Source organism: Antechinus flavipes, chromosome 4 (assembly GCF_016432865.1).
Source record: "Antechinus flavipes isolate AdamAnt ecotype Samford, QLD, Australia chromosome 4, AdamAnt_v2, whole genome shotgun sequence".
NCBI lineage: Eukaryota > Metazoa > Chordata > Mammalia > Dasyuromorphia > Dasyuridae > Antechinus > Antechinus flavipes.
In genome coordinates, this window is record NC_067401.1 from 307,298,544 (window position 1) to 307,370,632 (window position 72,089).

The following is a 72,089-nucleotide window of genomic DNA, read 5'->3' on the forward strand; positions in this document are numbered from 1 at the left end:
TTTTAGCTGTGTGACTTCAGATAAGTCAAGTTCCCCCCAAGTTGGGTGACTTCAGAATTGTCTATTCACTTCTTTGGGCCTTATTTTGTTCATCACTTGGCGATCTTTTCTACTTCTATGGTTTCAATTATGACCTCTTTGCTATTAACTCCTAAAATTCTAGCCCTGACCTCTCTCCCAATTCCATTTTCACATTTCCAGTGGACTATTATACAGAATGTCCAAAAGTTTTAGTGTATAAAACTTCATTACGACTTTTGGGATATCCTAAACTTGATTATATATTTATGTCATGTTATTTATATAATTATATTTAATAAAATATACATATCATTATGACAAACTTTTTCACAATGATTTTTTCAATTAGGTAGTACAAATATTATTATAATTTGAAACCTGAGACTCAAGTAGGGTTATTTGCTAAACATTTCCTAATTCTATTTAATCCCATCCAGCAGCATTGGAAGTTTAGCTCCTCAAATTTGACACCTTTGTCAGGGGTCCTCAAACTATGGCCCATGGGCCAGATGCAGCAGCTGAGGATGTTTATCCCCTCCACCCAGGGTTATGAAGTTTCTTTATTTAAAGGCCCACAAAACAAAGTTTTTGTTTTTACTATAGTCCGGCCCTCCAACAGTCTGAGGGACAGTGAACTGGCCCCCTGTTTAAAAAGTTTGAGGACCCCTGCATAAACTCTACAGGTCCTTTTTGATCTGGCTATTTATGGTTCTGTGGCTTTGGATACATTATTCAACAATCCAAATAGATAACAAATCTTAATTACAACCGAAGTTTATATAATACTGATAGAGACAGGTGCTCTAATTTCACTGATATAGGGCACTCCCAGATGACATAAATCCCTCTACCAATACAGTTCAGCAATTTCTTTGAAAATTATAGTCTCATACTAATGCATTTTTGATGGAATTATAAACTGATTCAACCATGATATATAGAACAATTTCAAACCATGCCTAAACAATACTATGTCTGTATCCCAAAAGCAATTTTTAAAAAGGAAGAAAATGACTTAAATGTATAAAAAATAATTATAGCATTCCTTTCTGGTGGCAAAAATTTGGGAATGCCTGAACAAGTTATGATATATGATTGTGTTGGAATACTATTATGTTATAAGAAATTATGACTTAGATGCTCTCACAAAAACCTAGAAAGACTTAGATGAACTGATGCAAAGTGAAAAGAACAGAATCAGGAGAATATCATGCACAGTAACAGCAATATTGTAAGATGATTAAATGTGAATGACTCAGCTATTTTCAGCAATTCAATGATCAAGACAACTCTGAAAAACTTATGATGGAAAAGCTATCTGTTCCCAGAGAAAGAAGTGATGAAGTCTGAATACAAATCAAAGCATACTGTTTTATCTTTCTTAGGTTTTAATTTTTTACAACAATATTTGCAATATTTTATTTTTTTTTTACAACATAACTAACATGGAAATATGTTTGATATTACTACAATGTATGTTTGCCCTGTCAATGAAGGGGGAGGGGGCGGAATTTAGGATTCAATTTTAAAAACAAATATTGAAAATAGTTTTCACATGTAATTGGAAAAAATAAAATACTAAATAAAAATTTAAATTAAAGTTTAAAAGGAAAAAGAAAATTACGTTCTTGGAGATTTGCTGTAGAACTGAGAATTGAACTGCTTTGGCCAGTCACAGAGGTGTATCAGAGGTGAGATTTAAAGACCATTCTTTCTTCTTCCAAGATCAGGTCTTTAATCACCTTACCATATTGTCCATCTCTTAATAATACAATTAGTTACTACATGGATTCAACTATGTTACAGATCAAATGATGTTCCTGAAATTAAAATATATAAAAAGATAAGTCCACTGTTACATAGTTAATATAAGTGAATATTTATCTTTTTTTTTTTTCTCCAACCCTCTACTTGAAAGGGAATTCTAAATTATACATAGCCAACAATCCTAATTTAGAAATGCTTGAATCCTTCCTTAGATTTTGAATAATCTTTCCAATTAACTGATTAGTTCAAATTAGTTTATTGGCCAGCCACTTTATACAGAAAGCATCATCCTCACCATCACCACTATCAGACCCATTCCTATCATCCTCAACATTATTAACATTTTCTGAATTGCCTGTTATGCATGAGGTACTTTGTTAAGCACTGAATTTCAAAGGAATACTATACATTTAATTAATGAAGAAAGACCTGTAAATTTTCAAAATATGCCCTGCTTCCTCCAAGTTCAAATCTCAATAATCCACTAGAGTTGTGAATATTGGGCAGGGAATATATATTTCTTGAGTAAAATACCTGCAAATATTTTGTTAACTCTCCTTAATAGGCAAAAGCAAATGTGTATTTTTTAAAAATCCCACCATTTTTCCAATAGCCCAAATCTATGTATCCTTCAGGATTCTGTCTTCTCTGTGAAATTATTCCTGATTTCTTTGCTTACTCTGATTTCTTCCTATACGATCCCCTATCTCACTTATTTTTTCGACTTTTTATCTTCATACAATTCAAGCTGTTTGTTCTTCAAATGTATGAGATTTTAAATGAGACTTTAAAACTCTAGAGGGAATTTTTGTTTCTATTATCCTGTCACCATTACCACTATTATCGGGGCTAGGCCATAGCCATAGTTCTTTATAAATATTCCTTAAGTCTAATTAAATTAAGCATTTTTGATTAAAGTCAGGGTTATATATTTGAATTCTCTTTATGTTATGGATTATATAATCATAATTTTTTTTAACCCTAGTAGGAGTTAAAGGTTAAAAGTTAAAGCTCTAGTAGGGACCTTAAAGATACTATATTACAATCCCTTTATTTTATAGATAAGGAAAATGAAAATTCATGCATTTGAAAGGTTTTGGTTAACAACCTTAGGTCTCCATACAGACACTGGCAAGGAATTTTCTTTCTAGGCACAATTTTCAGAAATATTCTTGTTATTTCCCTGAAGAAATTCCACTTTTGTGAACCCCTAAAAATGGTAGGAAGTGCTTAAAGGTAGTTAAACATTGTGAAGATATGAAGTAGTGAATCCCATGTCCATATGAAGAATTTAATAATCATGTCCTAATAGCTTTTTAAAAACTTCCCAGAATCTTTGCTTTCTTTATAGGAGCATAAATAGAGAACAAAATTCACTCTAAAGGCTATGGGAGTTTTTCTCAGATTGTGATCTATAATACATATTTATGATATGTACATACATATTTATTTAATACATATTTAAATACATATTTAAAAGTGGTCACCTTCATGTTTATTTTAAATAACAAGTGGAATCATGCCAAGTATCATGAACTATAAATTCTACATTAAAAAAAAAAAAACACCAAGAGAGAGAATAAAATTTTATCTAGACCCAGGAAGATACCAGTAGAAGAGCATTCTTTCTTTTTTTTTCTATTAACATTGGGATGTATTAATTTTTTAATATTTAATAGTATTTTTTCCCAAATACATGCAAAGATAGTTTTTAACATTCCCCTTTGCAAAACCTTGTATTCCAAATACTATTTTCTCCTGCCCCCCCCTCCCAAAAAAAGCAAGCAATCCCATATAAGGTTAAACATGTACAATTCTTCCAAACATATTTCCATATTTGTCATGCTACACACAAACACACACACATACACACACACACACACACACACACACACACACAAAATCTGATCAAAAAGGGGGAAAAAAGGAAGAAAAAAAGGCAAACAGGCAAACAAACAACAAAAAAGGTAAATATATTATGCCTTGATCCACATTCAGTCTCCATAGTTCTCTGTTTAGATGGCACTTTCCATTACAAGTCTATTGGAATTGGCTTTAATCACATTGTTGAAAAGAATCAAATCCATAACAGTTGATTATCATATAATCTTCTTGTTAGTGTTGACAATGTTTTCTTGGTTCTCCTCGCTTCACTGAACATCAGTTCATCTAAGTCTTTCCAGTTCTTTCTAAAATCAGCCTGCTTCTTATTTCTTATAAAACAATAATATTTCATTACATTTATATACCATATCTTATCTAGTCATTCCTTACCTGAGGGCATCCACCCAATTTCCAGTTCCTTGCCACTATAAAAAAAGGGCTGCTACAAACATATTTGCACATGTGGGTCCTTTTCTCTTTTTTATGATCTCTTTGGGATACAGAACTAGTAGTGGTGTTGTTAAATCAAAGAATATGAGCAATTTGATAATCCTTTGGGCATAGTTCCAAATTGCTCTTCAAAATCATGGATCAGTTCATAACTCCACTAACAATGCATTAGTATCCCAGTTTTCCAACATTTCCTCCAACTTTCTTTCTTTTTTATTTCTGAAACAATTGGGGTTAAGTGACTTGCCCAGGGTCACACAGCTAAGAAGTGTTAAGTGTCCGAGACCAGATTTTGAACTCTGGTCTTCCTGACTTCAGGACTGGTGCTCTAGATACCTAGCTGACCTTCCAACTTTCAACATTATCTTTTCTTGTCATCTTAGTCAATCTGAGAGGTATGGTGGTACTTCAGACTTATCTTAATTTGCAATTCTCTAATCAATAGTGAGTTAGAACATTTTTTCATATGACTAGAAATGGCTTTATTTTCTTCATCTGAAAATTAACCTTTCATATCATTTGACCATTTGTCAATTGGGGAATGTCTTCTTATAAATCTGAATCAATTCTTTACATATTTTAGAATTGAGGCCTGTATCAGAAACCCTGAATATAAAAATTTACCCCCAATTTTCTGGTTCCCTTCTAATCTTAGCTACATTGGTTTTGTATGTGTAAAACCTTTTTAATTTAATGTAATCAAAACTATCCACTTTGCATTTCACAATGTTCTCTAGTTCTTCTTTGGCTATAAATTCCTCTCTTCTCCACAGATCTGAGAGACAGATAATCTCTTATTCTCTTAAACTGCTAATAGTATCACTCTTTATGTCTAAATCATCAATCCATTTTGACCTTATCTTGTTAGAAGGTGTTAGATGTTGGTCAATGCCTGTTTTCTGCCATACTGGTTTCCAGTTTTCCCAGCAATTTTCATCAAATAGTGATTTCCTATTTCAGTAGATGGAGGCTTTGGATTTATCAAACACTAGGTTATTATATTCATTAACTATTATATCTTGTGAACCTAACCTATTTCACTGACTACTACTCTGTTTCTTGGCCACTATCAAATATTTTTGATACTCACTGTGTTATAATATGGTTTTATGTCTGATACAGCTAGACCACTTTCATTTGCATTTTTTCATTAATTTTCTTGAAATTCTTGACCTTTTGTTCTTCCAGATGAATTCTATAATATTTATATTACATATAATCTGTATTATGTAATAATAAATACATAATAATAACAATCTATAATTTCTTGGCAGATTGATTGGTATAGCACAGAATAAGTAGATTAATTTAGGTAGAATTTTCATTTTTATTATATTAGCTTGGGCTATCCATGAGCACTCGATATTCTTCCAATTGTTTATATTTAACTTTATTTGTGTGAAAAGTGTTTTGTAATTATATTTATGTAATTCCTGGTTTTGTCTTTTCAGATAGACTTCAAAATATCTGCAGTTTTTAAAAATGGAATTTCTCTTTGTATCTCTTGCTGTTGGACTTTGTTGGTAACATATAGAAATACCGATGTAGGTTTATTTTATATGCTGCAACTTTATTAAAGTTGTTCATTGTTTTTTAGTAGTTTTTATTTGATTCTCTAGGATTCTCTAAATATACCATCATATCATCTGCAATGAACAATAGTTTTGCTTCCTCTTTGCCTACTTTAAATCCTTCAATTTCTTTTTCTTCTCTTATTGCTAAAGCTAATATTTCTAGTACAAAATTAGATAACAGTGCTGATAAGACAACCCTGTATCACCCCAATCTTATTGGGAATGCTTTTAGCCTATCCTCATTATATATAATACTTGCTGATGGTTTTTAGAGAGATTCTGCTTATCATTTTAAGGAAAACTCCATTAATTTCTATGTTCTTTAGTGTTTCAATAAGAATGGCTGTTGTGTTTTGTCAAATACTTCTGTGTCTATTGAGATAATGATTTAAGTTCCTTTTAATTAAGTTCACCCTCTTCATTTTTGATATTGGTAACTTGGTCTTCTCCTTTCTTTTTTTAAATCAAATTAACCAAAGGTTTATCTATTTTGTTGTTGCTTTTTCATAAAACCATTTATTTATTAGTTCAATTTTTAAACTTTCACTTTTATTAACCTCTCCTTTGATTTTAAAAATTCCTAATTTGCTATTTAATTGGGGATTTTTAATTTTTTTAATAGCTTATGAAAATTGCATGCCCAATTCATTGATCTTCTATTTCTCTATATTCATGTAAGCATGTAGAGAAATAAAATTTCTCCTAAGAAATGTTTGGCTGCATCTCATAAGTTTTGGTATGTTGTCTCATTGGATTTTTTTGGATGAAATTATCAATTATTTCTATGATTTTTTTGTTTCATCCATTCATTCTTTAGGATTAGATTATTTAGTTTCCAATTAATTTTCGATCAATTTTTCCATGGTACTTTATTGTATGTAATTTTATTGTATTATGATCTAAAAAGAATGTATTTATTATTTATACCTTTCTACATTTGATTATAAAGTTTTAATGCCCTAAATACATGGTCAATTTTTGTGTAGGTACCATGTGCCTTTTCACAAGGTCTGTTCCTAGCAGACAGAGGAAATTGTCCCAAGCTTCTTCTGTAGGGCAATGGGACTTCTCACTGACTGCATTGGGGACAGTGATGCTGTAGGTTTTCCCACTGTACTAGGTGAGCCTGGCCAAGTCTCACCTGTTATGCTGGGACTCCAGGGCTCTGTAGTTATTTTGTTAGTATTACAGGTGGTTTGCTGATCCACTGGCCTTCTGAACTAGGACAGAGTAGCCAATGCTGCTGTATATTGACTAAGAGCCTCCTGGTAGATTTCCCATTCTGGGTCTCCCCATGAAGGATGCCTGTACTAGGCTGTCCTTGTCCCTGTCCAATTGAGTCAGACCTTTCCTGAAGTCCTTCCAAGATATCTTAGGCTGATATATTATTATACCCCAAATATTTGTATGTTCTGTCACTCCAAAATCTGTTTAGAGGCTTTATGTAGTATTGATTCTGAGGGAAGCTGGGGAGACCTCAGGAAATGTCCTGTTACTCTCCTTGGCTCCATCTTGAAAGCATTTCTTCATAGGATTAGAGAAGTGGTGAATGAATAAGATATTGAACTTAGAGTTAGGAAGATGAGTTCAAATATGACTTGAGGTACTTGTATTTATGTGATACTGGACAAGTTACTTAAAATTCATCTCAGTTTCCTCATCTGCAAAATGGGGATAACAATAATACCTACATCTCACAATTGTTATTAAAATAAAATAATATTTGCACAATGCTATGAAAAACTACTACAAGTAATAGTAGTAGCAGTAGTAGCAGTAGCAGCAGCAACAGTAGACAGAGGAGAAGGAGTAGTTATCCAATAGTAGGAGGAAGAAGAACAAGAGGAATAGGAGGAAGAGAAGAAGGAGAAGGAAAAGGAGAAGGAAAAGGAAAAGGAAAAGAAGAAGGAGGAGGAGCAGTAGAGCTATTCCTAGCCTAGGGAAAATTTGAATAATTACTTCTGCCTAAGTTCTAGATGATGACTATAGAGATAGGTGATTCTGTCAATTATTGCTAAAAGAAATGAGGTTTTTAAAAGTAAAAAACAACTGGAAACAAAGCATATGTTCATTAGGTATGTAAAATCAAAATGAATTGTAGAAACTGAATATAACAATATATCACTTTGCTATTATAAATTAAGAGTATGTTAAATACAAAGGAAAGTGTGTGTGTGTGTGTGTGTCTGTGTCTGTGTCTGTGTACAATATATGAAGTGATCTAAATGAAGGAAGCAGAACCAGGAAAACAATATGCACAAGGACTCCAACAATTTAAATCAGAAGAATAAGAACAAAACAATAGAAACTGAATGCTATGAAATTACAATGACCAAGCTTGGCCCCAATGAAGAACTATGAAAATACCCATTATCCACATATCTGCAGAGGGAGGAGACCATTTGCATAAAATACTGCATGAAATAATAGACTTCTTAGATATATTGTATAGTTTTATAGAATAGCTTTATTATTTTTATTATTTGTCATAAGAGATGATTTAGGGTTGGAGGAATAATGTGGAATACATCGGAAAATATAGGACATATAACAACAAGGAAATTAATAAAATTTGTTTAAAAAATAAATTAACTAAAGCTCTTATCTGCAACAATGCTACAATCTTCCTCCTTTTACTCCCCATCTTCTACCACAATTACTAAAGCCAATATGCTATGACTTCCTTTTCTGATGGTTGGTTGTTATCCTTTGTTCTCAAAGAGCACCAAAATGACATCACTATGTTTTAGTCGAGCTACAGTGTGACCATTGGCTGATCAGATCAATATGAGCTTGGAATGCCCTGCCACAGGTCAGACAACAAACAGTTCCTACAAACATTTGGGGAGGCTTCTCTAACTTTGCAATCTTGAGTTTCTTCTGAGCTTATTCAACTCTGCTTTGTTCATAGAGTCCAGTACCTTCTATGATGAAGGAATGTTATGCTGGATAGTCCTGTGTTCAGTGTCTCCCATGACATACAATGAATTTTAAAATTCTTGAGACTTGAGAGTATCCTTGTATCACCTTTTCTGACCACCTTGTGAACAGTTGCCTTGTGTAAGTTCTCCATAAAATAATCTTTTTGGCAAACATACATTTGGTATCTGAACAATGTGGCCAACCCCACAGAATTGTACTCTCTGCAGTAAATTTGGAATACTTTGCAATTTAGTTCGAGAAAAGAGCTCAGTGTCTAGTATCTTTTCTTGCCAGGTGATCTTTAGAATCTTCCCAACATTCAAATAGAAGTGATTCAGTTTCCTGGCATGGTACTGTTATAGTGTTCAGATTTCATAGTTATACAACAATGAAGTCAGCATAATAGCTCTGTAGATCTTTAATTTTGTAGTCAGCTTAATACCTCTCCTTTTCCACACTTCCTTCACACTGAGCTAGCTCTGGCAATGTGTGGTCAATCTCATTATCAATTATATTATCAATATCATTATCACATTCCTGGAAAGTAAACCACCAAGGCAAATGAACTCATCCATAGCATTCAAAATTTCACCATTTGCTGTAACTGACGATTCCACATATGAATGATGTGGTACTGATTGAGGGAATACTTGTATTTTCTTGGTATTAGGCCAAAATTAGGACAAGCATCAGAGAATTGATCCATAGTTTATTACATCTCAGCTTCAGAGGCTAAGTGCACAATCATCTGCAATCAAAGATTCTTGCGCCAATACTTCCTTCACTTTAGTTTTGGCTTGTAGCCTTTTCAAGTTGAAGAATTTACCATCAGTATGGTAGCTGACTTTGATTCCATGTTTGTTCCCATTGAAAATATTTGACAATATGGCTGCAAACATCATGCTAAAAAGAGCATGGGAACAAGCACATAGCTTTGTTTTACCCTATTGGTGACTGAGAAAGCTTGAGAGCATTGCCCATTCTCCAGAACCTGGACAATGCCATCATGAAATTGATGTACCATACTGATAAACTTCCCTGGGCAACCAAATTTTGACATAATTTTCCATAAGTCTTCATGATTGACAGTATTAAAGGCCTTGGTCAGCTCTACAAATGTATACAGACTTCTATTTTGCTCTTGACATTTTTCCTACAGTTGGGTAGTAAACACCATATCTATTTAGTGCTGGCAAGATTCTTGCCAGAGTTCTCCTAAATAGAATTTCCCTACACTGGGAAAAAGGTCTTGTACCCGAGAGTCAGTGTAGCTTCAGAAGGGGCTGAAGAACAGTTGATATGGTGTTTACTGTCTCTCATACTTCCATGTGTATCCTCAAATGATGCCTTTTTGAGACTTTTTTTCCCATTCCAAGATACTATCTAATGTTCACTTGAAGCTATTTTCATTTTTGTAAATATTGTATGTAAGGAAAGGATGGAGAGGAAAGCACAGTATAATTTTCCCTGGTCCCTTACCAGGCTCAGCCATTACCTCCCACTCCAAGTAGGAATATCCTGCTTACTTTAAACATAACACAGGCTCCTGGAACACCATCCAAGTATCATTTGTTTTTATAACTTTTAACTCAACAATTTCTCAAAATGGGAGCTCAGATAAATTTGTTTTATTTAACACCACCACCTCCCTTTTTAATTTCCTTATTATTTGGAGGAATTTTATTTTTGACTGAGATGCCATCATCATCTTTCTTTTCTTTTTTATATTTCTCTTTCTTTTCTTCCCCTTGTCCATATTTTTTTTTAGCATATCCTCATTGTGGGCAGTGTATAAAATTGAGAGTTACTACTTAGTTTACATTTTATAATACATGAATCCTGTCATGTAGTTCAACAGATGTCACTCACTCTGGACACAAATTAGCTGTCCCAGGTACTATATAATTTATAGGTCAGAATACTGTCCAAATTAAAGCTTACAACCCCCCACTTACATGTTTACTTTTACTAGTCAGCTAGAAAATAAATTTATTTCACAATAAAAACAGCTGAATATTAAGCTCATTTTTACAAAAATACACACACTGAGTCAAATGTTCATAGGAATTATGCCTGAGGAATACACTTGTAAATAAACATGTACTCAGAGCATCTTCATGGAGGCTGCTTCTCCCAATAAGGGACCACTAAATTCCTTTCACCAGATATTTTAGCTACAACTATCACTGTAAATTATTGCTATGATTCATGTCTCTTCCTTGTAGAAAGGAGGTTTTCAGATTAACATTGTACTTCAGCTATAGTTTCCATTCAGTTGATACTTTAGAGGCGTTTACTATTCTGCTGGAGGTGTGATTTGGAGTTCCCAGTCTTCTTATCCAATAGATATAGAGCCTTTCCTCTCACATGATAATTCATTGGAAGTTAACATAGCTCAACTAAGCTCAGATCTACCCCCATTTGAATTCTTAGGGCTCCAGGATCATTCTAATTCTAATTCTAAAATCTATAATTTTATGAAAAAGTCTCATTTAAGAAAGTAATAATATCTATTCAATATAGGAAGATCTTAGGTAACCCTGTTTTAACCCAAATAAATCTGAAATTTGGGGATTTATGGGGATTACCTGGTCTAGAGGGGCCAGACTTTCCTTGTCATTTGTCTTTCTTAGATCAACTGTTCAAAAGAAGGACAGAAAACTTTCCCCATAATGGTCCATCTTTATATGAAACAGTATTTTCAGCTTCAAATGGGAAGTGAACACACCCTAATGGGTCATATTGCTTGGATATGCTAGGTTCTGGCAAGCTTTTCTTAATGAGGCTGGTGGCCAGACTTTCCATTTGCTTTCTGTCTTCCCTTTTAGAGGAACGTGACTATTTTTTTAGATGTTCTCTCATTCTGTCAACTTCAGAGACATAGCAGGCTAATATACAGCCATCTTCTATTTTCTCCCTGATATTAACATTATTCTTTTGTTATTAGGCTATCATTATTATTATTGCTGTTTCTTTTTTTAGGATGAGATCTTCTTGGTGCTTTTTGAGATACTTGCCCTTTTGACCTGCATATGTTTTTCACATTCGCCACATGTGTAAAAACCCAATGTTCAGAAAGCAGGCACTTTTTGACTATGCTGACTTAAACAGATTCAATAAATCTGAAGAGTCTGATGAAGTTCATGTTTTTTCTAAGGATGCACCCATCGATCACACTAATATTCTTTTGTATCTGTGACCACATCAATGTGGGCATTCCTTGCAGTGATGCAAATTGCAATCCATCCTATATAACTATTATAATTTTCCATCAGTTCATCAGAGGGGGCCCACATAAAGTGCTTGGGGAAGTATTCTTGAATTGCTTTGGCAATGAGTGGATACTAATAGAGCAAGTGGGTTTTCTACCATTTTTTGTTAGGTGATGAGCCCATTCTTTTTTGTTTTCTCATACATTTCCCTGAAGACATCTTTTATACTACTTTTTCTGAGTAATTTCTCATGTGTTTTAGCCTATTCATGTCCACTTATTCTTCTACATTGTCCTCTTGAATGATCCTTAAATACTTTGGAAATTTGAGGATTCTATGACTTATAGTCCCACAGCATCAATAGAAGAATATAATATTGGAATGAAATTTAGAATTCATCTCATTCAGTAAAACCTAATGACTCAGTATCACTGAATAATATACCTTGGGTTGCCTCATATTCTTGATCCTGAAGACTGAACATTGGGAAGATACCTTTATCTATTTTTGCTATGATGAAGAGATACTTTTATTACTTGATGGTAATAAAAGTTACAATGCAGTCCAAAAACCCTCAGATATTTTCAATATAACAGAACATGTTCTTATCTATGTGTTTCTAGAAGAATATATTAAGGGTGGCAGTGTGTTATAGGACCCCTCAGAGTACTGGACCTGGAGTCAAGAGCTGTATTCTTATCTTAGTTCTGTCATTCATTGACTCTGTGACCTAAGAAAGGTCACAGTTTTGGGAAGCATTGGTTATCTCACCTATAAAAGAAGGGGATTGTAATACATCAATCAGTAAGTATTTATTAAGTATATTCTATGTTCCAGTTAATATACTAAGCCCCAGTAATACAAAAACAAAAATGGAAAAGTTCTTGACCTCAAGGATATCATATTCAATGTGTACTTATATAAACACAGAGAGACACAAAAAATTCGAGTAGGGGCAATAGTATCTGCAGAAATAGTTTTGAAGGAAGCAAGGGACTGATTCTAAGGCACAAAAGAGAGGAAGGAATGTTAATAAAAAAAGAAATAGATGAAATTTATGTAACTCTTTATTAGCCCCAGGAGAATAGTAGTATAGGGAGAACAATTGGCAGAGTGAGAGGGCTTAAAATTGTGTCATATGAGGAATAGATGAAGAAGAGTTTCAAATACAATCTTATTTTTTGTTTTCTTTTTTTGTTTCATATTGTATCTTCAAGGTTGTTTTCAACTCTGTTATCTTTTTAAAGAACCTTAGAAGATGGAAGAGATCTTAGATGCCATATTTTTTTTCACCATCCTATCTACTACAGTGGATTTTTCTACAACAAACTTGACAATGATTATCTAGCTTTCAATAGAACTTAAATAATTATGGAAAATTCAGTACCTCACAGCTCAGTCATTTTCAGAAAGCTCTATACTTGCTAATTTTGAATTGAAATCTATCTACCCATATTTCTCACTATTTGTCTTTTTTTTTTTTTTTTTTTTTTTTTTTTTTTTTAGTTAAATTTTTTTTTTTTTTTATTTAATAATTACATTATATTTACACTCATTTCTGTTCCGATTTTTTTTCCCCTCCCTCCCTCCACCCCCTCCCCTAGATGGCAAGCAGTCCTTTATATGTTGGATATGTTGCAGTATATCCTAGATACAATATATGTTTGCAGAACCGAACAGTTCTCTTGTTGCATAGGGAGAATTGGATTCAGAAGGTATAAATAATCCGGGAAGAGAAACAAAAATGCAGATAGTTCACATTCGTTTCCCAGTGTTCTTTCTTTGGGTGTAGCTGCTTTTGTCCGTCATTTATCAATTGAAACTCAGGTCTCTTTGTCAAAGAAATCCACTTCCATCAAAATATGTCCTCATACAATATCGTTGTCGAAGTGTATAATGATCTCCTGGTTCTGCTCATTTCACTTAGCATCAGTTCATGTAGGTCTCTCCAAGCCTCTCTGTATTCATCCTGCTGGTCATTTCTTACAGAACAATAATATTCCATAACATTCATATACCACAATTTACCCAGCCATTCTCCAATTGATGGGCATCCATTCATTTTCCAGTTTCTAGCCACTACAAACAGGGCTGCTACAAACATTTTGGCACATACAGGTCCCTTTCCCTTCTTTAGTATTTCTTTGGGATATAAGCCCAATAGAAACACTGCTGGATCAAAGGATATGCACATTTTGATAATTTTTTGGGCATAATTCCAGATTGCTCTCCAGAATGGTTGGATTCGTTCACAACTCCACCAACAATGCATTAGTGTCCCAGTTTTCCCGCATCCCCTCCAACATTCATCATTATTTTTTCCTGTCATCTTAGCCAATCTGACAGGTGTGTAGTGGTATCTCAGAGTTGTCTTAATTTGCATTTCTCTGATCAATAATGATTTGGAACACTCTTTCATATGAGTGGTAATAGTTTCAATCTCATCCTCTGAAAATTGTCTGTTCATATCCTTTGACCATTTATCAATTGGAGAATGGCTTGATTTCTTATAAATTTGAGTCAGTTCTCTATATATTTTGGAAATGAGGCCTTTATCAGAACCTTTAACTGTGAAAATGTTTTCCCAGTTTGTCGCTTCCCTTCTAATCTTGTTTGCATTAGTTTTATTTGTACAAAGGCTTTTTAATTTGATGTAATCGAAATTTTCTATTCTGTGATCAGTAATGGTCTCTAGTTCATCTTTGGTCACAAATTTCTTTCTCCTCCACAAGTCTGAGAGATAAACTATTCTATGTTCCTCTAATTTATTTATAGTCTCGTTCTTTATGCCTAGGTCATAGACCCATTTTGATCTTATCTTGGTATATGGTGTTAAGTGTGGGTCCATGCCTAATTTCTGCCATACTAATTTCCAATTATCCCAGCAGTTTTTATCAAATAATGAATTCTTTTCCCAGAAGTTAGGGGCTTTGGGTTTGTCAAACACTAGATTGCTATAGTTGACTATTCTGTCTTGTGAGCCTAGCCTTTTCCACTGATCCACTAATCTATTTCTTAGCCAATACCAAATGGTTTTGGTGACTGCTGCTTTATAATATAATTTTAGATCAGGTACAGCTAGGCCACCTTCATTTGATTTTTTTTTCATTAATTCCCTTGAGATTCTCGACTTTTTATTGTTCCATATGAATTTTGTTGTTATTTTTTCTAGATCAATAAAATATTTTCTTGGAAGTCTGATTGGTATAGCACTAAATAAATAGATTAGTTTAGGGAGTATTGTCATCTTTATTATGTTCGCTCGGCCGATCCAAGAGCACTTAATATTTTTCCAATTATTTAAGTCTGACTTTATTTGTGTGGAGACTTTTTTATAATTTTGCTCATATAATTCCTGACTTTCCTTTGGTAGATAGATTCCCAAATATTTTATGGTATCAACAGTTATTCTGAATGGAATTTCTCTTTGTATCTCTTGCTGTTGGGTTTTGTTGGTGATGTATAAAAATGCTGAGGATTTATGGGGATTTATTTTGTAGCCAGCTACTTTGCTAAAATTATGAATTATTTCCAATAGCTTTTTGGTAGAATCTCTGGGGTTCTCTAGGTATACCATCATATCATCTGCAAAGAGTGATAGTTTGGTTTCCTCATTGCCTACTCTAATTCCTTTTATATCTTTCTCGACTCTTATTGCCGAGGCTAGTGTTTCTAATACGATATTAAATAATAATGGTGATAGTGGGCAACCTTGCTTCACTCCAGATCTTACTGGGAAAGGTTCCAGTTTTTCCCCATTGCATATGATGCTTACTGATGGTTTTAAATATATGCTCCTGACTATTTTAAGGAAAAGTCCATTTATTCCTATGCTCTCAAGTGTTTTTATTAGGAATGGATGTTGGATTTTATCAAATGCTTTTTCTGCATCTATTGAGATGATCATGTGGTTTTTGTTTGTTTGGTTATTGATATAGTCAATTATGTTAATAGTTTTCCTAATATTGAACCAGCCCTGCATTCCTGGTATAAATCCTACTTGGTCATAGTGTATTATCCTGGTGACAATTTTCTGTAATCTTTTTGCTAATATTTTATTTAAGATTTTAGCATCAATATTCATTAGGGAGATTGGTCTATAATTTTCTTTCTCTGTTTTCAGCCTACCTGGTTTAGGTATCAGTACCATATCTGTGTCATAAAAGGAGTTTGGTAGGACTCCTTCAATCCCTATTTTTTCAAATAGTTTATATAACATTGGAGTTAATTGTTCTTTAAATGTTTGGTAGAATTCACATGTAAATCCATCTGGTCCTGGGGATTTTTTCTTAGGGAGTTGATTGATAGTTTGTTCTATTTCTTTTTCTGAGATGGGACTGTTTAGGATATTTACTTCTTCCTCTGTTAGTTTGGGCAAGCTGTATTTTTGGAGGTATTTTTCTATTTCATTTAAGTTGTCGAATTTATTGGCATAAAGTTGGGCAAAGTAACTCCTAATTATTGCTCTAATTTCCTCTTCGTTAGTGGTGAGTTCTCCCTTTTCATTTTTAAGACTAACAATTTGATTTTCCTCTTTCCTTTTTTTAATCAGATTTACTAAGGGTTTGTCTATTTTGTTGGTTTTTTCATAGAACCAACTCTTAGTTTTATTAATCAATTCAATAGTTTTTTTACTTTCAATTTTATTGATCTCACCTTTTACTTTTAGAATTTCAAGTTTAGTGTTTGACTGGGGGTTTTTAATTTGTTCCTTTTCTAGCATTTTTAATTGCAAACCCAATTCATTGACCTTCTCTTTCTCTATTTTATACAAATAGGCCTCTAGAGATATGAAATTTCCCCTTATTACCGCTTTGGCTGCATCCCATACATTTTGGTATGATGTCTCATTATTATCGTTTTCTTGGGTGAAGTTATTAATTATGTCTATGATTTGCTGTTTTACCCAATCATTCTTTAGTATGAGATTATTTAGTTTCCAATTATTTTTTGGTCTACTTCCCCCTGCTTTTTTGTTGAATGTAATTTTCATTGCATCGTGGTCTGAAAAGGATGCATTTACTATTTCTGCCTTACTACATTTGAGTTTGAGGTTTTTATGTCCTAATATATGGTCAATTTTTGTATAGGTTCCATGAACTGCTGAAAAGAAAGTGTATTCCTTTCTGTCTCCATTACATTTTCTCCAGAGATCTATCATATCTAGCTTTTCTAGTATTCTGTTTACCTCTTTGACTTCTTTCTTATTTATTTTCTGGTTTGATTTATCTAATTCTGAGAGTGCAAGGTTAAGATCTCCCACTATTATAGTTTTACTGTCTATTTCTTCTTGCAGCTCTCTTAGTTTCTCTTTTAAGAATTTAGATGCTACCCCACTTGGTGCATATATGTTTAATATAGATAGTGCTTCATTATCCATGCTACCCTTTAGCAAGATATAGTGTCCTTCCTTATCTCTTTTAATTAGGTCAATTTTTGCTTTAGCTTGATCTGAGATCAGGATGGCTACCCCTGCTTTTTTGACTTCACCTGAAGCATAGTAGATTTTGCTCCAACCTTTTACCTTTAACCTGCATGTATCTCCCCGCTTCAGGTGTGTTTCCTGTAAACAACATATTGTAGGATTCTGGCTTTTAATCCATTCTGCTAACCGCTTCCTCTTTATGGGGGAGTTTACCCCGTTCACGTTTATGGTTAGAATGACCAATTCTGTATTACTTGCCATCTTGTTAACCCCGGTTTATGCTTTCCTCCCTTCTTTCCCCTTTCCCCCCCTTCCAAGTATTAAGCTTGTGAGCACCCCTTGCTTCTCACAGCCCTCCCTTTTTAGTATCCCTCCCCCCGCCTTAGAGTTCCTCCCCCTATCTTACCCCTTTCCCTCCCAGTTCCCGTATTCCCTTCCGCTTAGCTTATTCCTTCCCTTTCCACTTTTCCCTTCTCACTTTTCAATGAGATGGGAGAAGTTTCACCATAGATTGAATATGTCTTAAGATTTTTCACTTAAAGCCAATTCTGAAGGCAGTAAGATACCCACTATATTCATCCCCCTCCATTCTTTCTCTCAGATATAATAGGTTTCCTATGCCTCTTCATGAGATGTACTACCCCCACTTTACCCTTTTTCTGGTACAATGTCCTTTCCACATCAATTTCTAGAACAAGGTATACATGTATTCTTTATACATCTATATAGTCAAAATATAGTTCCCAAGATTAATCTTTACCTTTTTAGATTTCTCTTGAGTTCTATATTTGTAGATCAAACTTTTTGTTAAGTTCTGGTTTTTTCATCAGAAATAGATGAAATTCGCTTACTTCGTTGAATGTCCATCTTCTTCCCTGGAAAAAGATGCTCATTCTCGCTGGGTAAGTTATTTTTGGTTGCATACCAAGTTCCTTAGCCTTTCGGAATATCATATTCCAGGCCCTTCGATCTTTTAATGTGGATGCTGCCAGATCCTGGGTGATCCTTATTGTGGCTCCTTGATACTTGAATTGGGTTTTTCTAGCCGCTTGCAATATTTTTTCTTTCATCTGAGGGTTCTGGCATTTGGCCACTATATTCCTTGGTGTTTTGATTTTAGGATCCCTTTCAGTGGGTGATCGATGAATCCTTTCAATGTTTATTTTTTCCTCTGTTCCTATGACTTCTGGGCAGTTCTCTTTGATAATTTCCTGGAAGACAGTGTCCAGGCTCTTTTTTTCATCATGTTTTTCTGGGAGTCCAATGATTCTCAGATTGTCTCTCCTGGATCTGTTTTCCAGGTCTGTTGTCTTCCCCAGAAGGTATTTCACATTTTTCTCCATTGTTTGATTTTTTTGGATTTGCTTGACTGATTCTTCTTGTCTCCTCGAGTCATTCAATTCCACTTGTTCAATTCTGATTTTCAGTGAAGTATTCTCTTCACTCACTTTTTTAAAATCTTTCTCTAATTGTCCAATTGAGTTCTTTTGTTCTGTGGAATTTTTTTCCATTTCGCCAATTTTGTTTTTTAGAGAGCTGTTTTCTGTTTCCAGTTCACTAATCCTATTTTTCAAGGATTTTACTTCTTTATCCACTCTCTCTTTAACTTTCTCCAGACTCTTTTCCCATTTTTCTTCTAGCTCCCTTGTGAGAGCCTTTTTAATCACTTCTATGAGGTTCATCTGTGCTGAGGAACAGCCGATCTCCTCCTTTGGGGAATCACCTGGGGACTGCCTGTTTTTAGTCTCCTCAGGATTTAGAGTCTGCTCTCTATCTGTATAGAAGCTGTCAAGGGTTAAAGTCCTCTTCAGCTTCTTGCTCATTCTGTCTATTAATCAGAGATAAACTACCAAAGAAAAACAGAAAAAAACTGGAGTCTTTCTTTGGGGGGGGGGCTGGGTGTGTTATCGAGCTTCCTCTACAGACTGCAGGTGGCAGCAGTGAGGCACTAGCAGGACTGTGCTGCGCCTGCGCTCTGAGATCCCAAAGCGTGCTGAGTCACTGAGGGGGGGAAGGGGGGGGGGCCAGGTCCTGAGAGACTCCAGCTGTTTGGGGTTGTGTTCTTCAGCCCCGGTGTTTTTTAGCTTCTCTGCTGGGCTGTTGACTTGCTGCCGGAGGAAATTATCCAAACCTGTAGCGAAGCTCTCCCCGCAGAAACGGCTACGATCACTCTCCACCCCCTCTCCAGTCTGCTCCCGTGCTCTCACTGCCGCTGCCCGCCGCCTGCGCCCGATCTAAAACCGCCCCAGCCCTCCAGTAAAGACAGACCTTTCTTGGCGGATCTCAAGGATGGCTTCTCTTGGTAACTATTTGTGGGTTTTTTTCAGTCAAGCATTGATTCAGAGGCTTGTAATGAAGTGGATAGTGAGAGAAAGCGCGGAGCTTATGCAACTGTGAGCCTCCTCTCCGCCATCTTAACCGGAAGTCCTCCTCACTATTTGTCTTAATTCTACCAAATTTAGCTAGACACTATAAAAACTCTCCATAACAATTCTTATATCTGAAGTAGTGATTATTAATGGTTGGCTTCTCTAGGCTAAGGATAACTATGTGGTACAGGGAATAAGATGCTGGACCTGAAGTCAGAAATACTCACCTTCCTAAGTCCAAATTTGGGATCAAATACTTACTAGCTGGGTGACCCTGAGGAAGTCCCTTAAGTCTGTTTGCCTCAGTTTCCTTATCTGTAAAATGAGCTGGTCCAATATTGTTGCCAAGAAAATCTCAATTTTGATCTGAAGAATGGAGCATGACTCAAACGACTGAACAATACCAGAAAATCTCCAAACTAGTGTTTTCAATTTTCATTATAAATTTAGCAAACATCATCATACACAAAAATACAATATGAAACAAAAAAGAAAACAAAAAATAAGATTGTATTTGAAACTCTTCTTCATCTATTCCTCATATGACACAATTTTAAGCCCTCTCACTCTGCCAATTGTCCTCCCTATACTACTATTCTCCTGGGGCTAATAAAGAGTTACATAAATTTCATTTATTTCTTTTTTTATTAAATGTCTACCCTGTGCCCTACACAAACACATGCACACACAAGTATGTGTATCCTTCTATATTTATACATCTATCTATATTTTATGCACACACATTTGTTGTGTGTGTACATACGTGTGTGTATGTATATATGCATGCTATCTTATGCAGCCCTCTTCTGCTTCCACTGTGATGGTAGAAGAGAGGTGCTACAAGTGACAGTTTTTAGACCATCTACAAATGTTAATTTAAATAGTATTTTTAATATGATATCTTGATCCAAAAACCCCAATAAATTGATTAATAACTAGAAGGTATAAACTTTATACAAATTAAACCAAAGGTATTAATAAATTGTAGCTCAATGCAAGGGTGAATCCCAGATTTTCCTCTGAGAAGTGAAATCAAAAGTTGAGGAAATTGTTTTTTCATGAGCCCAAGATATCAAGAAATAGTTCATGGAAGACTTGATCTTTTCACCTATTAGTACTTGTGATAAGAATAAACCAAATAGGATAACATAAATATAAGTGCAACATATGCCAATACCTTTTGTACATTGAGAAAGTAGAAAAAAAATTATGAAAAACTTTATAAGATCCTCCAAACATAGAGTTTGACACTCTGTGCTTTACTACAAAAATGGCATAAGTGATCAGTGTTGGAGATCTTATGTTGGAAAATATTGTTCTGAAATATGAAATTAAAGAGGTCAAAGGATTATATATTATTCAAAAGACACATCTGTATGTCATGAATTCTTCAAGAAAGACTCAGAAAGTAGTAAATCTAATAAGTAAAATTAGCAAAAAAAAAAAAAAAAAGGAATTGATTGAATGTTAACAAGCAGTAAACATTAAGTATCCAAAGACAGTTTTCTATTACAAATCTCATCACCAACCACAAAATTTACTGAGTCATGCAGAGTGACTAGTGTGTAGTGAGTAATGGATAGTGTAACTTGTATGGGATTGAGTAGTGTGTAAGCCATATACTATTTATTGTTTGTTAATTTAGGAGAAAATATACTTCACTGAGCAAAGTAAAAAGCAGTATTAAAGACTATCTAAATAAAATGTCTCCCATGAAAGTATGCAAGATTCCATGATAGATAAACCCCAAAGATGACTTTTTCAACAATCTTTTGAGGACCAGCTTCAAAAGAAGCATAAAATAAATATACATTCACTAATGATGCTCCTGAGATTTATTGATGTTCTGTACAAATTCTAAGTAAAAGAGGAATTTCTCATAGATAGTAGATTTCCACATTTGTGCCTCCCTGCAAATGGCATTGTACTGATGTATAGAGCCTTATAATTCTACAGTTTCATTATTTAGATTCATGATTACTAAAGAGGTTGTTGACTCAACATTATGATGAAAAACCTAAATATAGATTAAAAATGCATATTGCTAAATAGGTCATTTAATTGAATGGCAGTCTAGGGTGTCAGTTCTTACTCAGCTAGACAGTTAATAGATATAAATGATTTAGATAGGAAGAGAAAGAGATCAAGGTAGTTTACATATATAAAAATGACCAATACTTTGATCAATCACATGCTACTTCCAATCTCATCTTGTTAACAGTGTTATTTTTGGTTTTGTCACACATGTACATATGTATGTATATATATGTACATATATATATGTACATACACACATTATTCTATACATGACTTAGAATTAGCTTTCTTTCCACTCTTTTAGACAGCCACTCAATATCTTTCCATACTTTTATCCCTGAAAATGCCATGACAAGTACTATAATCATCAAATATTTATTAAATGCTTACTATATTGTGCTCAGACATTGTACTAAGCACCAGTGATACAAAGAAAAGCAAAAGATAATACCTGTTCTGTAGGAGTTCACAACATAATGGGGGAGACAAGATGCAAATAACTTTGTATAAACAAATTATATAGGTTTACAAATACAAATATAAAAAGCTCAGACTGCCTAAATGTTGAGGAATCTTCTGGATCTAATCCTATCCTATATAAGCTTTATTTCACTCTGCATCAATGGATTATTAACATATTGATCCACAAAGGGTAAGAAATGACTCAAATGCACATGAAATATTAGTTTTAATAGATTTCCAACTAAAACCAATGTTGGATCAGTACAGATAAGATATAGGTACATTGCTCTCTGGAATCATTTGTGGAAATTCAGACCAAGTCAATGATCCTATGATTTACCTTTCTGATTCATAATGAATCAAGAAGGATAGAATAGGATAAAGGGTAACATTTAGTACTTTGAGGTTCATACCTATGATTTCTTTATGAAAGTCTAGAACAAGATTTCTTTGAACTTTAGTTTTCCTAACTGCAAAATTCAGATAATTTTTGTCACCTATCTTCCCAAGAATTATATAAAAACCAGAATGAAGAAAAAAATCATGCCCTTTGGAGTAAAATGGAACTTGATAGATATGTTGTTTTGGACTTTATTCTTCTCTCCTGCAAGGAAGCAGTAGGCAGGAATAATTAAAAAATGATGTGGGGGTGGTATGAGTAGGATATGCTTATGAATGGACTCAGCTTTTATCTCTGTGGTAACCAGGGGCACTCAGCCCTTTAAGGAGAAAGAGTTAGGAAAGGTTAGAAATAGAAAAGATAGAATGAGAGGCCATGTTACTGGGGCAATGCTGCCCTTGTACTCCCTACTGCCCAAACATACAGCCCATAGTCATTTTGATACATATGGTAAGGGGAATGATTCTGGCTTCCCAACATCTGGCGGCACAGTTGCTGTGATGGCCAGATCATACTCTAGAGCAGCAGAAATTGAAAGGGGAGGATTGAGCCTAATACATAATTTGATTACTGTGGAACTTCTGCTTTCTTCCCAAGTTTTGATCAGGAGCCAACTTGATATTATTTTAAAATATGAAAAATAATCCAGTTCTGGGGGATGAGTTTTTGTATTCTATAAGCATGCCTGGAACACATCTTTACAACCAAATTATAAAACCCAGAACCTCAGGGCATAGAATAATGAATGGCAGTGTGACTAGGGAGGTGCTGGCGGGTACCACTAGAATAATAAAATTGCAAATGTTCATTTACTTGGCTTAAGTGAATCAAATAGCAAAGCTTCAGGGAGACATATTTATCAGCTGCTCCTGATTAAATGGGGAAATCCTGCATTTGGGGTATGAATTTCCCTTCTGTTTCATGTTGATGTATCCCTCTCCTTCTATTGCTGTATATTAACTAACTTTTAAAATGTTGAATTATAAAAGACAACCCATTTAGCTTAAAGAAATGATTTCCATATATGCAAATTGTCTGGCTTGGACATCAGCTCTCATCCTGGAAAGGGTACATGTTACAGGAAACCTTTGGTATACTGAGTAGAATGTCACAGAAAAATGCATAAATTATCTTCACATTTATAGTGAGGGAACCAAATCAGCTCTGTGAGTGATAAGCAAAGACAGTAACTACTTTTTTCAGGGGAAAGATCAGCAATATTCTACTTGCTTAGAAAGAGCTGATGCTATTTTTCCATGACTAAAACTTCAGCTTATTCCCATACTGACAAAATATCCTCTAGTAGCTTGTGGCCTAGTTGGTCAGACTTGGCCCAGTTGGTCCACTTAACATCTGATGTAATGATTTCTATGCAATATATATTATAAGCCCATAGTTATCCAAGCTTTTGTATTCTATACTCACTCTTCCAGATTTTACTAGGGTTGGTGAAGGACGGAAATCAGAACTTTTGGCTCTGAAAAGCTCAGATTTCTGCCATTTGAGCTACAATTAAATTTCCCTCTGTAATAGCTGTCTTAAGATTCTTCCTATACAAACATATGGATAAGTCAGCAATCGAAATGACTTTAAAAAACATTAATCTTAGGCAAAATTCTCTATGGCCTTGCAAAGGACCACAAAACCTTTCCAGACTGACTTCACATTATTCTTCCTCTTATGTATCACATCCCTGCCAAACAGGCCTAATTGCTATTCCCTGTACATGGTATTCCCACCTTCATATCTTTGCAAAGGAAGAGCCCATTGCTTGCAATGCTCTCCTTCTTTACTTCTTTTCCTTAGAATACCAAGCCTCTTTTAAGATTGATGTCACATTCTACCTCCTAAGTGAGGTCTTTACTGATCTCTTCAGTTATTATTCATACTTTTTGCAAATTATTTTGCTTTATATTTATGTATTTGTACACATATTATTTTCTTCCAGTACAATATAAACTTATTTTGTTTTTATCTCTATATGTCTCTAGCACTGCATTACATTGCCTTGTACATAGTAGGTGCATAATAAATGTCTATTGAATTGAACTGAATTAAAATGAATTCTCACCAGATAAATTTCTAGTTGCTATTTAAGTAATATTACTTCTAGGGGCAATAAATTTAAGGTCCTCTGATCTTAGGGGACTCCTATTCTAACAATAAGTAAGTGATTCTAAATCTTCTGGCTTTGGAATCTATGATGCTGAGGCCTCTGATCTAAGAATACTATTGTTCTTCAATGATTATAAAAGTTCTCTGGCCTAGGAATTTAATAATATTTCTTCCCTTAGACCTTAGGGAAGACATATTAGTGATCCTGAGACTATTATTCTAACAATCTGTCTGTCAATGATTTCAAGTCTTCTGGCCTTAGAATAGTTATACAAACATTATTGTCTGTTGGTCAGTGATAACCAAATTCTTGAGACCACTCCTTAATTCTACCCCTAGGCTATAAAAATCACCATATCTATAACATGAAGAACTAGATAAATGTGTCCCTTTGCTAAATTCTCTTGGAATTTAGACTGCTTCAGTTGGTGTTCCAATTACAATAAACTTTGCCCCTTGACTTGGAGATGGAATGGTTCAAGCCTGCAAATTCTTTTGAGACACCTTGCAACACCAGTCTGTGACCCCCAACCTTTTGGGTCCCTTCCCAACCTCAGCACTATGGTAACTAGAATTTTTTGGTATTTAACTGCATTTATCAAAAGTGATGTTAAATATATCACTTATGACTTCTTCCATGTTGTACCCTCTCTTGCCTATCTCTTGTCTAATTCTTCATGAACCATAAATAAAACTAAAGATACTTTTTGAGCTACTAGAGACTTTAAAGGTCTGTTAGCCCAATTACACTAATAGAACAGATGAGGGACCCTAATCCCAGAGAAGTTAACTTGCTAATCCCCTCCATAGTCCTTCCCCCAACTTTCCAATCTTCTTATATCTTATTTCTCACCCCAACCCTTCAATTCAGTAACACTGGGCTCTTTGTTGTTACATGAACAAGACTTTCTATCTGTCAGCTCTGAGCATTTTTTCTGGCTATCCTCCATGCTTGCAGAGCTCTCCTTCCTCATCTCCACCTACTAGTTTCCCTGGTTTCCTTTAAGTCACAAATGAAATTCCATTTTCTACAGGAAGCCTTTCCCAACCCTGTTTAATTCTAGTGCCTTGCCTCTTTTAATTATTTCCTATTTAACCTGTATAGAGCTTATTTATACACATTCACCCGTTAGACTGTGAACTCTTTGAAGTCAGGAATTGTTTTTTGCCTCTTTTTTATATACCCAATTCTTAGCACAGTGCCTAACATTTGGTAGATGCTTAATAAATGTTTAATAACTGACTGACTGGCTGAAGAGCATTAAGTAGCAGAACTAGGACTTGAATCCCACTTTCTCTGACTTCAAATCCAGAGCTCTCTCCACTGGAGCACTTAAAACAAACATACAAGTATATAAGTATAACCAATTACAGCTGCACAGGGAGAGATCAACAAGAGTGTGCGTGTGTGTGAAGGGGATGACCAGCATGACTGGAGTGACCACATTTCCTGCTGAGGGTGAGGTCTGTCCAAACTACATGTCTTGCCCACATTTACAGATGCTACCCCCTTCCAAAAGCAGTCATCTCCACCCACTGTTTCCACACCCCAGATTACTTGGCTAGAACAAGGCACACATTTCCTTGCAGCAGTCACACTCAGAAATCTCTCATAGGCAAAAATTCCCCATAAACACTCAGCAAAAAAGGGAGAGTGATATATAATTAATTTCTTTCTTATCTGCCCGTATGATTTTCAATCAGTCTCTTGCTTGGTTATTCTGATACAAATTTTGCCCTGGAAAATACAAGGCAGGATTTATGATTCTTAGTTGCATTGTCAGCTACTTAATTTTACATTCCTTTATGGGCCCCAACATTTTGCATTGAGAATGGAACTTCTGTATTAATGAAGCAATTTGTAAAATAGAAGCAAGTGTCATGTCTGGTTGTATTGTAAGCAACGAAAAAGATCACAGAAATATTCTTCTATTTTGGGAATTCTAAATCTTAAAACTGCACATTGAATGGCATGGTAGAAGCTGAAGGGAAATTCATTTTTGAAAGGTGGAGCTCTCTGAGGCAAATTTATGAGAGGATGGTTCAGCTGTTGGCTTATAGCAATTCCAGGCTAAAAAGACTGAACCCTCCTCAGAGCTCTTAAGTGAATGCTATTGTCTAAATTATGTCAGAGGAGAGGACCAAGTGTAGCAGACAGTGCCAGTGATCCATGTCAGAGCTCAAAACTGAGCACTCATGAATGGCTAGCATTGGTTTTGGGATATTTAGGATATGACATAGCTTCTCTTTTTATATCTTGAGCTTCCACATTGCCCCTAACCCTAGCTTGTGCATATTTAAAACAAAGGTATAAAGTTCAGGAGATTTAAACATGCAATATTAAGATTTAGAATGTTTGAATTAGAAAAATATTCTTGCAAATTTTGGGTAGGTGCTTGTATTACATAAATATGCAAATTGATTCATCATACCAGAATGTGTTTGAAGAGAAATGTTTTCTTCATCCATTTCTCCAAATTTTCTCTTGATTTGGACTTGACTTACTTAAGTTTCCTTTCCTCTTTATCTTTATTTTTCTCTTTCTGTTTTCTTTCTTTTATTTTCTTTCCCTTTTTTTTTCTTTAGCTTTTCTTCTTTAAGGGAAAACATCAACTGAGTAAGTCAACCACATTATCTCAACCTACTTAAAATAACTGACAAATTGCTATGACCTGATACCTTTTAAAATCAATTTTTCAAATGTAATTCTTTATATGATGTAACCTATTTAACATGTAAAGGACTGCTTGCCATCTGGGGGAGGGGGTGGAGGAAGGGAGGAGAAAAATCTGAACAGAAGTGAGTGCAAGGGATAATGCTGTAAAAAATTACCTTGGCATGGGTTCTGCCAATAAAAAGTTATTAAAACAAAACAAAACAAAACAAAACAAAACAAAAAAAACCAAATGTAATCCTTTAAGAACTCTTTGCTCGGAAGAACTCCATGTAAACAATATTCTTGTCAAATGCATTTATGCAGGTCAGTAATAGTTTCTTATTAGAAAGTGTATTTCTGCTTTTGTGACTGAAAGGATTTCTTTTTGTCTCATTTTAAAATATTTACAAGAAGCCCAAATAATGTCTTTGGGAGCTATAGCTATGTATTCTCAGTGGAAACTAGTTGAACACTAGTGAAAGTAATGGAGAGTTTCACAAGTTTACCTTGTTGATTTCATCCATAATTGTTGATTTTCATTGTGCATGGGGGCAATCACAGCTCCCAGATTCTCATTTTTAATACTTTCCCCTTTGTACTTTCCTACTATGTCTTGTATATTTTTGCCTCTAACTTATATTTTTATGCTTTTGGAGCATCATGGATTCTTTCTCTTGTAGCCTTTTGCTTCACTTCATCAAGGACTTTCTATAGCTCCTCCAAAAATGACAGCATGGTTTGTAGCCACCACTAGGAATAATAGGAGCTCTGGCAAAGACCCAGCCTACACAAGGAAGAAGGACCAGTGACACCAGAAGAGGCTGCATTAGAATTGTTATTGAAGCTTCATCCAGTAGTGGAGCATGGACCAGACTGACATGAATTGTCCTCAGTGCTACCTGTGCACACATCAAAATAAAATGGGTTGCTTTCTATTGCATATAGTAAGTACTTCATAAATGCTTGCTGACTGATTTATCTCAAACCAGATGAACACTGAAATTTCTTACTTCAGCTTCCATGTTTTTCAGTAGGTTCTAGACACAATTCTTATTTCTTCCCATGTTCCAAATCTATTTCTTATGCCTCACCATTTCTTGTGAATCTTCCACAGCCTTTTCAAACTAGCTGTCTGCAGAGCCTTCTTTCTAATTGGCAGTCTGTGCCAGTGTAACTGAGGTAAGACATCTGGATACTTAAGGCTTACAAAGTCTTATGGGAAATGTAGTCCATAGAGTTTACACCAATGAACACAGCTTTTTCATAACCCCAAATGTCCTCTATGCAAGCATAAACACTTTTAAAAGCTTCAGGTCTTCATATTCAGAGCCCAGATCTATCTTTCTTACTTTAGTAAGGGCCCAAACACTGTAAAGTAAATGCCATACTCAAGTACATAAATTTAAAGATCATAAATGTCATTTTAAACAGATAGCATGTTAGATACCTTCACATTTTGCAGAAGTCAGTATAATACTCCAGATATCCATCCATTCTTCCTTACTTTAAGTACATGCCTTGTCTACTTTCTTTTTTGTAGTATGAAGATGCACAATGAATTCTTTTATATTACTTTTTCTGTCTACTTCCAAATATTATCAATTTTTCCACTCCAGTGTAGTACATTAGAAAGATCACTGGTTCTAGAGTCAGAGGACCTGCGTTCAAATCTCATCTCTGATTTTGATCTTTGGCTAATCATTTCACTTTTCTGAATCTCAGTTTCTTCATCAGTAAATAAGAGAGCTGGACTAGATGGCTTCTGGGATTCCTCCCAGCCTTAGAGCCTATAATCTTTGGGTCACTCTATCATTTGGATTATTTTGAGGTTTTGGTATTCCAAGTTTTAAAACTGGAGTCTGCAAACTTCAATTTTATGTGTCTAAAACATTATCCTGAGAAGAGTCTACAGACTCTATCAAAAGAGTCCTTGATACAAGGTCTAAGAATCCTTAGCACAAAGGCTATAGTTAGATATATCTTCTGCTGAGGGTGATTTGTAATTATGAATGTCTTTTCAGACATTGAAGAAGGAGGAAAGGAGTAGTTCCAATACCCTTTTGGACAAGGCACTGGCACTTTCACTTTGCCATGCTCACTGTCACTCTCGTCAAATAGGAGTCTTGGGTTACAATATACAGCCTTTCAGGACTGCTCACTGAGGAAGTGAAAGGTCAGAATGTTAGAGGGAGGTTTTATTATCAGGCATATCTGGTTGGTTTGCCAAATTTGTTATCATACAAACTGAAAGAAACATTTGGTATGGCTGAGCTGGATCAAATAAGAAAAGAGATTATGGGATACAGAAGTTTCCAGAAAATGACAGAGTGGAATTATTGGGAGAAAATAGGTAAGCCCAGTATTCAGAGTAGAGACAGTCTGATACAAGTGATCATATCAGGAATGAGAAAGCCCCCAAAACTTTTGTTTTAGATCTTTTGTGATTTCTCCTAAAATCAGATGGGGTGCAGTGAGTAGAGAAATGGGCTTAGAGTTAGAAAGAATTAAGTTCAAATCTAGTACCAGACACTTATGAGTTGTGTAACCCTGGACAAATTACTTAACTGCTGTCTGCTTCAGTTTCCTCAAGTGTAAATAGGTGGTGATGATGCTCCTGTTCTCCAGAGGATTAAATGAGAGAATATTTATAAAGTACCTGGCACATAATAGATGATTAATAAATATTTATTTCCTTCCCTACTTTTTGGTGCTATTCCCATCTCCAGGAATTACTTTGTATTTTACACACACACACACACACTTTATTGTTGTTGTTTAGTTGTTTTTCAGTCTTGAGTTGTCCAACTCAGATTTTGGGGCTTTCTTGGCAAAAATACTGGAATGATGTGCCATTTCCTTCTCCAGCTTATTTTATAGATGAGGAAACTGGGTGACACAGAGTCACATAGCCAGTAAGTGTCTGAGGCCAGATCTGAACCCAAGAAGATGAGTTTTATTAACTCCAGACCTGTACTCTACTGTACCACCTATTATGTGTGTGCATATGCACACACATATTTATATATGGTTTATTCTATAGCCAGATACTATCCTAAGACCTTTATAATTATTTTCCCATTTGATCCTTGCAACAACACTGGAAGGTAGGTGCTATTATTATCTCCATTTGCAAATGAGAAACTTAGGCATGCAAAAATGAAATGACTTTCCTAGGGTTACATAGTTAGTATCTGAGGCTATATTTGAACTCAGTCTTCCTGATTCCAAGTTAGCACTCTTTTCACTGTGTCATAGAACTACCTCTCATGTATATGTATATTTATGTATATATGTGCTTGTTTGTATATATATGCAGACATACATGTGTATACATATATACTTATTAAGTAATTTTTAACTAATCATATTATTGACTTTTTTGATTACATTTTATTTCCCTCAAGTAGAATGTAAGGTCATTTGTCTTTGTGTTCATAACCTTACCTAATGCTTTGCATTTCACTGGGGAGACTTTCAAATTTTGCAGAATTCAAAGTATTCAATACAGTGTTAATCTGGAACATAGTTGGTGAACCTCACCATTGATAATCACTCTGATTTTCTTTGTTAATAAGAAGTAAGCAAAAAAGATCAGAAAATCCAGAAAGGTTGTGTAAAGATGATCAGTCTTTAGGGATATACAGCATCATTGACTATTAGAGTTGTAAAGACAGTCTAATCTAACTCTTATTTAATACATAAGGAAACTCAGGCTCTGAGGACTGATATAATTTGCCCAAGATCAGACAGTAAATTAATGACATAACATTATTCCAATTTTGCTCTTCTACCTGAATCCTTTCACTCTATGTTCCAGAAAAAGTTAAAAGAGGCTGGGTTTTTTGCTTACTTACTTTCCTTGTGACTAGTCACGTAATCACTCTAGGTATCAGTTTTCCTCCTCAATAAAATTAAGGGACTGAGCTGATCTTTAAATTCTCTTCCAATTCTAAATCCTATGGGCTTGGAGAATGCCAACAGTGGAGTGTCAACATAGAATAACTAATGAAAAGGATTGTATGACTTTTGAAAATACAAATGTCTAATATATGATACGCTGGGATAAACACAACAAGAAATTAATTCAAAACTCTATTCTTCCCATAAAATACACACACACACACACACACACACACACACACACACACACACACACACATCATGGCAACAAAAGCAGGAGGTTTCTCACTGTGTTCTGTTGTGTCTTTAAAAGAAAAAAGAAAGAAAACACACATGCAAAAAAAAAAAAAAGCCAAAAGTGGAGCAAGAAGCAGACCATTTAACATGAAAATAGCATCCTGACCCTTTCTGGGCTAAATGTTGTTAATCAAGTTTAAATTTAGCTCCCACACGGTCTCCAATGAAAAGGAGACAGCCCGGCAGAGCAAGGCAAAACTTGAACGCCTGAGAATATGTGTTGCAAGGCAAGGAAAACAAGTCTAGAGTCAACAAAGACCAGCCTGTAAAAACAAATGAGGCTGATGAGGAGGCAGTGCCACCAGCAAGCTCATTAGCAGCCAGATTGAGCCACCAAAGCTGTCTCCCTGCTGTTTCCTTGCTGACTGGTCCCCAAGACGCTGGTGGCCGCAGTGCCTCTGACTCAGGCAGGCACCAGGTCCCTGCAGCTGCAACTAATGAGCACCTTCCCCCAGGCCCACACAATGCAAGCCCCGGAACTCCCCCTGAGAAGAGTGTTTGTCTGTGGTGGGGTGGGCCAGACTGCTGTGGGGAAGGGGAGGGTGGGAAGGAGGTCAGGAAATGTCAAATGGCCAAGAAGGAAAAGAAAGGCCTTTGTCCTTATCTACCCTCTAGATAACCAGTAATGAGAGATGGGAGGAAGACTGGGGAGTTAGGGATAGGGGTGGGATTCTGAAGTTAACATGATAAATACGTGTGTGTGTGTGTGTGTGAAAATGAGCGTGTCTAGCATTGCTACTGACCTTCGACTTCCTGCCTTGTAAATTCCAGACCATTGAAAAGGCTCCTAGGGTTTATCTGAAATCTTGGAGCCAGAAGATGCTATTGGATAGGGAATGAGGTATCCTGGATGGAAGTAAGTTAGTTGTGCCATGATGATATTACAAAAATAAAGACTTGGAGCCTTGAGAACAAAGATGAAATATGCCTTAGATGTGGAAATTAACATTGAAATTATATTTAAATATAGTCAGATTCCCCAAAGAGGCTTTCTAGAGGAAAATAAAGGAGATGAATGGCAGTGAGGAAAAGATGTTGGTCTACCTCAGTCTTTCTGTTGATTATATTTTATATTACTATCCCTGTATAGAAGATCTTATTATCATTGACTAAGGGACTTAATAAAATGTTTTCCCTAGGTGACTACAAAATTTGAATAGATGCTCATCTGTAAGAGAAGCAGGGTGCTCTCAGGTGGATAGAGAGGCAGCTTTGGGATCAGGAGGACCTGAATTCAAGTTTTACCTCTGACACATATGAGCTAAGTGATCATGAGCATATCACCATAAGTATTTAGAATAAAGTGCAAGGAGCTGCTGAAATGCATCAGTAGAGGATGTCGAAATGTGGAAACACTAGGAGTTCCCCACATAAGTGAAAGCCCAGGTTTGAACAAAAGAAAAATCTACCTGCAAAGGGTGGTTAGGATACTATTATGGTAAGGGGAATGGGGTCTAAATACATGGTTAGTCCTTTTGTTTAGTTTTTTGGTTAGCCCTTAACAAATTCTTATAAGGTTATTGGGTGACAACCACTCTTTTCATTTTATAGATTGAAGTGAGAAGATTTAACTTTATGTCCAGTCAAAGGTTGTAAAAGACAAAAGGCAACACTAAAAGGAAGTTCATTAAAAACAATAAAAACAAAACAAAACAAACAAACAAAAAATCCAATCCCAGACAAAACCAAACAACCCTTCTACTTAAAATATATCCTATCCTTAAATTCTTATCATTAGTGTTTCCTCTGGATTAGAAAGAAAAGACTTAGGAATTTCCTCTTAATTACCACTTTTTGACCATCCCCTTACAATGTGATGGCCATATCCTCATCTCTCCCTCACTACAACAGTGGACTCTATCTTATCTTTCTGGCAGCCAGCTCTCCATGCTACTTCCTGACTATCTCCACATCAAATTGTCTATGCTCAGGCCATTATCCTCATCTCCAACCTCTACATCCTTGTCAACTCCCCTTTCAATGCAATCTTCTTCTATTCAGCCATTCTTGGAGGACAAAGATTGTCTTGCTTATTCATATTTATATCTGTAGGGTATTGTAGTACTAGTAGACATTAATTTTTTTTTAATTCTGTCTCTCTGTTTCTGTCTCTCTGATCCATTTATTCTGATGGAAGAGAATTAGGCTGAATCTAATAAGATTAAAAAAAAAAAAAAAATTTATTTAAATGCCTTGTAGATGAATAAGACATATGTAAAAAGCATATTGAAAAAAAGCCAAAATTATCATCACATTTCTTTCAGTTTCTTAATCAATATGTACTTATGGAATACCCACCAGGTTAATCATTGACACTACAAAACAAAATTGAAAAAATCTCTGCCCTCAAGTAGTTTGCAGTCTGTAGTAAGCCTTGAGGTAGGGAGGCAACATGTTAATTTGTAGCTATATACAAAAGAGATACACAGTGATTTGGAGGAGGAAGACACTAGCATTATAAGGTAATTGTTAAACACATCCTTCTGTAATACTCTAGTACAAGTGAAACAAACTAAAATTTAATTGGCAGATATTTAATAAACTAAATAAATATACAAACATAGATTATATCATATAATAATTTAAATCAATCTGCAGCTCATAGAAATCTTTATGTACTAATTAGTGGGAACTATTTTTATTTGAAGTTGATACTTTTCCTAAGGCAGGGGTGGGGAACCTTTTTTCTGCTAAAGGCCATTTGGATATTTATAAGATCATTCATGGGTCATATAAAATGATCAGTTTATAGATTTCAAACAGTGAGAGGTGTTGTACCTAGCTTTCAGCTCATCATTATGTACAGTGTCTTAGTGAATGAATTTGCAGTCCTCATGTGACCCTTAGGATGGACTTTCCTCACACCTCTTCTAATGAAGAGAGAAAACCTTCATTTTCAAGATGATGCTTAAGAAGAAACTACAAAAGGAGCATTAAGGAGAAAAAAAAAACATTCTAGTCATGAGGGATAACCAATGTAAAGGATGAAGACAGAAAAATAGAGTGCCATATAAGAAAAATTTTAAGAAGACCAATTTGGTTAGACTATAGAGTATGTGAAGGAGAGTAATGTGTATGCTATAAAGTAAAATATATGATGCAATTTTACATATGGGTTCAAGAAATAACTTCATAGAGGAGAGGTATAGTTAGATATTAGATTATAGGAAAAAGGCCTGTTTTTTTCCAATCGGTTACATATGTATCAAAAGTGTGATATAGCAGCCCAAAAACTTAATGTTATTTTGTACCACCACAAGGAAGGCACAGATTTCAAGAAGAGAGGACTAATGGTCCTTCCCTATTCTGCTCTTGTTAGACCACACCTGAAATATCACATTCAGTTCTGGATGCTGTATATTGATAAGAATATTGATAAGTTGAAAGGAAATCAATAGAAAGAATTCAGAATTTTGATGACTTTTGAGTTCATACCATGGCACCATCAATTTTTAAAGCTGTTCATCCCAGATAAGAAAAGGTAAAAGGGAAATATGGTGATTTTCTTCAAGTATTTGTCCTGTTTTGCCTCAAAGAACAGAAACAGGAACACTGAGGAAAAGTTGCAAAGAGTTTAATGGCGGACAGTTAGAGCTAACCAGGAATTGAGCTTCCCCTCTTCAAAGATTCTCCTCTCCTCTCTTTTCTCCCTTTCCCCTTCTCTGCGCCTGCCCCAGAGATTGGACAAGACTACTTATTTAATATGGTTAGTAATAACTTTTTTTAGATATGAGTTGAACTAGATGGTGGCTAAGGACATTCCTAATTCTAAAATTCTCTGATTTTAGCTGTTTGTCCTCTCCTTAGAAGATTAGAAAAGATTAGAAGGACAACATGGTAATTAAAAAAAAAAAAAGAAAGAAAAGAAACAGACTTGGTTTCAGAATAGTTGGCATCAAATTCCATTTTTGTCATTTTTGTGTGCAATCTTGTTCAGATTAAAGTATTTGAGCTTTGTTTCTTTACCTATAAAAGAAGGAAAATAATAACTACATTGAATTATTATAATTATTATTGTTGTTAGTATAATGAACTCAAATTAGAATTTGAACTAGACCATTATCACAGGACACATTATTTCCCATAATAGAGCATAATGTTATGCTTGTATCACAGGGTTATTGGCTAGATCAACTTAGATGTCATATATAAAGTATTTTGAGATTTTTAGAATGCTATGTAATTGTCAGCAATTATTCTTTAACCCAATAGCTAACATTTCATTTTCTCTTTTGTTAACATCCTTAGCCCTCCATATTCTGGGAGCAAATAGGAATTACATCTGAAGGCAGATAGATGGCACAGTAGAAAGAACATTGCCCCAGGAGTTAGGAGGACCTGATTTCAAATTCAGGCTCAGGCACTTTAACACTTACTAGCTATGTGACTTGGGCAAATCACTTATTCCTGATTGTCTTACCAAAAAATGCATCTGAATATGTGAAGATGACTATTTATATAGAATAAAGTCTAAGAAGTGTAATGTTATGGCTACTTCTATGGACCTGGATTTAGGGTTCAAAATTTACACTCATTGCCTTTGTTACAATGGGAAAATGTTTCCTCATCTATAAAATGGGACTTAAATTCATAGGTCTTCCCTCACAGGAATGCTATGAGGCTCAAATGAGTATCAATTACTTATTGTCTTATGTGATACAAATTTTATATATATATATATATATATATATGGATACAAATTATATATATTTTTGTTTCTGCATAAATGAAGCCTAGAACCAATAAACCTATCAAAAATAACTATTTCAAACAATTAGTAGAACTTAGTTCACACTTCCATTATGCTCACAGTTTTGATTTGTTTGCTTTGATATTTGTATATTTAGACTCTGCTATCTTTTTGGTTTGTTGTATGTTCTCTGTGTTATGATATCAGAATGTCTGGGCTACTGAACTGATTGACCAAGCAAATGAAGAGTTCATGAAGTGATGGCCACCACTGAGAATACAATGAATAGCTGAGGTCTCTCTTTGTGCTTTAGGGGTGGAGATTTCCCATTTTTGAGGTCATGTCAGCTGACACTCTAACTTTCCTTTTTAATGGACAGGAAACCATTCCAAAACCACCAAGTTTTGCCTGACTTGAGACTGAAATTACCTAAGGGAGAAAAAAGAAGTTTCACCTGAAACTTGGCCCAGAGTTTTCCTCTGTGGTGGTTTATAAATCATGAACACACCCATACTGAGTTAAATTTGGAATGGAGCTCTGACCAGGCACTTTTCTTCTCCCTTTGGGCTATGATGATGAAATCCTTATAAAGTTTAGATCAATACATTTGAAGTGTATAGGAAGTCATAAGAATGTTTTTGTTTTTGTTTTTGTTTTTTTTGTTGGGGTGAATAGAGTTTATGATTCACACCAGAGAATCTGAGAGAGGGATTCTTGGGCTCTAGGATGTTTCAATATCTGGATGACACTAAGGCATCCTGGTAATAATTCTTCTATCTTGCTCCTCATTTTCTTTATTTTTTTTTCTTCTTTCTTTCCTTCTTCTAAAATCAAAATGATAAGTGGTGAAAGAAATGGGGAAGAGAAAGAACCTAGTGCTTGCTTTCCTTTACTCCCTTCCTTTTTTTTTTACTCCCTTCCTTGACAAGGCAATACAGTTATAACACTTTTCCAATACAAGCAAGAGTTATAATATACAATGTGGTGAAAATAATGCTGAACAGGACAATTCAAATCCCAGTTTTGCTGCTGTTTGATCATACCCTCTCTGACCTTCAGGTTGCTCATCTATAAAATGAATAGAGCAGAAGAGATGATTCCTAAAGTTTTTCCTACTCTAATATTTTATAAATACATTATTCTGCTATGTGAGCAAGCTATGATCTGCTGAGGACATATCATAACTTTTTAAAAACAGGTTGATATAGTTTGCTGGAGGCAGTTGGTAAAATTTTCATAATGCCAATCTATTGGGGGGAATTTCAAGACATTTCTGAAATGTCTTGATTTCTTATAATGTTTTGGTTATTTCTGAGAAACTATTCATTAGATATGAACTATATATATATATATATATATGTATATATGCATGTCCATATACTTTTTAATCTGCCCAATAATTTGTAAGCAGTGTAGTTAAACTGAAAATTTCCATTAATAACTGAGTAGCAAGTATAATTTCAAATAAAACATGTGCCAATCTTCCATTGCTCACCTGTACTCAAATCCTAACCAATGTTACTGGTGTTGAGGGGCAATCATATATGTGTGTGTGTGTGTGTGTGTGTGTGTGTGTGTGTGCATGCATGTGTGTGTATTTGATTATGTAACCTTCATGCCAAATAGCCATTCCTTCATGAAATTTTCACAAATGCAACACTGAAAATAATAAAAATAACTCACCACCCTGGCATTCCCTTTTTTCTACAATTTTGGGATTCGTGTGCATGACACAAATTGCTATGTGATACTTCCTTTAATTGTAATGCAAACTCAATCAGCCTTAGCTGAACTCTCTTATTCAGATGAATAGAATCCCAGATCCAGACTGGAAGCAGGCCTCTGAAGTCATAAAATTTGCCTCTCCCCCATTTTATAGTTGAATAAACTGAGAAATAACTGTCCAAGGTCATACATTTAATAATAATAAAAATAACTAGCATTTATATAGGTAGGTAGGTGACACAGTGGTTAGGATGTTCATCTTAGAGAATCAGGAAAACCTAAGGTTAGATTCAACCACAGACATTTCCTAGTTGTGTGAACATGGGTAAGACATTGTCTCAATTTCTTCAGTTATGAAATAAGGATAAGAATAGCATCTATCTCCCAGGATTGTGAGGAAAATTGAGAAAATATTAATAAAACATTTTGCAATTTTTAAAATGATATATATCTGCTAGATATTTTTATTATATAGTTCTTTTCATGTAATTTCATTCTGAAACTATGAAACAGGTGTTTTCTCCCCATTTTACAGATAGAAAACTGAAGCTTAGAGAGTTTAAGATTATATACTTTGCAAGAGTTTGAGATAGAATTAAAACTTAAATAGAAACAGGCCCACTTCACATAAGTATTCCTGTAAGCCACATATTAACTTAGAAAATTACATGCTAATATTACTTATATTTTATTATCTTTTTATTTATTTTGTTAAGTATTTCCCTATTACATTTCAATCTGGTTCTCACAGCATATCAAGTGTTGTGGTCCCTCAATGCATATTTAACACCTCTAGTAAAACTAAGTTAGGAAATTGGGGAATATACGCATTCTAAATAACCTACAGCCATATTTATATAGAATGGTCATTTTAATACAGAAATAAGATGTGAACAGATACTCATTAAAGTACAATAATAATGTATATTATGAAACAACATGATATAGTAAAAAAAGAAAACTAGCCTTGGATTCAAGAAGCATGGATTTAAATCCTGGTACTAATGTTTACTAGTTGAACATTTATATAATTATTTAAGTTTTCCAAAGCATTTTATAAATATTTCATTTTATTCTCACAAGATGTCTGGGAGTTATGTGCTATTAATATATTTATTTTAGAGATGAGGAACCTGAGGAAGTTAAATGGCTTACCCAGAATCACAAGTTAGTAAGTGACTAAGGTATAATTTGAATTCAAGTCTTCCTGATCCCAACTCTATCACTCTATCCATTGTACCATCTAGCACAATGATGAGTAGACTACTGTGTTATAGACTCCTTTCCCTCCCTGATGTCCATTTCTTCCCTCTGAAAAATGGTAGTTATAATGATACCTATTATCTTGTTGTGAACAAAGTGTTTATATTTCTTAAGTTGATGTAGAGTTACTATTAAGATGAGTGCATTAGAAAGTTGAAAGATAAAGTATTAGGTTACCTATCAGTTGGAAAGCCATTATTGACAGGAAGGAGTAGAAAAGACTTCGTGGAGTAGGTAGCATTTAAGCATAGTCCAGAATTCAACAGCTGAAAGGAAGAGTGTGGAAATAAATGGCATTCTAGGCATAGAGAAGAGTACAAGGAAAAACATGGAGGTGGTAGAATTAAGTATATTGTGGGTGCATTGAGTAGTCAAGTTTAGCTTGAACATAGAGTACATGAAAAGAAGTAATATGAGATAAAGGTGGAAAATTAGGCCAATACCAAATTATGGAGGACCTTTTCCAGGAAAAAGATTTTGAGTTTCCAGTAGACAATAGACAGTCACTGAGAATTTTTGAAAAAAGAAGAGATATTAAAAGAGGAAATCTATAAAAAGTTATTTTTCCAATAATGTATGACAGATGGATTAGAGAAGGGGAAGAATAAAGGAGTTTATGAAAGAAAGAATGTGGAAAGAAAGAAGAGGGCCCAGAATAGAGCACTAAGGATCACGCACATAAGGAGATAGGGAAATTACTAGTAAGACAAATAGAATAACTAAGAAACTCTAGTATGGCTAAAGCTAAAATAGAAGATAGGTTCTAGAAAAATGTCAAAGAGGAAGAAGATAGAATCCTTTAGATATTACAAATTTGAAGATTAGCTGATTGTTGATGAATTTTGCACAATTTGCAAAACCAGGAACCTGTTATAATTTATTATTTATTCTATATATTACCCATATATTAGGATATTTTTTGTTAGGATAATTGATCCCAAGAATCATTATTTTAATGTCCTTGACACTATAGAGTCAATCCTATTATAATGACTTAATACAAGAATCACCTAAGATATACATCAAAAGAGAAAACTTTGTAATATCAAATACTTTTAAACTTTTCAAAGCTAATATTCAGTCAACAAGCATTTATCAAGTACTTACTATATTCTGGGCACTGTACTGATACTGAAAATATATAACCAAAAAGAAACAGTCCCTTTCCTCAAGGAACTTGCATTCTAATAGAAGATGATATATAAAAGGAAGTTGAAAAGCATATGGGACTCAAAGGCACACTGTCTAAGATGGAGCATGGTCAAGAAAGCTTATAGTGCAACTTGGAAAGGTATGAAGTCATGGCTGGGATGAATCTCCTCCTTTAATGGATGGAGGAGCCATCAAATCAGAAGAAAAATTAAATGTGTAAACTCCAGAACTAGAAAGAATTTTTCAGGATAAAAATTTTTCTAAGACATGGTAAACAAAGTCCAGAATACAGTCCTTAGAAATGTACCATCTCATATTGAGTAGCAGCAGATTTTGCCATATTCAGAGCTGTCCAGCAATAGTTCAGGCTATCTTAAGAAGCACCCAGCTGCCTGCTAAACAGAGGCTTTAAGATCATCTAGGGCAGCTAGGTAGCACCATGGATTAAGTGCCAGATCTGGAGTGTTCCTAACCTGACTAAATCCAGCCTTCAGGCTGCCTGACTCTGGGAAACTTATTTAACCCCATTTGCCTCAGTTTCTTTTTCTATAAAATGAATTGAGGAAGAAAATGGCAAACCACTTCAGTATCTTTGCCAAGAAAATCTGGAACAGTGTAATGAAGTATCAGATATGACTCAACAGCAACAATAATAACAAACACAGAAGAATAGAAGCGATTCCTAAATTGCCTGGGTCATTTCCCAGGATGAGAAAACTCTATTCTATGAAAATGGTTAAAGAGGCAATGTGAAGGAGATAAGAGAGCTGACCTGACAGTTGGGAAGACCACAATTCAAGTCTCACTTCACACACATAATCTATGTAACTCTGGACAAGTCTTTTTATAGGAACTATTTTATTTCTGTATTTGTATCTTCAGAACTTAGTGTAGTACTTGGCACATTATAAGCACTTAAATGCCATTTATCCATTCATTCATAGCCTAGATACTTTCCAGGACTCATTCTAGATTGATATTCCATGATCTTATGAAGAAAAGAGATCTATAGTTTGGAAGCACATCCTTCTGTTACACCCACCACTCCCACCTTCAATATACACAAATTAGTTCCCAATGGAGGAGTATTCCAAGCTGGTAGGAATTGTTTCTCATTCAGTCAATTTTTAATTACCTCCAGCTCTTCATGAAATCCCCATTTGGGATTTTATTGGCAAAGATACTGGAATGATTTGCCATTTCCTGCTCCAAGTCATTTTACAGATAAGATACTGAGGCAAACAAGGTTAAGTTCCTTGCCCAGGATCATACAGCTAATGTGTCAGATATGAACTCAGCAAGAAGAGTCTTCCTGACTCCAATCCTGGCACTTTATACACAGAATACCTTCCTGCCCAAATAAGTATTACTGATTCCTTAGCTTTATAGAGAAACTGTGTGAAGTACTTTAGCTTGTATTCTGAAATCCAGAATGGGATGGAGAGAGATGGACTAGAATGAAAATAAAGAGTTGCTGAGAGGGCAAAGGTATACATGTTGAGTATGTTCAGAATAGGGATGCTCTATGCATCCTAAGGCAAAAAGACACATCTGTTGGAGTCATGTGTGTAGTCCTTTTATTATATGTCCTTATAGGAAAGCAACCTCAGACCAAAAGAGACTTAAACAAACTTTGTGAAAAAAGCCCTGTTCTTTCTTCACCAGGCAAGAGGAAATTATTTTTCATTGTTTGTATTTTAACTGTATGAAAAAGGTCAGATTCCAGGGGGTTGATTTGATTGTTAATATTATTACTAAAAAAAGAAGCATATATATCAGACTTAATCAGTTTGTATCAGAGAGTTCCAGAAAGTTTTGTTAGGAGAATAGTTTGCAAACTCTAAAGCTCCATTAAAATGTGAAATTACCAAGGACAACATTTGGGGTGGCATCAAAGTTGTAACATGGATCCCTCAAAAAAAAGACTGTCCCAAATTCAAGGTATGGATCTACATTCACTTAAAATAATAGTTCATGAGCCCCTACCAATGTATTTATCTTTACTAGATAGCATGGATGTCATCTGGCAAAGACATTGCCCTATTTCTGTCAGGCATCCTTCCTATTAGTTTCATATAGTACATGGTCTCTTCCAGATATTGCTCCCTTCTGGTCGCACATGGCTGCCATTCAGCATTGCTTCACTCAACAGTGGTTGGTACCAGTTTATCTTCACCGGATTATAGTGGTGGAGCTTCTCTGTTTTCAGCTTTTTTCTTTAACTAGAGTATGATAATCTTTTCTTTTGAGAAGAAGGATGAGTGAGATCTGAATTTATTATTTTATTTAGAATTCCATAGGATTTTTTTAGAACAGCAAAAACTCAAACATGACTAGTCACCAAAAACAGGGAAATAAAGCTTCCTAGAAGAAAAAAATACAACTTTTTCTGCTTTTTTACTTGAGCAATGTCACAAATGTGTGTTTTTCAGAGCCTTGGCTAGGAGGAGCTTTTTCTCTTCAAGAGAGTCTGTGACTAAAAAAGCACTACAATTTCTGGAATATTGAATTGAGCTACTTCTAGCTAGCTAAATGCTTTACTTCTATTTTTTAAACCATATTTTCTTATCACTTAGCTCTTCTTTCCATGGGAAACGATTTATCTCCCTCTTAATGTCCAAATGGAGTTCTTGTACCATGGGGGAGCTCTGTCACAGAAACCTCATAGTGTTTCATGGGCCTGATTCTTGTCATCTCTTCGAGGAACCACCATTCTTTGTAACTGCTATGAAAATAAATGTGTCACCACAAGAACCAGGTCCAGAAGCTATGTAATTATTCATGTCCTGTTGAATCACATTATGGGTCATATACAACATGTGTATATATGTAAACACATACTATACATACATACTGTATACATAGATATGTGCATAGACACATGCAGCAGTAGCAACAAAGATTTTAAACTTTTGGGGCCAACATTTAATCAATATAATTTTCCAACTTGTTTTATTTGGTCTCCTTAGTTTAGAGAACAGTGTCGGTATTCCTTTGGTTAAACAATTAATCAATTATTCAATTTTAAAATTCCAAGAAGAAAGGACATTGATTAGGGGTTGGAGTGTTTGGGACCTGAATTCTAGTCCTTGACCTAGTTATTTGTGTAGGCAAATATCTTCTTTTCATTGTGTGGTTTTTTTGCACCTAAAATTGAAGGAAGTTGGATTAAATGATCTCAACAGCACATTTCAGATCCAATTGCCTATGGTTATATGATTTATATCCATCCAGTATAGAAATAAAGAAAAAAAAACCTCTTAGTTTAGTGATTCCAAAACAGCTCATATTCAGTAAAAGGTTGTTGCACCAATAAATGAAAAAGTTGTTTTCGCTGGCCTAGGGGAAAAATATTTTCAAGAAACTTGCACATATTCTTGTGGTTTTTACATTTTCCCATGCCTCCACCACATATAGAAGACTCTGCAAAATTGGACTCTAAGCCAATTGCCACTAATCTCCTGTCTACCCTGCTTGCTCCTTTACTTAGTTGGCTACCTATCAAAAACTCCTTCTTTTTGTGTCCAAGTTGCTGGTTTCATGAAATGTAAATAAAATCCCCTTTAAACCTCTTTAGGATAGTCTGTGTCCTTATATGGGGCTCCCTATTAGGAAGGTAACCTTTGAACCATAAGAACCTGGGTTCCAATACTACTAACATATGTTAGCTTTGTGATGTACAAGTTATTTAATTTCTTTGTATCTAGGGCAACTCCCTTAGAGGGGAAAGGAAAGAAATAAGCATTTATGCAGCACCTACTTTGAGTATTAAGTGCTATGTTAAGTGCTTTGCAAATAACTAATTTTATCCTCAGAATAGCCCTCCTAGACAGTTACTATTAATTATTCCTAATTTATACTTGAGATTACTATGGCAATCAGATATTAAATAACTTGCCCAGAATGACATAACTGATAAATGTTGGGTCACATTCGAACTTAGATCTTCTTGACTGGACCTAGAACTCTATCCACTGCATCACTAACTGCCTCATGTCTACAGTTATAAATTACATATGTTTTGCCAGTCTCCCTAAATGGAATGGGATGGGAATTCTTACCATATAAAACACCACCACTATTTGAAGATATAAAATACACCCTATGCTGTCTCCTTACTTTCCTTGCTCTATAAAATTTAACCCCAACTTTATTAGGAATCTTTTGCTATTTTCAATAATGCTGATTTTTTTTTTTTTACCATAGTGATGACATAGACAATAAGCAAGGGATTAGGAATGAGTCCTTACAACTTTATTCCATGTTGATGAGATACCCACTGTGAACTACTTTGTAAGTAGTATTATATAAATGTCAACTATTATTTATTGTTTTCTAAAACCTTTGTTATATACAGCACACTAACATACTTATGGTGGATGCTTAATCAAATTCAGTACAATTGAATAAGTATTTTTTAAATACCAAGGATTTGCAAGGCTCCATGGGAGATATAAAGAAGAATAATTCCCAATCTTTGCCTTCAAGGAGTCCAGGAATAAAAATACATTTGCAGATTACTATAACACAAAGTATAATGCGAAAATATAATAAAAGTAGCAGCATAGGTAAAGGGGAAAAGTACTGAACATGAAATCCGAGGTTGCGGATTCAAATTACACCTCTGACACTCACTTAAGGTTTGACATTTCTGGGCTTTAGGGTCTTCAAATAAGTGAGTTTATTAGGGACTGAGCTCACTCAACTCTAAATTGTGAGTCCTTTTTGGACCCTAATTGGAAGTCATTTAGGATATGCATGTATATGTGAGTGTGTGTATGTGTGTGTGTGTGTGTGTGTGTGTGTGTGTGTGTGTGAGAGAGAGAGAGAGAGAGAGAGAGAGAGAGAGAGAGAGAGAGAGAGAGAGAGAAAGAGAGAGAGAGAGAGAGAGAAGAAATCAGGAGAGATTTTTTGGAAGAGGTGGCATTTGAGCTGGTCTTGGAAAATCAGGAAGGAGATCTGGGATAAATTCTAAATAACTGCGGACAATAAAACTAAATGTTTCACTTATTCAAACCTAAAGTTTTAGGCCAAGAGTGCTGACTAGTAGTTCTATTATTGTCAACTTTAGCAGTGGTTTTGCTGTGGTGGGTGTCTCTCCACTAAAAGCTAGGCTGAAACCAGAATTGGGGCAACAATAGCCACAAAGACCATAAGAATCAAACCTAAGACTAATGTGTTCCACCCCAACTCTTAACTAGCAATTTTTGCACCTGGGGCAAGGGGCAGGAAATGTGCCCTGAAATAAACTTTTAAAGACAAATTCAATAGAGGAAAAGAGAGCAGGGCCATGTAGGGACAAGGAAGTATAGCTTCACATTCTAACTAAACATTCCTGCTAACTAGCTATTATAAGGCTTACTGTCTCTATCTTCTGAAGGGCTTTGAGAATTTTTTAACTCTCTTTAAATGTTGATGTTCCAGGAAAAGTCTCAAGCTATGCTAGTTATAACTCTGGTTCTACCTGTTATAGCTGTATTAAGGTCTTTTAAAGGATTGTGAGAAGCTTGAGGATAGAGGGCTTTAAATAAAAGTTGTTGCTGAATAAATCTCTTTTCAATTTGATTCAATTCAACTGAGACAATATCTATGATACAAATGAAAAGTATTGACTGAGCACCTACTACCCAGACTGGACCTATATACTTTTATATATTTCCCTTAAGTATCTCACAAGATAAACTACTTTTTCATCTGATTCAGAGATAACACATCAGACTTCATGTAGGCCAGATACTTATTCAGAAATCATAGTAAGAACTGGCACAGAATGAGAATCTGGTCTGTACTTTGCAACTCTATATAGGATCTTGTACCTGAAAGTGAAGATCACTAAATAATGATTTATCTGTAAATGTTTGATTTATACACCTATTTTATATACTTATATACCTGGGATTACATAAAAATTTTATCAGGTAAAATGGAGTCATGAATAGAAAATGTTTAAGAAGTCCTGGATTAGGCACTTGTAAATCACATTTAGAACATTTCCTTTTTTTTATTACTTATTTCACATGTAAAAACTGCTATATATAGAATCATCAAATCTCAGAGTTTGGGAGGGTCCTTAGAAATCATTTATTATAAGAGTTCTTAGTCTTTTTTAATATCATATCTTTAGCAATCTGGGGAAGCCAATAGAGTCCTCAGAATAATGTTTTTAAATGTATAGAATAAAATACATACCCTTACAAAGGAAATCACCCACATTTAGTGAAAGTTAAGCATGATTTTTTTTCTCCATTCAAGTTTAGAAATTCCCTAAAACCTGTTAACAATCTCTCCAACCAAATTAAGAACTACTAATTTAGTAGTTCTGTCCTTTTCCACTCCCCATCTTCCATTTTATAAATGAAGAAGTTAAAATTCTAAGAGATAAGAGTTTTAGGATCTTTGGTTTGGAACTTGAAGGGACCGTAGAGGATATCTAATTGAACTCCATTTTTCAGGCTAGGATGTTAAGGCCCATAGGAATGAAGTGATTTGCCTAAAGTCACACTAGTAGGCAGGTTGAACCCAGCTCCTATCATGATAAATCCTATACTTACTGTCCTATACTACACCACCTTTTACTTGCCCAACACCTCACAATCCACTAGAGGCAGAAGTGTGATGAGAACTTAGGATTTTTAGTCAGATAGTATTTCCATTTTCTCACAAAGCAACAGTCTGTCATATCTCCAAAAGCCAAATATTAATGCTGACACTCAAATATTATTTTACTTTTTCAAAATATGTTGTGTACCTGTTGCCTTCAGACCACAACCTTGTCATTTACATATTACAGGTATTATCATCAATTATTTTACCTAGATTCAGAGGTTAGAAGCTAACCCAAGGACACAGCTAAAAAGCTGGAGAATTGGGTCTTAAAACCACTCTTGTTGATTCAGCATACTCCACATCATATTGCTTTCTTATTAAATATTCAGGATAGCAACCTGAATGGGAAACAGCACTTCAGCATATTTCCCTATCTATGCCAGATGCCTTTGTCATAACTATTATAATAAGTCCTATAAGAACTAAATAAAGGATGCTTTAATGAATGAACATGTTAATAGGAAATAAAGAGAAAGCTGGGACTAGAACCCATTTTCTTATCTTCTGACTTGCAGTCATTAAGTGTCCCCTCTATCAAAAATTATTTACAAAGGATATGACAAAAGCAGAAAATTAAAAATAGGAATTCAGGTGTTCCTCTATCTGTCAGTATAAGTAAACATGGTAAACATAATATAACCAAACCATATGCTCAAGAACAGCACTTACCTGTTAGCATTAAAGCTTTCTAAGGTTTATGGGTAGTTAGATGATACCTTCTAGATAGAGTGCCAGGCCTGTAGTCAAGAAGACCCATTTTCCTGAGTTTGAATCTGACCTCAGATACTAATCAGCTGTGTGACCCTGAGCAAGTAACTTAACCCTGTTTGCTTCAGTTTGCTTATCTATAGAAAGAGCTGGAAAAAAAAAAGGGAATGGCAAATCACTCCAGTATTTTCTCCAAGAAAAATCAAAATGGGGTCATGAAGAGTTGGACATGATTGAAAAACGATCAAGCAACATTGATGAAGATTTTTGGGTATTTGTTATTATTAACTGGTGACTTCTTTTTTTACAGTGATTAGTCATTTACCAGTGTGCTCACTTTCCTTGAAGTTATACCTGAACTCATTTCTGAAGATATTTTTTTCTTTTAAAAGCGATATCTATTGTAGTCATAGCTTGTATTCTTTTTGGAGAGTCTTCCCATCTTCCCATTACAATCATTATTCTAAAAGTTGGTCAGTTGTTGGATCGTCTTGACATTGGAGGAGAATAAAGTTATTTGCTGTTTTGACCTAAAGGTTACTATGCTGAGCAGAAGTTGATGTGTTTAGGCTGTCTGAAACTAGCATGTTGGTATGATGCAAGAGGAAGAATATGATATTTGGATCCAGAGGATGTGAGTTCAAATCTCAACTTTTGGTACTTAGGAGATAACTTTAGACCAGTTACTTAATCATTATTCACTTTAATTCTTCATCTATAAAATGAAGGGTTGGATTAATTATCCTCTGATATCCACTGAGGTCCTTTTTAACTTTATCTAAAACTACAATCTTTCCCTTAAGGCATTGTGTGTGTGTTTTGTTTTTTTTTTTTAACTAAATGTATCCAAGTCTGCTGGCATTTACTCAGTCCTAAATCTGTTACTCCTTTCCAAGATAGATCATGCTTTGGAGTTGTTAGTATTGAGTTGTATCTGAAGATCTTTTTATTCCTGAATTCTCAATAGAATGATTACTGTAATTACATTTTATGTAAAGTGCCTACTGATGTATTCCTGAAAGGCAGTACAAAAAAACACAAAGTATTCAAAGTTCCAATCCATTTATTTTTTTTCTTACCTTAATTCCTGCTCCTTCTTTGAGGTCTACAAAATATGTCATCTTAAAAACACCTATTTTACCACATTATTGAAATTAAGTCCCTTTACCCTTGGAACTACTGGAATAACTGCCCCTATGAAGTCCAAATTCAACTCTGTCAGTGTTGAAAGTCCGGATCTTCCACAAAGCTTCAGGTTATATTCTTGGAACCTGAGGAAGAAGAGCAAGACTAGGCTAACAGACAGAAGGAAACAGGATATTTTTGGATGACAGCTAGAAGAATTTCTTTCAAAGGGCATTTATATTTATTGCTCTCTGGCTTGCTACTAGAGGCAGGCAAGACCCAGCTAGTCCTTAACACTTTGGGAAGGCTTAGTTCAGAGGGAGAAGGGCAAGAATTACCACAAATTATTTCCCCACCAAAAAAACTATTGTGTGTCCTAAGACAGCTCTTGCAGCACTTTTTTTTTTGGGGGGGGGGGGATAGATCTGAAAGCTTTGCTTGTATCCCCACTAAGCTAAGGTTCTGTTTGAAGCCCCAGGGGTAGGGCAACACAGAAAGCTGCACCCTTTCTAAGGATGCCACCTGCTGCCTGTTTAGGGGCAAAGAGGTCAGTTTCTCAAGTAGGATCAAATAAAAAGGACAGGCGTTGGTCTGCCCATAAAAGGGCTTCTTTGAGGTCGATTTTTTAAAACTGCAATTCATTTCATTCCCTCTTAGACCTTCTGGAACAAGAAAGTCTGAGAACAAGCCTGTGAACAGCTCTTGTTGGAAGATTGCCAACCCAGGCTGCCCAGTCTCCCCCCTTTTTAACCCCCCACAGGACCTCTTGCTGCCACTGCTAACCCAGAGGCAGGCTCATTGAAGATGGGGCTGCCTGGTCTTCAAGAGTTTCCTCCCCCTTGCCCCAACCCCCCTAGGGTGCTCTGCTGAGTAGTAGAGGCTCTGCCAAACCAGCTGTCTCCTGACAGGATAAAATAATTTAGGATCAAGGACAGGAAACCAGATCCACATAGGCAGGCAAGATGAAAAACTGATGTTTTCTGACAGACACTTGGGGCATTGCCTCTTCTCCCTGACTCTGCTTTGTAAATGGGGAAAAATAATATCCCTCCCCCAAAAATCCTTTCATAAACTGGAATCTCTCTAGGCCAGCGCCTTCAGATAAAGAAACTGGAACCCAAAGAAACTGATTTTTCCAAAAATTCACAGATAATAGGAAATAGTAATCGAATCCAAGCCTACTGACGCCAAATCCTGGACCACACCATTTCTCTTATCTTTTGAACAAAAATTAACTTCTGACCAAAATAGCCAGGTACTATCCTATTTAATTTTATATTAAAATTTTCTTTTGACTTCTCTTCCCCACTTTTTTTCTTTTCTTTTGCTGAGGCATTTGGGATTAAATGACTTGCCCAGGGTCACACAGCTAGGAAATCTTAAGTATCTGAGGTCAGATTTGAACTCAAGTCTTCCTGACTTTTAGGCTGGTGCTCTATCCACTGTACCACCTAACTGCCCCTCTCCTCTTTTTTTCAACAGAGATGTTTGAATGTCCAAAAAATAGACCAAAAATAAAACAACAACAACAACAACAACAACAAAAAAAAAAAAAAAAAAAAAACCCAGCACAAATTGCTCAAATGTGTACTGTGTGAAAATACTAACAAGTCTCAAACTGTGGACAGCTCTTAGAGGTGACTTTTCAGGTCTATGCTATATTATAACTTGGGTATTCTTTCACTGGAGAAAAGGACGTGATTTATCTAATCTTTAGCTTCTGGGTTTATGAATGAAAATGCCATTACTCTATAACCTTCAATTTACAACCCACACCCACCTTGTCCCCATATCTCCAGTCGCTCAGTCCATTCTTAGCTTATTTTGATACTTCTTAGAGTCTGTGTTCTCATTAATGTGAGTCATAGGATCATAGATTTAAAGGCTGGAAAGGACCTCTGAGGTTAGGTAGTCCAATCCCCTCATTTTATAGTTATGGAAACTGAAACTCAGGGAGATTAAATGATTAGCTCAAAGTTTTACAGGTAGTAACCATCAAAGCCACAATTTGAACCTAGGTCTTCAAACTCCAAATCCAACCCTCTTTCCACATAACCACTCAGCCTCCAAAGAGACAATGTGCAAACTATCTTCACCTGTCCATCCTATCTGACTCTAATGAGAGCTTTCCCATAAATCCTCCACAGGGGATCTGCTTAACTAGTTTATGAGCATTCCTTAAGATCCAGCAGTACCACATGGATACTAATGCAACATGCTGGCTGTTCATCATTTATTCCTCACTTTTCTGATCATATATCTTTCTGGTGACATTTTCTTATGCAATTCCTCATTGGTAACATGCTGCTGCCTACTTACACCCACTGTGTGTTTCTTTATTGTCCTTTGAGTGACCTCTGACTTTAATTCTTTAGACAATGTGGTGTTCTATGCCTGGCAGACAAACAATATAACCAGATGTTAAAAATGATGGGTGTTGTTTCATTGGATGAGGATTGGTGGTAGGGGGTTGGAGTAATAAAAGCATTTCCAAGAGGCATTCTATCCCAATGCTCAGGTATGACATTCATGTAGTGTGTCCTTCATATCATGAAATCTCTGCTTCTCTGGAAAAATCTGCAGTCTTCACTTCCATTGAAGAAAATGTCAGTACCTTCAGAGAATCAGAAGGAAGGTTAGAATCTGTACAAAGCAGAAATATCTGAGCAGGGCCAACTCAGCTAATTCCTTAAAAAACTAGCTCTCTTATTTGTAACCTTCTCTTCACTCTGTACCCTTAAGGGAAAAACTGCCTGAAAAATTTCACTTCTCTTCCAGACTGGCTTAAATTTCTATTAATGAGAAATTCATTTGGGTTTTAATTTTTTCTCTTTTGCACATATCCAAGGAGAGTAATAAGCTCATCAATTATTCATACCTAAATGTGAATTAATTTATATTGAGATCATTTTCTTCCTTTTGGGGATATTGCTGAGTCAAAGGGGATACAAAGTTTAGTAATTTTTGGAGCATATTTTTGAATAGATTATTTTTTTCCTGAGGCAATTGGAGTTAAGTGAATTTCCCAGGGTCAACAGCTAGGAAGTGTAATATTCTCTCTAAATTGTAACATTCTCTGTTGAGGTGTTGTTGGGGTCTCTAGAGACAATCTTCTTTTCAGTTTATAATCACCACATTAGTAGCCAGGGTTTAAAGTCCAATCCTTTATTATCGCTTTCAAAGTCTTGTCTCTTTTCCTGGGGCTATGGCTAACTTTCTTGGAGGTCTTTTGTAGTCTTAGTTCCAAGAGCTTCAGCTCCTATCTCCTTCTCTGGCCTCTGAATCTCTCCAAATTTAAAGGGTTTGTGTTTCAGCCTCCAACCACAACAAAGGTGAAAGATGAAATGAATCTGTCTCAGCCTCCGAGAGCTTCTAGTGTGCTTGCCTTTTCTGGCCCTGAGAGCTTCTTGCTTATATACTATACACTGAGTACAAACCAATCATTATATCATTAGGAAACCATTATTTGTTGTAGGATTAAATCAATGCTAAACTAGATTTAACCTTTGTCTCCTCAATTCCACTTAGTACCTTGTTTCAAGTTCTGGCCCATAACATCTCCTGGTAGGATTAAATCAATCATACTGAACCATGCTAAATTAGATAACTATTGTCTCTATCAATTCCACTGACTTAGTACCTTGTAAGAATCCTTTGTTTCAAGTTCTGAGTTCTGGCCCATAACATCTCCCGCTTACTTTTGTTTTTAAGTGTCTGAGGCCAGATTTGAACTGACTTTAGGGCTGCTGCTCTATCCATTGTACCACCTAGCTGCCCCTGGAGCATATTTTCAAACAGCTTTCTAGAATGACTGGACCAATTTACAGCTCTACCAACAGACTATTATGCCACAACTCATCTGGCATTTGCCATTTTTATCAGCCAATTTCTCCAGTTTTATGGTTGTGAAATGGAAAATAAGAGTTGCTTTAATTTGTACTTCTCTATAATGTTCTTCTCTAAATTATAATGTTCTCTGAGAGCAGAAAATATTATATTTTTTTTGGGTGCTTCTGGAGGCAGCCTTAGTTTCAGTTCAAAGTAATCACCTCAAATGCAACTAGGAGTTAAAGTCCAAATCCTTTATTGTCTCTATCCAAGTCTTGTCCTTCCTTGGGCCTATTTAGCTTTCTTAAAGACCTATCTCTCTCCTTGGTTCCCAGAGCTCTTGCTGCTAGTCTTTTGCCTCTGTCAGCTTCAGCTCTCCTCCTCCGAATGTCTCCAGCCAGCACAAAGGTGGAAGTTGGAATGAATCTGACTCCACCTCCAAGAATGGGCTTATGGGTTTTTGTGTCTGGCCCTGAGAGCTTCTTGCTTATATGCTGTGCACCAAGTATACTCCAATCATTACATCACTAGGAAACCATTATTTGTTGTAGGATTAAATCAATGCTAAATTAAATTTAACCATTATCTTCTCAATTCCACTTAGTACCTTGTTTCAAGTTCTGGCCCATAACATTTCCTTGTAAGATCAGATCAATCATACTGAACCATGCTAAATTAGATAATTATTGTCTCTATCAATTCCACTGTCTTAGTACTTTGTAAGAATCATAACACTTCTCTATTAGTGATTTGAATTTTTTTTTCCATATGGCTAATGAAAGGTTGGATTTGCTATCAGTGACACAGTGAATAGAGTGCAGGGTCTGGAGTCAGAAGACCTGAGTTCAACGATGGCCTCAGACATTTATTAGTGTCCTTGGGTAAATCATTTAAACTTTTGTTTGCCTCAGTTTCTTCATTTATAAAATAGAGATAATAGCACTATCTCCCAGGGTTGTTGTGAAGAACAAATGAGATAATCACTTAGCATAGTGCCTGACACATAGTAGGCACTCTATGTATGTTAGCTATTTATTAGTTGTAGAATGACTAATTCTTTTAAATGTGAATAAATTCCTTCTATATGAGATCTTTACCAAAGAAGCTTGATGCAAAGATTTTCCCATTTATTTCTTGTAATGTTCTGGCTAGTTTTCTAGAATTAAAGAGGGCAGGAGGCAGGAGCCACCAGAAGGATGGTCAAAAATGGAATGTACCATTTTCAGTCCTTCTTAAACATCTTGGTATGATTACATCATTACAATACACTATGTATGTGTGAACTGAGAACTGTTACATCACCATGCTAAGTACTAAGTATATGTATGCTAAAGAACCATGATCTCATCAATTCCACTGAGTTAACACCTTGTTATAAGTATCCTTGTTTCAAGTACACTTATCTAAAGTTCCAGCCCTTTACAATTTCTCTTCTCATTCAAGTAGCATTGGTTTTGTTTGTGCAAAAATCTTCACAATTTTACGCTGTAAAAATTGTCCATTTTATTCTGTGATCTTCAAGTTGCATTGCCTTTGTGCAAGAATCTTCACAACTTTATGTAGTAAAAATTCTCCATTTTATTTTTTGTGATTTTTGTCTCTCTGTTTGGTTTTTAATTCTTCTCCTATTCATAAATTTTAAAAAATTCTTCCTCTAATTTGTTTATGACGTGAAATTTTATATCTGTGTCATATATCCATTTGGACTTTCCCAATTTTCTATTTCCAAATGATATTCCTTTCAATAGAGAGATAGGAATTTGATTGTTGAAGGGATGAACTCTCCCATAAAGTGGAAGTGAATAGCAGACTGGATTAAAAGCCCAAATCCTACAATATGTTGTCTACAAAAGACACATTTAAAGCTGAGTTATACATACAGAGTTAAGATAAAAGGCTGGAGCAGAGCCTATTATGCTTCAGGTGAAATAAAAAAAGGAGGAGTAGCCATCCTAATCTCAGATCAATCAAAAATTGATCCACTTAAAAGAGATAAGGAAGGAAATTATATCTTGCTAAAGGTATATAATGAAGCAATACTGATACTAAATATATATGCACCAAGTGGTGTAGCATGGAAATTTCTAAAGGAGAAGTTAAGAGGGCTACAAGAAGAAATAGAAGAAGAAATATAATATAGGGAGATCTCAACCTTGCTCTCTCAGAACTAGATAAATCAAACCATAAAATAAACAAGAAAGAAGTTAAAGAGGTAAATAGAATACTAGAAAAGCTAATTAGGTATGATAGAAAAGTGTGGAGAAAATTGAATGGAGACAGAAAAGAGTATACTTTCTTCTTGGCAGTTCATGAAACCTATACAAAAATTGACTATATATTAAGACATAAAGACCTCAAAATCAAATGCAGAAAAGCAGAAGTATTAAATGCATTTTTTTCAGATCACGATGCAATAAAAATTACATTCAATAAAAGGCCAAGGGAAAATAGACCAAAAAATAATTGACTAAATAATCTCATCCTAAAGAATGAATGGGTGAAACAGCAAATCATAGACACAATTAATAATTACATCCAAGAGAATGACAGTAATGAGAAAACATACCAAAATTGGTGGGATGTAGCCAAAGTGGTAATAAGGGATAATTTTATATCTCTATATGTTTACTTGTATAAAATAGAGAAAGAGAAGATTAATGAATTGGGCTTGCAACTAAAAAGGCTAGAAAAAAAACAAATTAAAACCCCCCAATCAAATACCAAACTTGAAATTCTAAAAATAAAAGGAGATATTAATAAAATTGAAAATAAAAAACTATTGAATTAATAAATAAAACTAAGAATTGGTTTTATGAAAAAAAGACCAAGAAAATAGATAAATCTTTAGTAAATTTGATTAGAAAAAAGAAAGAGGGAAATAAAATTGTTAGTCTTAGAAATGAAAAGGAGGAAATTTCCATCAAAGAAGAGGAAATTAGAGCAATAATTAGGAGTTACTTTGCCTAATTTTATGCCAATAAATTTGACAATCTAAGTGAAATGGAGCAATGCCTACAAAAATATAGATTGCCCAAATTAACAGAAGAGGAAATAAATTACTTAGATAGTCCCATTTTAGAAAAAGAAATAAAACAAGGTTATTAAGCAACTCCCTAAGAAAAAAATCCCCAGGACCAGATAGAGTTACATGTGAATTCTACCAAACATTTAAAGAACAATTAACTCCAATGCTATAAAAATTATTTGAAAAAAATAGGGAATGAAAAACTCTTACCAAATTCCTTTTATGACACAGATATAGTACTGATACCTAAATCAGGTAGAATAAAATCTGAGAAATAAAATTATAGACCAATCTCCCTAATGAATAATGCAAAAATTTAAATAAAATATTAGCAACGAGATTATAAAAATCATCCCCAGGACAATACACCACGGCCAAGTAGGTTTTATACCAGGAATGCAGGGTTGTTTATTATTAGGAAAACTATTAGAACAATTGACTAAATCAATACCCAAATTAATAAAAACCACACGATTATCTCAATAGATGCAGAAAAAAGCATTTGATAAAATCCAACATCCATTCCTATTAAAAAACACTAGAGAGTAGAGGAATAAATGATCAATAAAATAGTCAGTAGCATCTATTTAAAACCATCAGCAAGCATCATATGTCATGGAGATAAACTGGAACCATTCCCAATAAGATAAGGGGTGAAACAAGGTTGCCCATTATCATCATTACTATACAACATTGTATTAGAAATGCTAACTTTGGCAATGAGAAGAAAAAGAGATGAAAGGAATTAGAATAGGTAATAAGGAAAGTAAATTATCACTCTTTGCAGATGATATGATAGTATACTTAGAGAACCCCAGAGAATCAAACAACTTTAGCAAAGTTGCAGGATACAAAATAAATCCACATAAAATCATCAGCATCTTTATACATCACTAACAGAATCCAATAGCAAGCAATACAAAGAGAAATTCCATTCAAAATAACTTTTGATAGTATAAAATATTTGGGAATCTATCTACCAAGAGAAAGTCAAGAACTATATGAGCAAAACTACAAAACACTTTCCACACAAAAAAGTCAGATCTAAACACCTCGAAAAATATCAAGCGTTCTTGGATAGGTCAAGCGAATATAATAAAAATGAAAATATTACTTAAACTAATCTATTTATTTAGTGCTATGCCAATTAAATTCCCCCCAAAAATTTTACTGACCTAGAAAAAAAATAGCAAAATTTATCTGGAAGAACAAAAGGTCAAGAATTTCAAGGGAATTAATGGAGGAAAAAAAATCAAATGAAGCTGGCCTAGCTGTACCAGATTTAAAACTATATTATAAAGCAGTAGTCATCAAAACCATTTGGTACTGGCTAAGAAATAGTCTATTTGATGAGTGGAATAAGTTAGGTTCATAGGACAAAATAGTCAATAACTATAGCAATCTAGTATTTGACAAACCCAAAGACCCCAGCTTTTGGGATAAGAATTCATTATTTGACAAAAATTGCTGAGAAAATTGGAAAACTAGTATGGCAGAAACGAGGCACTGACCCACACATAATAGAATTATACCAAGATAAGGTTGAAATAAGTTCATGGTTTAGACTTTATGTCTTTATGTTTCTATTAATGACATTCTAACAAATTAGAAGAACATAGGTTAGTTTCCTTTTTAGTACCTGTGGAGGAGGAAGGAATTTGTGACCAAAGAAGAACTAGAGATCATTATTGATCACAAAATAGATAACTTTGATTATATTAAGTTAAAAAGTTTTTGTACAAACAAAACCAAGGCAGACAAGATTAGAAGGGAAGCAATAAATTGGGAAAACGTTTTTACATTCAAAGGTTCTTATAAATGCCTCATTTCTAAAATACATAGAGAATCGACTCAAGTTTATAAGAAATCAAGCCATTCTCCAAATGATAAATGGTCAAAAGATATGACAGACACTTTTCAGATGAAGAAATTGAAACTATTTCTACTCATATGAAAAGGTGCTCCAAATCTCTATTGATCAGAGAAATGCAAATTAAGATACCACTATACACCTCTCAGATTGGTTAAGATGATGGAAAAAGATAAGGATGAATGTTGGAGGAATGTGGGAAAATTGGGACACTGATACATTGTTGGTGGAACTGTGGAATGATCCAACCATTCTGGAGAGCAATTTAGAACTATGCTCAAAAAGTTATCAAACTGTGCATACCCTTTGACTCAGCAATATTTCTACTGGGATTATATCCCAAAGAGATTTTAAAGGAGGGAAAAGGACCCACATGTGCAAAAATGTGACTAGAAACTGGAAACTGAATTGGAGAATGGCTGAACAAATTATGGTATATGAATATTATGGAATACTATTGTTCTATAAGAAATGACCAACAGGATGATTTCAGAGAGGCCTGGAGAGACTTACATGAACTAATGCTAAGTGAAATGAGCTAAACCAGGAGATCATTATACAAGACCAAAAGAAAACTATACGATGATTAATTCTGATGGAATGGCTTTCAACAATGAGATGATTCAAACTAGTGCCACCTGTTCAGTGATGAAGACCATCTACACCCAGAAAGAGACTGTGGGAACTAAGTGTGGACCACAACATAACATTCTCATTCTTTCTGTTTTTGTTTGCTTGCATTTTGTTTTCTTTCGCAATTCTTTTTTTTTTCCTCCTTGATCAATTTTTCTTGTGCAGCAAGATAACTGTATGAATACATTTACATATAGTGTATTTAACATATATTTTAACATATTTAACATGTATTGGACTATCTTCCATCTAGGAGAGGAGATGAGGAGGAGGGGGGTATAATTTGGAACAGAAGGCTTTGCAAGAGCCAATGTTGAAAAATTACCCATGCATATGTTTTTTTTCTCCAGTCATTCTGTTTAATAAATGAGACATTTATCAGAGCCCTTGGATGGAAAAAGAAAAATTGTGTGGAAGGGCACACAAACAAGAAATATATATAGTAATGACACATGCATGGAGGGCACTGTGTGGAGGCACTTCCATGTAGCCAAAGAGGGACAACTTGGAATGATAATATAACTTTGATACTATAGGGCTATATGAATTGGAGAGGGAAGAAGCTAAAAAGAGGGAGAACAACCAGTTCAAAACAACTAAATTCATATAGACTTTGTCCCCTAAATGGGTAGCTAGGTGACACAGTGGATAGACTACTGGACTGGCCATCAGAAGGGTTCCTCCTCCATGTGAATTCAAATCTGGCTTTAGGTATTTATTAGCTGAGCTAGTTACTTAACCTTTTTTGCCCCATTTTTCTTCTTTGTGAAATAATCTGGAAAAGGAAATGACAATAATTCTAATATCTTTGCCAAGAAAACACCAAATGGGGCCATGAAAAATTGAATACACTGAAATGACTGAACAGCAACTATTTGCTACACAATGATCTTGCCTGCTGCCATAGTACAGTTGTTGTTTATGTCTGCTCAGCCACTTTGTCTTAGAGGTTTCCTCTGAGGTGAATTTGTACAGAATGAACAGGACTATTTTGAATTTACAATTCTAATATGTAAGTGTCAACGTATAAGTTACTGGAATTATAAGCTACAAATTATGATTGTGTGCTTTTTATAACATATAGAGATTTCCCCGATCCATTATTGGTAAAGCATGATTGTTTTGAGGTTTTTTTTTTTTTCCTCTAGTTGTGGTCTTATTCATTCATTTGATACTGATTTACTTTTTGTCTGATATATGAAATCTAACCATCAGTCACACTCTCTTGCCCTGTCCTTCTTGCAAAATTTCTCGGGAACCTGTGAAAAGGCTAGCTATTGTTACAGATGGAATCTGTGGTTAGAGAACAGAATTAACCTAAGCGGTATTTATGAAGATCAACCCAATGTTTTAGATCTTATTCAAAGAGGACTAGGCTCCAACTGATAAATTGACCCCAGACCCAGATTGTAACTGAGTGACCTCAGTTGTAAAATGTTGTAAAAATGTTGTAAAAATGAATCTACCTAAAAGTTAACAAAGCAAGACATCGTAGTAAACTTAGGTTTAGTCCAGCAGCATTTGAATTTGGAAGGAAATAAATGAGAAAATAAAGAATTCTCAAATTCAATTATATTTTTTGTATCCATTGATACAGACATTGTGATGATAATTCTTTGTTAAATCCTCTCACTCATTCTTTTGGGCTCTGGACATTTTTTCATTATTCTTGATTCCATCCTAACTATTCTTTCTCTCTTAAATCACTTGGGGCATTTGTTCATCAATTCTGATAGCTGTTGTTTTGGTTTTGGTTTCTGGGCTGATATATTTATAATAATCACATCCAAAAGCAGTTATACTTGGAAGTTTTCTTCTAAGTTAAATAGTACAAAGTAGCATTTAGGGAAGGTGAAAGGCATACAGTAGTGAGAAAGAAGAAAAGCAAAAAGGAAGTAGATAGCTGACTTATTAGGTTAACGAACAGCAGCTGTTGAATAGACAGACAGAAATCCCAGAATATCATTATAAGGAACTGAGGAAACTATGCCAGAAATAGTGGGCTGTCATCATTCTGTTTCTCCATTATTGGGGATATTGTCACATTTACTTTTCCTTTATCACCTACTAAGAATGAAAAGATCTCTAATTTTATTTCCTCAAAAAAAAAATCTGCTTTGTAGAACCAGAAAGAAATTATACTATAATAATGTGGAAATAATTAAAAGCTCTGACTAACCCACTAGTAAACTAGATTCTAGGCAGTCAATGATGAAGTCTGCTACCCACTTTCCAAAAGAGAGATATTAGATTAAAATGCTGAATCAAAAACTCATTTTTGGATAAGATAATATGGAGAAAAGGGAACAAACATTTATTAAGCACCTATTATGTACTAAGCTCTATGCTAGTACTTTACACATACTGATACATTTGATCCATGTGACAATGCTAGAATTTATTTTTAAACCAATTTTACAGTTGAAGAAAATGAGGCCTGCAGAGGTTAAGTGGCTTTCCCAGAGTCATACAGCTAATGTACATAGAAGATCCTGACTTCAGACTCAGTGCTCTATCTGTTGCATTTATTTTACTTGTCCAAGAATTTTTTCTTCTCTCTTTTTTTTCCAAAGGGAAGAGGAAAGTGGTGAGAAAACAAATACTTATTAGTTAGAAAATAATAATTTAAAATTAACTTGTCCAATTATCTATATTACCAGATTTTATCAATATGTTGGTTAATTTTGTCAAATTGTCTTTTTTTCTTTTCTATTCTTGATTATCAATAATAGTTCAGTGAATATGACAGATATACATTCAGAAATTATGAAAACAAAAATTATCAACTTAAAAAAATTTTTTTTTAATTTTTAAAAAATCCAATATTCTCAAAATGTTCCTCAAGGAAAAGAGTGTCTGCATTTCACCTCTGCTGGATCCAAAGCTTCAAACTGTCAATGACTTTTCTGAACACTAAGTTATCATTTTAGAAGAAGTCCTAGAGGCTCTTAGACCTTTTTTACTCCTTAAATTTCCACTTTGCAGTATGCCTTCCTCTGGTGCAAGAAGACTGAATGCAGATTTTTTTTCAATACTTCTTGGGCCTTATCAGGCACCTGGATAAAAGTACTCCAGTTCTTCCCTACATTCAGCAATTCAGAGAGAATATATGGAACCACCTGGTAAGAATTGTGCATGTATGTGCATGTGTTTGTTTATATCTTTTTTTTTTTTTGTGGATGAAAAAGAAAAAACATGCAACCAGACTTCATTGCAAAGGAAACTGTCTCTGGTGTTCCAAAAGTACTAGAATATTTTTTAGCCTATAAAAGCTTATTAAAGCTTAAAACAGCACTAAGATTTTTGGGATATACTGTATATGTATTTGTGTATACAGTAGGCATGTACTTAAAGTACAGCAGGCAAATCTCTTCCCCCTTCTAATTCTTTCTTGGTCATAGTATATTTGGGGGAGGGGCTCCCATTGACATATCCTTAACAGCAACTATGAGTTGATATTAAATTGACAATAACATTCATATACTAAAGCTGGTTCCATTAACAGAGTTGAGTATCCATCAAAAACAAATATAGAGGCAGACAGAGATGGCAGAAACTTAAGAAGAGAAGGAAAAAGAAGAGAGATCATCCTAAAAGAAAGGTTGTCCTGAGAATGAGGAAAAAAGATATAGAAATGAGACGTAATAACAGATGCAGACATGGACATGGACACAGACACATAAATGATTCTGGGGTACTTTTAGATGTGGAGAGAGAGAGATATAAACATCTATGTGATTTTTCTTTTTGTTTTATTTTCTTTTAAAACAAATATGCATTGTTAAGCAAAACAAAGTCTCATCAACCATGTTCAAAAATGTATGTCTCATTTGCATCTTAAGGCCATCACCCTTCAGTCAGGAGATAATTAATTTTTACAGAGAAACTATTTGCACCTATATGTTGGGTTCAATCAGAAACAAGGAAAGACAGTTAGATCCTTGATAATAGAAAGAGGAAAGGGATCTGGATGCTTAACCAGAGAAGATAAAAGAAGACAGAAACATATAGCTTCATTTGGATCTGAAGAAAGGCACCAGAGGATGCACCATTTGTGTGGCCTCAAAAGGGAGAAAGACTATCAGGAAACTGTATGAACTGAGAAGCAACTCAGACCCATAAATACTTTAATGGAAATGTGAGTCAGGTAGATTTACAGGCAAAGTAGAACACCCTTGAGAAGAGAGATGTTAAATGCCCCCTCAGGGACAGAGAGGAAATTTGTTCTTGAGGGACTTGGATAGAAGCCTATTCTGCAAATTTTTGTTGGTTTAAATAAAATCTGTCTTATCATATTTAGCTAAATGCTTGCAAAGCAATTAAAGGCCCTTAGGGAGACAAGAGCCAAATGTGAATGTGCCCAAATAAAATTTTGGGTGGGCACATGGACCATAGAGATTATTTTTGAGAGAAATATTCAAAGTGAATTGGTCCACTACATCATGGGCCCAGTAGACACATGGGTGAAATATACATTCACAATAAGGAACATATATCTCATAATTATTTTATCATTTAACTTTTTAAAGAGATAAAGACTAAAGTTATGACTGCATAGGAATAGGAAAATGTAGATGAGGGAACACCCTCCACCTATGCAAGTAAGTATAACCTCTTTAATGTACAATTTTAGAGAGTTCTAGACTACTGAGAAGTTAAATTACTTATCCTGGTTCATGAAACTGGTTTATGTCAGAGGTAAGGCTTGTATATCCAAATAGCTTATCTATCTATATTCAAAAAATGTTTGCAGCTATGGGTATGTCATATAAAGGACATTTTAGGCATAAAGGAGAATTTGGAGAATCCTTGGTTTTTATAAATTCTTCTTCACTCAAATGCCTATTCAACTCTCTAAAAAACAAAACAAAACAAAACAAAACCCCAAAGTGAAATAAGATCAGAAATTCTAAAAAGATTCTGAAGGATATTCCTTGATATTTTCTACCCTTTCTCAAGCTGACAAGATTTCCCAGAGGTCTTTTAACTCTGGGAAATACTGCTCTACTGAATGAGTTGCTTTGAGCAAACTTTCAGAAACAAAAGAGAGGCTACTGTCATATCTTATTGTGATTTTTGTGGTAAGGTTCAAATCACAGTTTTAAGAACAAAAACTAGCGTATAAAATAACAGGTACAAATTAGGCCCCCAAACTCCTACCAGCTATCCCCAGAAGCTCTGGCAAGCAAACAGTGCTCAACAGCCTGTAGACAAATTCGTGAATCATTTGTGATGGAAAATTATGAAGAAAACCCTATGTTATAAAACTCTGGGGTGGTCTAGCTTACCCAAAAGCAGTCCCCAAAGGGCTCAAGATGACTCTAGGACATAATAAACACTAAATGAAAGGAAACCAAATAAAATCCACAGATGCATTAAATGGGAAGGAGCCATCTTAAGGATAAGAATAAATAGGCTGTGACCCTTGTCCATGTCATATTCATTACCCTGCAATTTCCACCCTAAGGCTTGTCTCCAAAAGTATTCTATCTAGGGGTCTCTTTCTACCACATGTATTTCTTTCACAAATATTAATTGAATGCTTATTATGTATAAGACACTATTCTAGATGCTGTATGGTATACAATGAAGGAAGGAGACTTCCCACCCAGCACTTTATTATCTACTTAGGAAGATGTCACAAGATCATAGGATCATAACATTCCAGTTATAAGTGGCCTGGCTACTTATACCTGTCCCAACCCTCTTGTTTTACAGAGGAAGAAACACAGAATAAGAGATGAGAAGTTCCTTGCCATATAACACATAAGTATCCAGGGTTAAATCCCAGTGTTTAGACTCCAAATCCAGTACACATTTTACAAACTAGCATGATACAAGAGAATATAAGATCATTATAGTAGGTATTTAATAATAAATGCTTGTTGAATTAATAACTTATAACTGATATTGGGGTACTTCACAAGTTCACAGAAAGGGAATTCTCATCCACATGGTCTCAGGTAATGCAGTAGAGAGCTAGGTCTACAGTTGGGAAGACTCATCTTCCTGAGTTCCAATCTAACCTCAGATACTTACTAGCCAGGTGACCCTGGACAAGTCACTTAACCATAGTCGCCTCAGTTTATCCATCTACAAAATAAGCTGGAGAAGAACATTTCAAACTATTCCAGTATCTTTGTCAAGAAAACCCCAAATGGAGCTACAAAGAGTTAGACATGACTGAAAAACAAAAACAGTTGTTTTCAATGCTGAGGTTCTGTGATTCTTAGATTTGACGTCTCCATTTGTGTGTGTGTGTGTGTGTGTGTGTGTGTGTGTGTGTGTGTGTTCAACTTTGATGGTGATGGAATGCTTTATGGAATAATTACTAAACTAAAATGTCCACAAATATTTTTTTTCCATTTGATCCTCATGACAAGTCTGGGAGGTAGATGTTATTTATTAATCTTTTTTTATGGATAATGAAACTGAGATACATAGTGGTTAAGTGATTTGCCCAAGTTACACAACTAGAAAGCAGGATTTGAAATCAGATCTTCCTGACTACAGGTCCAGTGCTCTAAACTCTGTTCCACTTAATTTATCCCTGAAGGAAGAGTGGGATTTTATAGGTAGTTAGAAAGAATAGAGGGAAAATATTTAAGGCAGAGAAAATACCAGGTGAGTAATACTTGTTGGGACATGGGAGATAAAAGTAGGAAGTCAATAAGATCTGATTTTGAAAGCTACCTGAATTAGAATTTTAGTATTATTATTAGATAACTGTAGCCATTGGGAATTTTGGCTTAAGAGAACTCATGGTATGTAATGTTTAGGAAAGACTAATGTGGCAAAGATATACATGATGGATTAGAGCAGGAATAAACTGACCATTCGATTGACCATACTTTGCTTAGCAGTGCCTGGCACATAGTAGGAGCTTAGTAATACCTTATTGGCTAGCTGCTTCTGGAATAACATAAGCAGAAAATAAGGTTTTGAAGTTTGATATTAGAAATAAAAAGTTTTTCTAGGGAAGGAGTAGAGACAAAAAAAAAAGCAAAAAAAATAAGTTAGGGATGCAGACATTCAAAATTAGGTGATTAATGAGACAATGTATGTAAAGTATTTTGCAAATTGTAATTTATTATGTAAATAAAAAATTTTATTCTAGTGAGGCAGTGTGACAGTGGGTAGAATGGTGGTGGTGTCTAAAATCCTAGGTTCAAATATTACTTCTGACACTAGATATGGATATTTCATCTCTGTGAATCTGAGACTTCAAGTTTTCTGTCAACAAAATCACAAATCCCTGCGTGAATCTATAATCTATATTGATATATCTGAGAGAATATATTGTATATGTGTACATCTAGGTTTGTATGTGTGTATATCTATATCTATATTTCAGCTAGAGATTATAAGATCATAAATTTGGTGTTGACTTTAGATTCTATCTTCATTTCTTTCTCTCATTTTATATGTGAAGACCTGAGATGAAGCAAAGTTAAATTTTGATTTTCCCTCTCCCTCCAAGGTTAAGCAGGTATTAATATACAGGATTCAAATTTAGAAGTTAGGGTGGGGTGGAAATATAGATTTGGAACTATCAACATTAAATCAATCATTGATACCATGAAATTAGATGAGTTTCAAGAAAAAATAATAATCAGAGAAAGAGAGAAGAAAAAGAAAGAGGAGGAGGAGAAGGTGGAAGAGGTGGATAAGTTGAAGGAAGAGGAGGAAGTAAAAAAAGTAGAAGAAATGAAGGAAGTGAAAGAAAAGAAGGAGGAGGAGGAAATAGAGGAGAAGGAGGAAAAAGTGGAGGAGGAGCAAACAGAGGAGGAGGAGGAGGAAATAGAGGAAGTGAAGGATGAAAGAGGAAGGGAAGGGAGGAGAGAAGAGGAGAAAATGTGGCATAGCACCAAAGATTGAAATTTGGGGAACCCACATATTTAGAGGGAAGGATAAAGTCTTCCATGATATCCTTGTGGACAAAGACAAGCTAAAGTAACATGGAATAACCCACAGCACAATTTTTTTAAATTTATTTATTTATTTTTTTAACATTTATAATTGATTGAACAGCTGGTTTCATATCAAGTTAGAAAGAAGTCTCAGGTAGAAGGTCCTAACTCTTCTGTACTTGGCTTTGTACAATTTAACATTTTATTAATGATTTGTATAAAAGAATAGATATAACATATTTCAAATTTACATTTAACAAATTAACTATAAGGGGTAGCTAGAATGTTGTATGAAAGAATATGACTCCAAAAGGATTTCAATGAATTAGAAACAGTAATTACACTAAGATAAAGTTTAATAAAGTATAAAGGTAAAATTCCATACTGGGGTTAAAGTAAATTTTTACAAATACAAGCGAGAACAAGATTGTACAATCATTTTTGGTGTGTGTGTGGGGGGTTTATATATATATATATATTACAGGCTCAATATGACGAGGGCCAAAAATACTAAAGGGTTATGCAGGAGTGGAATAGTGTTCAGGACTAGGAAGGTGAGAGCTCTGTTGCTCAGTCTACATCTAGAATATTGTGTTCAATTTTATGTTCCACATTTTAAGAAGGACAACAGTCTATATTAGAAAATATTCAAATAAATTGATTATTTTCATTCAGGTTCTCTGAGGACAATGTCACAAAAGAGTTGAGTGAAGAAACTGATGATATTTAGTATAGAAAATAGGAGATTTTTAGGGTGTTTGAAAAATAACTGTTTTCAAGTACTTGAAAGGAATTAAAAGGCAATGGAATGTAAGATGGTTAGAATTGTCCTACTTGGCCCCAGAGGGCAGAAATAGAAGTAATGAATGGAAGTATCAAGAGAGACACATTTTCACTTGATGTAATGAATGGAAGTATCAAGAGAGACGCATTTTCACTTGATATCAGAAAAAACCTTACCTAAAATAAGAACTACATAAAAGTAGAATGTGTTGTCCAAGCAAGTTCCAGGGGCTGGATTTCTTCCTCATGATAGAGCTGTTTAAGCAAAAGTAACTAGTCACCCCATATATACTGTATCTAATGCCAGGAAATCTTTTATTCAGACTCCTGTTTTTTGGCTTCTGAGGGTAAAGTAGAATTATCCTTGACCATAAAAATTTTATGACTGTTTTCATCTTCACCATAAGGCTGCTTGTTGCTGCTTTGGGGACACTGTGGGAAAATATCCTGAAGTTGACCCTGCTTTTGCGGCAGTTTTAAAATCATGCTATAATTATATCTTATCAGTGTACTTCACTCCCTTTGCCTTCAACTTAAATCCTTTGATGAACTTCAGCCTGCCTCACTATTTTCTTATTTCCAAAAGCTATTTTTTAATGTTCCATATGTTTACTTCACCCTTTAAAATCAAGAGCTCATGTCAATGATATTTAATCACTTTATTCCTTTTTCCCAAGTCATTCTATAATTTTGTAATAAAAATTGTAACAATTTTGATGATCAAAATTGTTGTCATTTTAATATTTGTAATTTTCTTCTTCTTGCCCCTAGAGGCAGCTTAATGACACAGTAGAAAGAACACTGAGCCTAGAATCCCAGAGTTCAAATATAGATTCAGAAACTTATTAGCTGGGCAAGTCACTGAACTTCTCTCTACCTCAGTTTCCTTATCTGTAAGATGAGGATAGTAATAGTACCTACTTTTAGTTTTGTGAGGATTAAATAATATAATATCTGTAAAGTGCTTAGCATGATGCCTGGCCCATCGTGAATGCTTAATAAATGTTTGTCCCCTTTCTTCCTAACTTTATATTTTCTTTCCATCCAGAATTCTACTTGTTTTTTCTTTTTCTCTCCATTATCATCCTATCTTTCTTCCCATTCAACAATTATACTTTTTGTCTTTTCTGAAATTACCATCATCAGATTCTTTCTCAATTCATGTTTCACCCCTCTGAACTGATTTTGTTCATATATAGGGGTTCTCTGTAGCCTTTAGACTTGCCATTCACATTTATGTTCCATGAGAATACCATGATGGATGTGTTTCATCTTTATAGTTTTATAGGCTAATGTTCTGATCAATCCCATTTCTTTATTCTGCCTTCTCTTCCAATTTTGGTTATCTGCAGATCTAGGGTATTTCAACACACTCAGACTGGAGAACCTGAATGAAAAGGAGTTGACTTCATAGTTATATGAAATTAGTTGTTGTTATTATTATTGTTCTTTGACATTCATTCTCGAAGGAATCATGACATTAGGGAGGTGATGCAATGACATGCAAGTGAATTGGATTTAAGTGAGGGAAGGCTGTACAAGGTCATCTGCCCCACTTTCCCCTTCAGAACTATCTGGGTCCAGTGGCCAGATATAAATCAGTATGACTGGAGATGGCCCTGTATACAGTAGAGCTATTGGGGTCCAGTGGCCAGATATAAATCAATATGACTAGAGATGGCCCTGTATACAGTAAGCTAAGAAATTGGGCCAAATAGATAATCATTTTTGCTTAATTAATATATCTTTTAACAAAAAAAATCCTCCAATCTCTCACCTTTAAACTTAGGAGACCATATATGGTATTAAAAGTGATTCTTGGTTTCAACACTTTAGCAGTCCTACACAAATCAAATAATAATATGTGGTTGGAAAATTCTGAAACTGAACATCTGAGGATTGGAAAAAATGTTTCTCCTCTGCCTCATAAGAAAGTGCATTGTTTAATCCATTCAAATAGAAAGGGAATGCTAAGCCACTAGGAGGTTCCTAATTTGTTAAAGATGTCCCTTCATATGGAGAGTTCTTCATCAGAAATAGAAATCCAGTGTCAACCTATGGGATACTGCAAAAATGAGCATTACCCAATGACTTTCCCACTTTCTTACCCTAAAAAAAATCAATGAAACCCTTTGGGGAGATATGGCACTTTCCCATTTCTTGATAATATAAGACTAAACCATGGAATTCCAGTATTTCTTTCTCTTGTGGTAGTTTACTCCTCAGAGTTTTAAACCAAAACAGTTATTTCCTTTGTGTTCATCCATTTAAGAAGAGATGAAAACTAAAATGCACATGATTTTCCAAAATAGTTTTTATTTTATAAAAGACCCTCAAATGTATAATCATGTAATTCTCCCTATTGCCCTACTTCCATGAGTCATAGAGATTTTGGAAGACATAAGTGTATAGAAACCTGGTTAGCCAAAATGAATGACATATATATTAGGTAGATATGTTGGATTTTTGGTTCCTTTGACAATGAAAGAACTTCTCTTCCAGGCTTTGAAAGATAGACTGAAAAGGTGGAACCTGTGATTTTTATAAGCGTGCATCTTCATTCTACTAAAGTAATTCAAAACTTAGACACTTTCATGGTTTGTTATAACTTGTGACCAATCCTCTCATGATAAGTCTTTCTGAAGTTAGCAAGACTTAGATAGCAGACATCTAGCCCATCTCTGGGCTGATACTTAGAGCCTTTCTAATTTAGTAGATCTGCCAGAATGTGAGTTACGTTTGCATAACTTTTAGGAACCCAGTCTCATCTCTACATCATGAAGAAGTTTCAGAGCAGCATGGAAGATCATATGCTATATAATCAACACTTATTATTATTGTTCAGCCATGTTCTGTATGTAAGAGTCATTCATGGGCTAACCTCACTATATGTCTCTATGAAATTTTTTTGAATCTTAGTTCCAAATTGCTTTATGACTAAAATTTTGGAATACAACTCATCTATAAGTTGAGTCCTATTTGTATTGGTTTTCTCCAGATTACAAAGAATTTCCTGGTGATCCATTCTACAATCCCAAATACTCATTTTCCTTCCCTTTACATCATCTTTCTAGTTGATGATGTTCACCAGAATGACCTCTCCAAATGACAACACTGGTATTCATACCAATTTAATTACTTTCTGTGCTTCTTATGGTAAATAATTAATCATATCTTCTTTTAACATGGTAAGAGATTGGAATTCTAATGCCAACAACAACAAAAAAAGGAATAGTGAATGGTCACTGAACTTTAAACAAGGAATTTTGAAATCTATAGTGGCAATCCCTAGAGCAGAAATAAGCCTACCTTTTAAAGGTACTGGTGGAGCAGAAAAGCTTCTAGTAAGCCTACAAGTGTGGGGTTAGATTATTCAGTGGAAGGATTTGAGTGGCAAGAGAGACCAGGTTAGTTAGTACAGTATATTGCATTAAAAGAAGTAATTCCTGAATGCTGTCCTTAAATGGAAGTTTTGGGAGAAGCCATCCAATCAGAAGGAGATTACTTAGGGACAGAGGGTACTTTAGAAATATGAGTTCTTGGGTTCAAATGATCTTGCAGTATGAAAAAGTTTCTAGGGACATGATGGAGAATATGAGGAATTGAACCTGGTAGAAAAATGAGTCCTGAAAATTGATTATAAAAATTAAGATACATGAGAGACTCAAACTAGGAAAATTAGAAATAACATTTCCATTTTTGTCATATTTTATGAATAGAAAGTATTGATTCACTAGATCTTTTTTGACTCCTTGATGGCAATCATGATTAGAAAGCATAGTTCTTGCCCTCTGTATTTCCAGGGAGGTAATCTTCAGGAGTTTCCTATGATCTCTAAAGATAAAAAATATATTCCTCTTGATTTTCAAAGCATTATATGGCTCCAACCAAAGATTTTGCTTCTTCTGGCTTCCCTCCCTTTTCCCTCATGCTTTAAGGGTTACCAAAGGAGCAGGAATGACTCTAGAATACTATGTGGACTTCACATAACAAACTTAGGGGAAGACATGGATGAGGATAGCAAATATAAATTGGTCAGAATCTGCATCCTTGGAGGTAACTTCTGAACTAATGAAAATACAACTCCATTTGAAAATTTCACATATCTCTTCTTTACCAGTAAATCAAGCCCTGGATTAGGAATTCAAACTGCTTCAATTCAACCCCTGTATGACCCTGTACAAGTCACTTTCTCTCAGCTTCAGTTTCCTCATTTAAAAAACGAGAATAACAATAGCATTTACTTCACAGGATTGTTGCAAACATCAAATAATACATGTAAAGCATATTTAATTTTTTTTTTAATTCTACATAAATGTTATCTGTGTTTCAGCCAAACTGGACCTACCTCTTTCAGAATCTTGTGCTATTGAGATAAACTATATAAAAACACAAACCCTGAATGGTACCAAGGAACCCTACCTTACCTTGTACATTACTAAGTTCTCCATCCCGATGTTTGGACCCCATTTCCTCCTTGTTGAAATGCTTTCTTTATTTCAAGATAGCTCTGAAGTCACTCCTTAATGGTCCAAATGGTCCATGAGATCACTCCTTAATCTTCTCATGAAAGGATCCTCTTCTTTAAAGTGTCCTGGAGCACTTAGTCCTGATCTCTTGTGGATCCCTATTATTTTATGTCATATTTATTGGTACACATGCCATTTCCCTAAAAGTGGACACTATTAAATTTTCAGTACGAGTATTGTTATCTTGAAAATCAGCAAACATCACAAATTAGGGCTGGATTTATTTTGTTGATGGTCTTTATTTATGAAAGAGATGGGAAAAGTGTTAATAATGCAGATTAATGCATTTTTATTATTGAGTCATGGGAACCTTTTTGTTTTCCTTTGGAAAGACGGTTGTTAAATATTTACTAGCATATCCCTGCCAACTCCCATTTCTACATCATAAGCTCTTGGAGTACGTAGTTGAAGTCATTCTTCATCTTTGAATCTTCAGCATTTAGCACTGGATATTTTTTTTGTATGCATGATCCTTAATAAATGTCTGCTGAATTGAACTGACCAGAACTAAAGGGAAGAGGTCTAAAGAAATAAAGATAAAGAAATCCGTTAGCATTGGAAACAAGGATGGCAGGGCAACTTTCCAGCTCTAAGTGCTATTCAATGCTTGAGGCTTTACTATTTAGTGCACTCTTCTGCAGGTTCTGTTTTGAAAAAGGTAGATAATTACCCTTCAGGGATGGCTAATTGGCAAGGGGTGAATTCTTTTATTTATTCTTGACCACAAACTTATTTTTTCTGTTAGGAATTT